The sequence below is a fragment of the Manihot esculenta genome, chromosome 1 (assembly GCF_001659605.2).
Source record: "Manihot esculenta cultivar AM560-2 chromosome 1, M.esculenta_v8, whole genome shotgun sequence".
NCBI lineage: Eukaryota > Viridiplantae > Streptophyta > Magnoliopsida > Malpighiales > Euphorbiaceae > Manihot > Manihot esculenta.
Genome location: NC_035161.2, coordinates 24,174,546 through 24,246,634, shown reverse-complemented (window position 1 = coordinate 24,246,634; position 72,089 = coordinate 24,174,546). Strand labels below are relative to the sequence as shown.

Here is a 72,089-nt window from a genome sequence, read left to right as displayed (position 1 = left end):
TCTGACACTACATGCCCCAAGAATGAGATGCTCCTCAGCCAGAACTCACACTTGGAGAACTTGGCATACAAGCCATGTTCCCTCAAGGTCTGCAGAACCAACCTCAGATGATGGGCATGCTCATCTGCATTCCTAGAATACACTAAGATATCATCTATGAAGACAATAACAAAGTGATCCAAGTATTGGCTAAACACTCTGTTCATGAGATCCATGAATGCTGCAGGGGCGTTGGTTAACCCGAACGGCATCACAAGGAACTCAAAATGCCCATATCTGGTCCTGAAAGCTGTCTTTGGCACATCTTCTTCCCTTATCCTTAGCTGATGGTACCCAGATCTCAGATCTATTTTGGAGAAACAACCTGCTCCGGCTAGCTGGTCGAATAGATCGTCGATCCTAGGCAACGGGTACTTATTCTTGGTAGTGACTTTGTTCAACTGCCTGTAGTCGATACAAAGTCTAAGAGATCCATCCTTCTTTCTCACAAACAAGACTGGTGCACCCCAAGGTGAGGTGCTCGGTCGGATGAAGCCCTTTTCTACCAGCTCTTGCAACTGTTCTTTGAATTCCTTCAACTCAGCTGGAGCCATCCTGTAGGGAGGGATAGAGATCGGTCGGGTTCCAGGCATCAGTTCTATCTCGAACTCTATCTCCCTAGCAGGTGGTAGACCTGGCAGCTCGTCTGGGAAGACGTCTAGAAACTCTCTAACCACTGGCACCGAGGCGGGCTCTCTAACCTGACTGCTAAGCTCTCTCACATGAGCCAAATACCCCTGACATCCCTTCCTAAGCAACCTACGAGCCTGAAGAGCTGATATCAGACCTCTAAGTGTACCCCTCCTGTCTCCCCTGAAGACAACCTCTGACCCATCCTGACCTCTGAACCTGACTACCTTGTCCCTGCAGTCCAAGGTAGCACCATGGGTAGATAACCAGTCCATCCCTAGAATGACGTCAAAATCTGTCAAGTCTAGAACCACAAGGTCGGCGGAAAGGCATCTTCCCTCAACAAAGACTGGACTGCACTGGCAGACAGACTCTACCACCGATGGATCACACTTGGGTCCACTGACCCAGAGAGGACACTCTAACTCATAGATCATCAACCCCAACCTCTGGACGGCTCTCGGAGCAATAAAAGAATGAGATGCACCAGGTTCCATCAAGGCATATACATCTGAACAACCAATGACTAAATTACCTGCCACCACGGTGTTAGATGCATCTGCCTCCTGTTGAGTCATTGTGAAGATCCGTGCTGGAGCTGATGGACCTTCACCTCTGAAACCCGCTGAAGAAGAGGCTGCCCCTCTCCCTCTGCCTCTGCCACTGGCCTGAGTCATGGCTGGAGCTGCTGGCTGAGCCACACTGCCAGAAGCTGTCTGCTGAGACTGTGCTCTAAAAGCTGCCCTAGGACAGTCCCGAGCCATGTGTCCCTCTTGCCCGCATCTGAAGCAGGTTGCTGTCCCAGCTCGGCAAACTCCCCTGTGTGGCCTACTACACTTTGCACAAACTGCATTATCCGCACCAGAGCTTGAGCCACTCCCTAGTCCCAGACTAGACTTGACCTTGTTCCAAAACTTGTTCTTCTTGGGCTTCCTAGTGGTATTATTCCACTTTTTGCTACCTGAAGCTGCTGCACTCAGGGAAGAAGAGCCTGGGATCTTGGAACCAGAAGACTGTGCCACTGACTGTCTGACTGTTCCCTGAACGATGGCACTGGCCTCTATTTTCCGGGCCATATCCACTATGGCATGGAAGCTCTCCCTATCTGCTGACTGGATCAAGGAGGAATATCTGGAGTGGAGTTTCATGATATACCTCCTTGACCTTTTCTGATCCGAGTCAAGATTTTGCCCTGCAAATGGCAACAGCTCTAAGAATCTGTCTGTAAACTCCTCTACACCCATCTCATCAGTCTGCCTCAACTGCTCAAACTCTATCATCTTCAGCTCCCTTGAACTATCTGGGAAAGCCCATCCTGCAAACTCGTTTGCAAACTCCTCCCAAGACATGCTGTCTACTCTCGGGTTCACATAATTCTTGAACCACTCTCGTGCCTTCTTGCACTTAAGCGTGAACCCAGCCATTTGAATGGCTCTTCTGTCATCAGCCCCAATCTCATCTGTGATCACCTTAACCCTTTTAAGATACACAAATGGGTCATCCCCTTTTTCATACTGAGGAGCACCCAGTTTCATGTAGTCGGTCATCTTGACCTTGCTCCCACTGGCTGAGCTAGGTCTAGAAGGTTGAGTAGCTGGGGCTGCTGGTTCTGTAGGTGGTGGAGGTGGGGGTGCAGCATTCCCCGAGGTGGGGTTTGTCGGGTGAGGATAAAAGGGTGAGGGTGGATAAGCTGGGTACTGGGGGTGAGGTGGATAGAAAGGTGGATAAGGCATGTAGGTAGGGTAGGGGTTAAAGCTGGAGTAATCCGATGTGCCTCCCATCGGATACCCTGAACCCTGTGGGAAGGGTGGATAATGGGGTGGAAAACCATACCCCGAGGCCTGAGCGCCTCCCTGAGACTCCTCTGTTCCTTCTTCCGTCATGCTGACATCCAGATTCCCATCCCTCCTCTGATCCTCTTCATAACCTCCCTCACATCTGAAGAACTTCCTCCTCTATCTGTCCCCCTTCTGCTAGCATCAAAAGACCTTCTAGGGTCCCTTGACACTCTTTCTCTGCTTGATCTACATGACATTGCCCTAGGCAATGCAGGAGGACGGGCACTCGTGCCCTCATCCTCAGGTGGTACTCCAGTCAATCTTGCTGATCGACGAGTTCCCCTCATCCTGTTTTCTGAAAGGTAGCACATAACAAGCAATCATTAGCATCATATGGTTCATGTGGGTACACATGAACCCTCATCACATACATCACATATCATTAATGCACATGCATATAACCATGGCATTTCACATCATCAATCAAGACAGGACTCTACATCCTATCCTAGTGGACATGATCTTCCTATTGTGCTTGACCTTCTATAACATCTATGAGCCCGACACTCTAGGTCCGACCATATGAACCTAGGGCTTTGATACCATTCTGTAGTGACCCGAAAATCGGACCGCTACCGGCGCTAGGATCCAGATCGGCTTAAGGCCGCCGGGACCCGTAGCAAGCCTGTCATGTAACCTGTAAACCTGTTTAATCCCATACATGATCAACAACATACATAAAAATTAAAACTTTTCTTTCATATATTCTATCATACACCAAACTCAACCTGTGCATGCACTGAACATAATCATAATCAATAACTTGACCCCTCTGTGGGATCTCATCAATGCCCCCAATGGGCGATATACATGTGTTGAGTTGGCTAACATTTACATCATAAAACATCTAAGATCATGTATTAAAAGGGATAACAACAACCATAGGGTCAAGCACAACTTCTAATCCTCAATATCATTATACATAACATGACTATTCAACTTTACATCATCTTACAATTTATCATGTCCACTTTCTATCTATTACAAACACATGACTTTACTCTTCTTGACTCCTCTGTCTAGCCCGTACCTGCAATCCTGGGGGATTAGGGAAAAGGGGTGAGCTACTAGAGCCCAGTGAGCAGAATAATGAAAAACAACATTTAAATTCTCATGCCATCATGTAATGCAACACATCACAACAAATCACATCTCGGATGGTATTGTCACCAATAGTCCTCTACATTCCAAAGTGCCGGGATGTAGAATGGGTACAACCGGTCTTTCTCTTAACATAACATATCATAACATTCCAATGTGCTAGGGACGTAGAATGGGTACAACCTGGACTTTCTCTTACATAGTGCCAGGGACGTAGAATGGGTACAACCTGGACTTCCATACCATATCATGCCGTAACATCATCATACCATATGAGGACTAAAGGATCATCCAATAACCAATCCACATCAACATCATAAATGCAATGCAACATATTCGTGAATTCTAATGCAAACAACCTAATTTATCACATGGCATTCATGATGCATGAACATGCTAAAAACTTTATAATTTATTTGCTTTAAATCGTAAAGGTTTATTCTACTCACCTCTGGCTGAAGCTCTACAGACTCAGAAGCAGCTGACTCACTGCTGGGGTCCTCGGTTCCTCAAGTCCGAACCTACACAGGTGGACTCAAATGAGGGACCAAACAACTAGAACATAATTCTAAAAACATCCCCCAAAAACCCCCTAAAATACCTCAAAACAATCATGCAAAAACATGCAAAGGAAGGCTGAACAGGGCACTTTCGGCGGCAGGTTCGGCGGCCGAAAGTTCCTCCAGAGCCGAAAGTCAGGCAGGTTCGGCGGCACCTTCGGCGGCCGAAACTCCCAGACAGAGGCGAAACTCATGCATGTTCGGCGGCACTTTCGGCGGCCGAAACTCCCAGACAAAGACGAAAGTCTCCTTTCGGGGGCAGGCTTCGGCAGTCGAAAGGCTTGCCTCCCCAGCCATGTTCGGCGGCCGAAAGTCCTTCGGCTGCCGAACCTTGTTTCTGCCAAAGGGCAGAAACTTGGCTCCTCTATGCACATTTGCCTCCAAAACTTCCAAACATGCATAAACCTATTCTACAACACACATACACAAGCATACAAGCTCCTAGGGGCTTCAAACTATCCTAAGCCCCATCTACAACACATCAAACATGCATTGGCAAGCCACATTGCTCAAAAACACAACATAAACTCAAAAACCTAACTATAAGCTAAACATGCATTCTACCCCATAGATCTTCATAAAACTTACTTAAAACATGCAATGAGTTTAAGATCGGCTCTTACCTCTTGAAGATCGAGAGAGAGACGACCTAAACTCGGAGGTGGGAGATTTTCAACTTCCTTGGGTCTCCAAGCTCAAAACTTGCTCAAAACTTGAAAATCTTCAAAACAAGATGAAAACTTGTGAAAATCGTAAAAGATTTGAAGGAAAAGAACTCAAGATCGGTGAGGGGCGGCGGAGAGCTCACCTTGGCCAAAAATGGGGAAAAAGCTCGCCTGTTTTCGGCTAAGGGACCCTTTTATAGTGGCTGGCCAGGCCACGTTCGGGGGCCGAACGTGCCTCCGCATGCATGCCATGTTCGGCGGCCGAACCTGGACTTTCCTCACTTATGCCTTCGGGGGCCTAAGGTACACCCGAAATGCCTGCATGTTCGGCGGCCGAACTTGAGTTTCGGCGGCCGAACCTGAGTTTTCCTCCAAGGTTGTTTTCATGCAAAAACTCATTTCCTTTTTAATTAAAATCATGAAATACATTAAAACATTTTATGAAAACATGTTTCTACTCTACTAGAGGCTTCCGACATCCGAGATTCCACCGGACGGTAGGAATTCCGATACCGGAGTCTAGCCGGGTATTACAGAGCAGTTTTACCCCTTACCTCTGCTGTAGACTCTTCACTATAAACTCCTTTGATCGATAAAGATCTCATCTCTCTTCAACTGCTAACCTGATTTTTCTCTAACTTTCAACATACAATTCCCAACTCTCAGATCTATTATGGAAAACAACCAGCTTCTACTAGCTGTTCCAATAGATCATCCATTCTGCATGGGAACACCTGTCCTTGGTAGTGCTTTTGTTCATCTGCTCACAGTCGTTACAAAATCTCAAGGTTTCATCCTTCGTTTCTCACACTGACACTGGAACTTTCCAGGGTGAGGTACTAGGTCGGATACAACCTTTATCTACCAAGCTTCTCTATACTAGTCTGACTATTCTCTCTCTGCAGGTGCCATCCTGGAGGATAGAAGGAAAGAAATGGTTCTGCATCCAGACACCACTTCTATTCCAAACTCTGACTCCCTGACAGATGGTAAACCTGACAGCTCATCTGGGGAAAAATAGCTAGAACTCACTAACTATGGCATTGAGGCTAATTCCCCGATCTGACTACGAAACTCGCTCACAAGAGCTAGAACCCTCTGACATCCTTTCCTGTGTACCTATGAGCCTGCTGGGCTGACATCAAACCTCTAGGCACCTATATTCTGTCCCCTCCAAGGACTACCTCTGATCCATCCAGCACTCTGAACTCGCCTACCTGGTCTCTGCAGACATAGGTAGGACTATGAGTAGCTAGCCAATCCGCCCTAGAATGACATCAAATAGCCAACTCTAGAACCAGAAGGTCAGCTGGATAGCATCTACTCATCACAAACTCTGAACTGAACTGTCTGACTAACTCTGCCTCAGATGGATCATACTCGGGTCCACTAACTCAGAGAAAACACTCTAAGCCCAGAAGTCATCAAACCCACTCTATCAACAGCTCACTCAAAGCAACAAGGAAAGAGAAACACTAGGGTTCAATACAAACAGCATACACGTCCGAACATCCACAAGTGAACGTACCTGACGTCACTGTGTTCGATGTGATAGCCTCCTACTGAGTTAGGGTGAAGATCCGAGCTAAGGCTAACGGAACTTCCCTCGGGAATCTAAATAAAAGGGTAACCCTTTCCTCTGCCTCAACCACCGCCAAATCCCAGACCAAACTAAAATCTCCTCCTGAACTGACACTTTCTCTTACTCTTTTCTTTCTCTGTTCTGCTCTAGTTTACTTACTCTTCTCTTCCTCTTATTCTAATCTATCTATCTCACTTTTACTCATAGAAAACAGTATAAAAACCAAGGATCTCCACTTACCTCTTGAAGAACAAAGGCTGGTGCGATCCAAACTCGAAGATATGGAGATCCAAGCTCCCAACTTCTCCAAGCTTTCAAACTCCTCAAAAACACATAAAACTTACTTAAAACTTATTTAACTTTGAAAGATTTGATGAAAAACCATGAAAACAATCCAAGGAGATCAAGAACTCACCTAGGCCAGAAAGAGAGAAGAATCCTCCTCCTTTTTTCTGGACTCAGTGCCCTTTATAGATGAACAACCGCCTCGAAGGGCAGCCGAATCGCATGCAAAACTATGCAACGTTCGGCGGCCGAACTCAAACTTTCAGGGGCCGAATCTCGGGCACTTTCGGCGGCCGAACATTACCTTCGGCGGCCGAACATGGCAAAATGCCTCCTTGGCCTTTTCTCTTCAAAACTCAAGCCATTTCCAGTCTAAACCTTTAAAACACTCGAAAACATTTTAGAACACCTTTCGCTTACCCTTCTAGAAACCGCTGACATCCTCGTATTCCACCGGACGGTAGGAATTCCGATGTCTGAATCTAGCCGGGTATTACATTCTTCCCCCTTTGTGAACATTCGTTTTATCTTACTTTTATTCTTTTCTTACTCTTCTATTTCTTACTCTATTTTTTGAGTTATTTCTTCTACTTGAGGGCTGCACTCGGAGATGAGAGATCACTCTCCCTATACCTGGATTTATAAAATCCACGGCTATAGCATCTCATAGCAACACTCTCGAGCTCTTTCCTGGCTCACTAACCTCTAACGACTAACTCGTCTCTAAACCTTTATCTCTGAACTTCTACTCTGAACATTTAACTCTATTACACTTTACTATTCTCACCTCAACTGATATGCTACTAGTGTCCATAAAAACATACACATCAGAACACTCAAAAGTGAGCTTACCTGGCACCACTGTGTTCGGTGTGTCTGTCTCTGGCTGAACCTGGGTGAAAATCCGAGCCGAAATTGACGGACCTTCACCTAAGGAACCTGCTGAAGAAGGGACTACCCCTCTTTCTCTGCCTCTGCCCTGCACCGAGGTTGGAGCTTCTGGTTGAACTATCTTGTCTGAGGCTGTCTGTGGGAACTGTGCTGACAAGGTCGTAGTGGGACACTCTCGTGCCATGTGCCCCTCCTGTTCCCACCTTGTACATCTAGAACTATCCCAACCAGAACTTGAGCCATCGCTAAAACCCATACGAGACGTTAACCTATTCCAGAACTCTCTTTTCTTTGACCCTTTCAGGCCTCTAACTTTCTTTTTACTCTTTGCAGCAGCCTCACCCGAAGGGAAAAGATCAATATTCTCTGGGTATTTATCTATACTCATGTTTTCTGTCTGTCTTAGCTGCTCAGATTCACTCTCCTTACGCTCCCTTGAGCTATCTGGAAATGCCCATCCTGCAAACTCTGTAGCAAACTGCTCCCAGGATAAGCTTTCTACCCTCGGGTCCACATACTGGTTGAACCATTCCCTTGCCTTCTTACATTTCAATGTGAACCCTGCCATCTGAATGGCTCTACTCTCACTGGCTCCCCACTCATCAGTTATCATCTTGACCGTTCTGAGATACTCAAAAGGGTCATCACCTGTCTCAAACTTGGGAACATCCCACCTCACATAGTCTGTCATCTTTACCTTACTTCCTCCAGATGAGCTAGGCTTAGGTGGTTGGACAACTGGGGCTACTGGTTCTACTGGTGGTGGAGGAGATGCAGCATTCCCTGGGTGAGTGTTTGTTGAACCTGGGTAACCAAAGAAGGGTGGAAACACGGTGTACTGTGGATATGGCGGGTAAAAGGGAGGATAGGGCTTAAAGGTGGGATATGGGTTATACCTAGGAAAATCCGATGTACCACCCATCGGGTACTCTGACCCCCACGGGTAGGGTGGATACTGAGGTGGAACAAATCCCGAGGCCTGAGTGCCTCCTTGGGACTCACCCATATCTGCTCCTAACATACTCATGCCTAAGCTACCATCTCTGCTCTGCTCATCCTCCTCTACTTCCCTCATATCCCCTAACATACCACTCTGAACTACTCCCCTTCTACTCTCATCAACAAACCTTCTAGGGTCCCTTGATGTACCTTCTCTGCTTAATCTACCTGATGTTGCCCTTTGCAGAACAGGGAGATGGGCATCCATGCCCTCATTCTCTGGCGGAGGTCCAGTCAATCTAGCAGATCGACGAGTTCCTCTCATCCTGTTTCTGAAAAGCACAACAGCACACAAAATATCATCAAATGATCCATGTGAGAACACATGAATCCTCAGCACATATCAAACATATCAATAATGCACATGTAGCTCCTCATGGCATTTCACAGGAGCATGTAAGACAGGACTCCACATCCTATCCTAGTGGACATGCTTTTACTTATTGTGCTTACCCTCCTATACAAGACACCACCTCTTTCCGATGTGAGATATCTCTAGTCCTTGAGCATCTTTGCTCAACACATCGTACTCTTGAGGCCCTATGCTCTGATACCAATCTGTAACAGCCCGAAAACCGGTACCCCTCTGTAACGGTCCGAACCATCACTGGCACTAGGATTCAGATCGGCTTAAGGCTGCCGGGACCCGTAGCAAGCCGACTATACTCTCTGTGTACCTGATAAATCCCATACATGATAAAAAAGATACTCAACAATCATGTACAACGACCAGGCTTAACTACTGCTACTCAGATATGCAAGTCTGAAATGGCCCTCAGGGCCTATACCAATGACTACTGACTGCTGTGGGTCAAAGGATTGAAAGCCTTTCTTCCCAAACACAACCCACTAGTATCTCATCAAAGCCATATATTAAGCCTGATTCACACATTTCTCATCAAGAAACGTAAAACAGGATCCATGTACAAAGGGATTCATCATACACCACACTACAGCAAAGACACTAGGGAAAGCACAAGTCTATCCAGTATATGACAGTACATATCGATATATTACAGTACAACTCATCTTTTAATTACATCATGTCCACTACTCTATTACAAACATACACTCATGCATATCATTACTCTTTACTTTTGCCGACTCTGACTTCTCATAGCTATCTCGAAACCTGCAAAACTGGGGTTAAGGGAGTGGGATGAGCTCTATAGCCCAGTGAGGAGGAACAATAAAACAATTCATTCATTACATGCTCTCATGGAATGCATCACATCACAAATATAGCATCTCACGGATGAATTTGTCACCAATAGCCCTCTACTACATGTCATAATATGTCCTGCTGTGCCAAAGAGACTAGGTCATCACCTGGACTTCTCTTATCTGTATCATAACATGTCCCACTGTGCCAAGGAGACTAGGTCATCACCTGGACGTCTCTGATCTCTGATCTGACAGGCTGTCTGTCTAACTCATAGTACCAGGAGCGACCTGGACTATCCAGGAGCGACCTGGTATGGCTACCTCATGCCATATCTCAACTCAACTCATAATCTCTGATCTCATATCAAGGGCTAAGGATCATCCAACATTCATCCACATGAACAACATCTTATGCAATGCATCATATTCGTGAATTCTAATGCAACACAACCTAATACATAACATGGCATTTTATGATGCATGGATCATGCTAGAAACGTGTCATTTCTCAATTAAAATATCAAGTTTAGTTCCACTCACCTGTAGCCAATGCTTGACTAACTCTGGGCTACCTTTAACTCTGAAACAGCTATTACTGCTAAACCCCTCGGTTCCTCGGGTCCAATCCTACAATGGAGGACGCAAATGAGGCACCAAACATACTGATACACAACTCCCCAAAACCCTTCTAGAACACCTCAAAACAGGCATGCAAAACAAGCAAAGGAAGGTTGGACAGGACACCTTCGGCAGCACCTTCGGCGGCCGAATGTCTCCTCCAGAGACGAAAGTCGAGCATGTTCGGCGGCCGAATCCTCCTTCGGCTGCCGAACCTGAGTTCATCCAAAACTCAGCTTCGTGCAGAAACACGCCTCCCACACCTTCCAATCCTTCCCAACATGCATCCAACCTCTCTAACTCAGCCATATCTCAAAACAACAAGCATATAGGAGCTTAAGACAACTTAAACGCCAACAAACAAGCTCAGCAAGCAAACATAAAGCATAAAGGGTCCATAAACCCTAATATGCACACCCATGCAAACTCATGCATAAACTCCCTTTTCCCTTCATAAAACTCATAGAAAACAGTATAAAAACCAAGGATCTCCACTTACCTCTTGAAGAACAAAGGCTGGTGCGATCCAAACTCGAAGATATGGAGATCCAAGCTCCCAACTTCTCCAAGCTTTCAAACTCCTCAAAAACACATAAAACTTACTTAAAACTTGTTTAACTTTGAAAGATTTGATGAAAAACCATGAAAACAATCCAAGGAGATCAAGAACTCACCTAGGCCAGAAAGAGAGAAGAATCCTCCTCCTTTTTTCTGGACTCAGTGCCCTTTATAGATGAACAACTGCCTCAGCTTCGGCAGCCGAATCGCATGCAAAACCATGCAACGTTCGGCGGCCGAACTCAGACTTTCGGGGGCCGAATCTCGGGCACTTTCGGCGGTCGAACATTACCTTCGGCGGCCGAACATGGCAAAATGCCTCCTTGGCCTTTTCTCTTCAAAACTCAAGCCATTTCCAGTCTAAACCTTTAAAACACTCGAAAACATTTTAGAACACCTTTCGCTTACCCTTCTAGAAACCGCTGACATCCTCGCATTCCACCGGACGGTAGGAATTCCGATGTCTGAATCTAGCCGGGTATGACATTTTAAGTTTCTGAAGTGTAATTGAAGAATCAACAAAAGAGTGGCAAGAGTGCAAACACTTGAGTGTTTTTATTTCTAACACCATATTTGCTAGTTCTCTTTGTTCTTTATTGATTTAAGGCAGGATGAGTAAATATAAAAATATGGTGGATAGTGATGATGAAAGTGAATGGGAAATGGCTATTGATTATAAGCTCTCCAAAAAGTCAGTTGGTGGTGAGTTTAGAAGGATTTATAAGACTCTTGAAAGATTGACTGAAACTATGGAGAGTTTGAATGTCTCACAAGCTTCCATTTCTACAAGAATGCCTCAAAGAACTTTTGATTTCAATAGACCTCAAGTCCGAGATGAAGAGTTGATGCGCCAGAGATTCATCCATTCACACTATTATAGGGATTTGAATAACAATGTAACGACCCGGAAATCCGGACCGCTACCGGCGCTAGGATCCAGATCGGCATAAGGCCGCCAGGACCCGTAGCAAGCCTACTATGCATCCTGTACAGCTGGTATAATCCCAAACATGATCCAACATAAGCATAAACTTTAAAACATAAAACTGTAAACTTTTTCTTTAACCCGTTTGACCTGTGTATGCACTATGACTGAACTCATAGAACCTCTAAGGTCAGCATACCCTATGTCAAACTCGGTCCATCACATGAAATAACATAAAATAAAACTCATGTACAAAGGGATTATCCAACTCGGGCCAAGCACAATACTATAACTCTGAACATATAACATAATGTCATATTACAATACAACTCTTTTTACATCAATGCATAAACTTAGATTACATCATGTCCACAACTACTCTATTACATAAGCATGACCATGGACGTATCCAGCTGATCTCCTGACTATCTCTGACCCTGCAAACCTGGGGATAGGGGAGAGGGGTGAGCTAAAAAGCCCAGTGAGCAGAAACTAAAAACATGATATTAATTCCTCCATTTTTAGGTATTTTATTCTCCATTTTATTATTAACGTTTACTTTAATTCCACACTTTTTAGGTATATTATTATCTATTTTATTGTTCCACCCTTTTTAGGTATTTTATTATAAAGACATTTTATTCAAATCAAATATTCTTCTTATTCATGCATTCATGAAATGCGTCATATCACAAACATATCACATTAAGGATGAATTTGTCACCACTAGCCCTCTACATATCATAACATGTCCAACTACACCAGGGGCGATTAGGCCTCACCTAGTGCTCGCTTACATAACTCATATCATAACATGTCCAACTACACCAGGGGCGATTAGGCCTCACCTAGTGCTCGCTTACATAAACATAGTACCAGGGGCGACCTGGTCTTTCTATCTCATATCATACCATGGCATATCATATCATATTATCTCATCTCATACTGAGGGCTAAGGATCATCCAAAATCCATCCACATCAACAACATATTATGCAATGCATCATATTCGTGGGTTCTAATGCAAAACAACCTAATACATATCATGGCATTTTATGATGCATGGATCATGCTCTAAAACATTTAATTTATTTACTTTAAATTAAGAGAGTTGTGTTCCACTCACCTGTGACTAGCTCAGGGCCGACTCTGAAACGGCTGACACTACTAAACACCTCGGTTCCTCGGGTCCGATCCTACACAGGTGGACTCCAGTGAGGTGCCAAACATACACAAACATAACTCTACTATACTCCCCAAAAACCCTCTAAAACATCCTGAAAACATTACATGAAAACATGCAAGAAAAGTCTGGACAGGGCACTTTCGGCGGCACCTTCGGCGGCCGAAAGTCCAGACAGACCCGAAAGTCAGGCACTTTCGGCGGCACCTTCGGCGGCCGAAAGTCCCAGACAGATCCGAAAGACAGGCAGGTTCGGGGGCACCTTCGGCGGCCGAACCTTCTCTCCAGAGACGAAAGTCAGGCACTTTCGGCGGCCGAACATTACCTTCGGCGGCCGAAAGTCTGCTTTCAAGCCAAAACTCAACTTTCGGGGGCAAGGTTAGGCGGCCAAACCATGCATCCTCAGGCAGGTTCGGCGGCCGAAACCACCTTCGGCGGCCGAACCTGAGTTCATCCAGAACTCAGCCTTTGTGCATTTCAAGCCTCCCAAACCTTCCATACACCCCAAAACAAGCATCCGACTTCTCAAACACATGCATACATCCTCAACCATGCACAAGGGAGCTCAAACAAGCTTAAACTCCCAAAAACAACATCTAAAGCATACATAGATAGTTTATGACCCACATAGGCCAAAACCATCAAAACAACCCAAACCTCACATACTCTCTCCCAATCATGCATACTCTCTCCCATATGCTCAAGGGGCTTGAAAACTAACTTAAACCCCAACACAAACATCACATGAACATACATTATCATACATTGGGCATAAAACCCACATAAACCCTAACATGCATATCTACCCATCAAAACCATCTTAAAACTTCATGAAACGTAAAGAAAAACATAGATCCACACTTACCTCTTGAAGATCGAGGGTTGGTGCGACCCAAAGCTTGAGATGTGGAGAACCCAAACTCTTAAAGTCTCCAAGCTCTCCAAACCTTGATCCAAGCTTTAAAACTCTTCAAAACAACCATATAGCTTATAAAACGTGAAGGATTTGAAGAAAAAGCAAGAAAACGACTAGAGGAGGACATGAACACACCTGAGCTCGAGAATGGGGAGAAATCTCGCCCATTTCCGGTCTGAGGGGCTTTTATAGGTGGCCAGCCAAACCTCCTTCGGCGGCCTAACGTGCATGCAAAACACCCCCATGTTCGGCGGCCGAACTTGAGGTTCGGCGGCCGAACCTGGTTTGTTCAATCAAGACTTTCGGAGGCCAAAGGCGCTCCCGAAACCAACTCATGTTCGGCGGCCGAACTTCACTTTCGGCGGCCGAACCTGGCAAAAACCTCCTTAGTCTTTTCTTTTCAAAACTCCCTTCTTTTTCATTTAAAATCATGAAATCACTAAAAAATCATTTTAGAAAACACATTTTACCCCTCTAGAAGACTCTGGCATCATCAACATTCCATATTCCAACGGAGATTCCGCCGGAAGGTAGGGATTCCGATGCCGGAATCTAGCCGGGTATTACATTCTTCCCCCCTTTAAGAACATTCGTCCTCGAATGTTCAAACATCAAACATGTATCAAGCATACATCAACAAGCAAGCAACAAGCAAGCAAAACCTAAAAACCTCTCTTCTAAAAGAGAGACATGGCCATTGCTGGAGTATAAACTCTCGGTCTCCCTGGTGCACTATTCATCTGAAGGTGATTCTAAGGGACTTTCACCATCGGGATTTCCCTGTTTCCACACTTTCTAACTTGTGCGTCTGCGGTCTGTACTAACTGCTCAACATAGGTGAGATCCTCTATGGTCCCCACCTCTGGTTCCTTTAAGAACCTCACTCGGACCCGACACGAACTCATATATCGTGGAAACGTGGAAAAACGAATGGATCTCTTCCATAGAAGTGGGTAAACCTAACTCGTGGAATACATTCCCAATCCTTTGCAGGATTTCAAGGGTCCAATGTATTTGAGAGCTAATTTACCCTTTTGCCCATAATGAATCATCCTCTCTTTAGGAGACACCTCCAGCAAACCTTGACTTCCTCGAGAACCTCAACACGCTTCCGCTGCGCACTCTGACAAAACTCTTCTTCCCTTCTGAAACTCTACATGCCTCTTGCGGACAACTTCATAACTCTCCTGCTGACTCACAGCAGTTCTGATTTTCTTCATTTTCTGACTATTGGCCTTCTTCTTACTGTACTAAGGGATGGGGTAAGCTGCCAAGTGGTTTCCGGTTGAGGGCATCTACCGAAATATCTGCCTCAGCCGAATATACCGAACCTTGAAGTCGCGAATACTACGCAGTTTTTACCCATCTCCTATACCTCCTGTTCTTCTCCCTTGACTCAAGATGTATTGCAAGCTCTTTCGATCTGTAAGGATCTGTCCACATACCTTATACAGGTATCGCCTCCACATCTTGAGTGCAAGTATTACCATTGCCATCTCTGGGTCGTGCGTAAGATGATTCAACTCATGCTTCTTCAGCTACCTAGAAGCATAAGCAATCATTCCACCACCTTACATAACACACAACCTAGTCCCACACGGGACACGTCACAGGACACTGTGAAATCTTTATCACTGGCGGACAGAGCCACCACTGGTGCTGACATCAACATTTCCTTTGGCTTTTCAAAGCCCTCATCACTCTGAGTAGACCACACACCTTCTGGTTCTTCTTGATCCATCTGGCCATAGGAGCGGCAACTCTAGAGAAGTTCTAAATGAACTTCCGTTAGGTAACCTGCCCAACCCAAAAAGCTCTTGATCTTAGTCATTACCATGGGCCTGGGCTAGCTAGCTACAACTTCAACTTTCTCAGGTCTACTTCACTTTCCTTTCTCCGTCACACATGACCCAAGAGGGATATGCTCCTCGACCAGAACTCGCATTGGAGAACTAGGCATCCAAGCCATGTTCTCTCAGGGTCTGCAATCCTGATTTCAGATGATGGGCATACTCTTCTGCATTTCTGGAACTCGCCGAGATACCGTCAATGAAGACAATAATAGAGTGATCCAGAAACCGACTAAAACTCTGCTTATGAGGTCCATGAATGATGTAGGGGCGTTCATCAACCCGAACGACATTCCTAGGAACTCATAGTGCCCATATCTGGTTCTAAACACTGCTCTCTGTACATCTTCTTCCTTGATCTTAACTGATGGTACCTGGACTTCAGATCTATCTTGGAAAGGCAACCAGCTCCTGCTAGCTGGCTTAAAATAGATCGTCGATCCAAGGTAACAAATACTTATTCTGGGTAGTGACTTTGTTCAACGACTAGTAGTCGACACAAAGTCCTAGGGATCCATCCTTCATCCTCATAACAACACTGGAACACCCCAAGGTGAAGTGCTCAGTCAGGTGGAAACCCTTAACTACCAACTCTTAAAACTGATCCTCATAACTCTTCTAACTCTGTTGATACCATCCTGTGGGGAGGGATAGAGATTGATCCAATTTCATGCATTACTTCTATTTTAAACTCCATCTCCCTGACAGGTGGTAGTCCTGGGAACTCATCTGGGGAAACATCTAAACTCTCTAACAACGGGCACTGAGGCGGGCTCCCTGACTTGACTGCTATACTCTTTCTCAAGAGCTAGAACCCCTGACAACTTTTCCTGAACAACCTAAGAGCCTATAGGGTTGATACTGAACCTCTAGGTATCCCTATTCTGTCCCCTCTAAGGACTACCTCTGATCCATCCTGACCTCTGAACCTGACTACCTTGTCTCTGCAGACTAGGCAGTACCACTAGTAGAAGGACCAATCCAACCCTAGAATGACGTCAAACAGTCAAATCTAGAACCGCTAGGTCAGCTGGAAGGCATCTACTCACAACACATACTCTGACTATACCGGCAGACTGACTCTGCCACAGATGGATCACACTTGGGTGCACTGATCCCAAGGGGATACTCTAACCCATAAGCTATCAACCCATCCTCACAAGGGCTCACAAGCAAACAAAGAAAAGAGAACATCAGGGTTCATGAAACAGACACACCAGAACATACCAGAGTGAGATTACCTGATCCCATCGGGTTCGATGTGTTAGCCTCCTGCTGAGTCATGGCGAAGATCCGCGCTGGAGCTGATGGACCTTCCCCACGGGAACCTGCTGAAGAAGGGGCTGTCCCCCTGTCTCCGCCTCTACCACTGTCCTGAAACATGGATGGAGCTACTGGGTGAGCTACACTGCCCGAAACTGTCTGCTGGGACCGTGCCACCAAGGTCGCGGTGGGACACTCACGTGCCATGTGCCCCTCCTGTCCGCACCTGAAGCATGCCGTTGTCCCAATCAAACAGACTCCCTTGTGCTGCCTACCGCACCGTGTACATCTGGAGTTACCTGAACCAGAGCTCGAACCATCACCTAAACCCAGACTAGACTTTATCTGTTCCCAAAACTTGCTCTTCTTCGATCTTCTGAGGCCTCTGCCTCCCTTCTTACTCTTTGTGACAGCCTCGCTTAGAGGGGAGAGATCAACATCACTTGTCCCCGGGATTTTGGAACCCGAAGACTGTGCCACGTACTGTTTAACTGTCCCTTGGACAATGGCACTAGCCTCCATTCTCCGTGCCATATCTACTATAGCATGGAAGCTCTCCCTTTCTGCTGATTGAACCAACGAGGAATACCTGGAGTGAAGCTTCATAACATATCTCCTAGACTTCTTCAGGTCTGTGTCAAGACCTTGTCCTGCAAACGGCAACAGCTCCAGGAACCTGTCCGTAAACTCCTCTACGCTCATCTCTTCCGTCTGCCTTAGCTGCTCAAACTCAATCATCTTCAGTTCTCTGGAACTATCCGGAAAAGCCCATCCTGCAAACTCATTGGCAAACTGTTCCCAGGATAAGCTCCCCAACCTTGGGTCCACATAGTTTTTGGACCATTCCCTTGCCTTCTTGCATTTCAATGTGAACCCTGCCATCTGAATGGCTCTACTGTCACTTGCTCCTAGCTCATCTGTTATCATCTTTACCGTTCTGAGGTATTCAAAAGGGTCATCGCCTGCTTCGAACTTGGGGGCATCCAACTTGAGGTAATCTGTCATCTTTACTTTACCCCCAACTGATGAATCAGGCTTGGGTATCCGGACATCAGGGACTATTGGTTCTGCTGGTGGAGGAGGAGGTGCAGCATTCCCTGGGTTAGGGTTAGCTGGACCTGAGAAAAAGGGTGAGGATGGAAACATGGGGTACTGTGGGTACGGTGGGTGAAAGGGAGGATAGGGCATAAAGGTGGGATATGGGTTATAGCTGAAGAAATCCGACGTACCTCCCATCGGATACCCTGGCCCTTGCGGGTAGGGTGGATACTGTGGTGGAATAAAACCCGAGGCCTGAGTGCCTCCTAGGGACTCTCCCATATCCTCTACTGACATACTCATGCCCAAACTACTATCTCTTCTCTGGTTATCCTCCTCTGTTTCCATCACATCCGCTGACATACTTTCATGAACTGATCTCCTCCGACCTGCATCAAAAGACCTTCTGGGGTCCCTTGATGTACTTTCCCTGATCGTCCTACAAGATCTTGCCCTCTGCAGAGCAGGGGAATGGGCATCCATGCCCTCATTCTCTGGCGGAGCTCCAGTCAATCTCGCAGATCGACGAGTTCCTCTCATCTTGACTTCTGAGAGCATAACATAGCACATAAACATTAGCATCTTATGGTTCATGTGGAAACACATGAACCTGCTTCACATACATAACATACATATCATAGCATTAATGCACATGCTCATCATCATGGCATTTCACATCATCATACAAGACAGGACTCCATATCCTATCCTAGTGGACATGATCTCTCCTATTGTGCTTGCCCTACTATAACCTCTATGAGCCCGACACACTATAGGTCCGACCATGTGAACCTAGGGCTCTGATACCATTCTGTAACGACCCGGAAATCCGGACCGCTACCGGCGCTAGGATCCAGATCGGCATAAGGCCGCCAGGACCCGTAGCAAGCCTACTATGCATCCTGTACAGCTGGTATAATCCCAAACATGATCCAACATAAGCATAAACTTTAAAACATAAAACTGTAAACTTTTTCTTTAACCCGTTTGACCTGTGTATGCACTATGACTGAACTCATAGAACCTCTAAGGTCAGCATACCCTATGTCAAACTCGGTCCATCACATGAAATAACATAAAATAAAACTCATGTACAAAGGGATTATCCAACTCGGGCCAAGCACAATACTATAACTCTGAACATATAACATAATGTCATATTACAATACAACTCTTTTTACATCAATGCATAAACTTAGATTACATCATGTCCACAACTACTCTATTACATAAGCATGACCATGGACGTATCCAGCTGATCTCCTGACTATCTCTGACCCTGCAAACCTGGGGATAGGGGAGAGGGGTGAGCTAAAAAGCCCAGTGAGCAGAAACTAAAAACATGATATTAATTCCTCCATTTTTAGGTATTTTATTCTCCATTTTATTATTAACGTTTACTTTAATTCCACACTTTTTAGGTATATTATTATCTATTTTATTGTTCCACCCTTTTTAGGTATTTTATTATAAAGACATTTTATTCAAATCAAATATTCTTCTTATTCATGCATTCATGAAATGCGTCATATCACAAACATATCACATTAAGGATGAATTTGTCACCACTAGCCCTCTACATATCATAACATGTCCAACTACACCAGGGGCGATTAGGCCTCACCTAGTGCTCGCTTACATAACTCATATCATAACATGTCCAACTACACCAGGGGCGATTAGGCCTCACCTAGTGCTCGCTTACATAAACATAGTACCAGGGGCGACCTGGTCTTTCTATCTCATATCATACCATGGCATATCATATCATATTATCTCATCTCATACTGAGGGCTAAGGATCATCCAAAATCCATCCACATCAACAACATATTATGCAATGCATCATATTCGTGGGTTCTAATGCAAAACAACCTAATACATATCATGGCATTTTATGATGCATGGATCATGCTCTAAAACATTTAATTTATTTACTTTAAATTAAGAGAGTTGTGTTCCACTCACCTGTGACTAGCTCAGGGCCGACTCTGAAACGGCTGACACTACTAAACACCTCGGTTCCTCGGGTCCGATCCTACACAGGTGGACTCCAGTGAGGTGCCAAACATACACAAACATAACTCTACTATACTCCCCAAAAACCCTCTAAAACATCCTGAAAACATTACATGAAAACATGCAAGAAAAGTCTGGACAGGGCACTTTCGGCGGCACCTTCGGCGGCCGAAAGTCCAGACAGACCCGAAAGTCAGGCACTTTCGGCGGCACCTTCGGCGGCCGAAAGTCCCAGACAGATCCGAAAGACAGGCAGGTTCGGGGGCACCTTCGGCGGCCGAACCTTCTCTCCAGAGACGAAAGTCAGGCACTTTCGGCGGCCGAACATTACCTTCGGCGGCCGAAAGTCTGCTTTCAAGCCAAAACTCAACTTTCGGGGGCAAGGTTAGGCGGCCAAACCATGCATCCTCAGGCAGGTTCGGCGGCCGAAACCACCTTCGGCGGCCGAACCTGAGTTCATCCAGAACTCAGCCTTTGTGCATTTCAAGCCTCCCAAACCTTCCATACACCCCAAAACAAGCATCCGACTTCTCAAACACATGCATACATCCTCAACCATGCACAAGGGAGCTCAAACAAGCTTAAACTCCCAAAAACAACATCTAAAGCATACATAGATAGTTTATGACCCACATAGGCCAAAACCATCAAAACAACCCAAACCTCACATACTCTCTCCCAATCATGCATACTCTCTCCCATATGCTCAAGGGGCTTGAAAACTAACTTAAACCCCAACACAAACATCACATGAACATACATTATCATACATTGGGCATAAAACCCACATAAACCCTAACATGCATATCTACCCATCAAAACCATCTTAAAACTTCATGAAACGTAAAGAAAAACATAGATCCACACTTACCTCTTGAAGATCGAGGGTTGGTGCGACCCAAAGCTTGAGATGTGGAGAACCCAAACTCTTAAAGTCTCCAAGCTCTCCAAACCTTGATCCAAGCTTTAAAACTCTTCAAAACAACCATATAGCTTATAAAACGTGAAGGATTTGAAGAAAAAGCAAGAAAACGACTAGAGGAGGACATGAACACACCTGAGCTCGAGAATGGGGAGAAATCTCGCCCATTTCCGGTCTGAGGGGCTTTTATAGGTGGCCAGCCAAACCTCCTTCGGCGGCCTAACGTGCATGCAAAACACCCCCATGTTCGGCGGCCGAACTTGAGGTTCGGCGGCCGAACCTGGTTTGTTCAATCAAGACTTTCGGAGGCCAAAGGCGCTCCCGAAACCAACTCATGTTCGGCGGCCGAACTTCACTTTCGGCGGCCGAACCTGGCAAAAACCTCCTTAGTCTTTTCTTTTCAAAACTCCCTTCTTTTTCATTTAAAATCATGAAATCACTAAAAAATCATTTTAGAAAACACATTTTACCCCTCTAGAAGACTCTGGCATCATCAACATTCCATATTCCAACGGAGATTCCGCCGGAAGGTAGGGATTCCGATGCCGGAATCTAGCCGGGTATTACAAACAAGTTGGAAAGACTAGTTCAAGGAGGGAAGATAGAGAAAGAAAAGGAAAAAGAAGATACTAAAGTTCCAATCTTAACTTCCATAGAGATCGAAATTGAAGATAAAATTGTAATGCATGAAGTTAATATAGTTGTTGCTGAAAATTACATCAATGAGCTTATAGAAGAGGTTGTGAATAATGGTGGACATGGGAAACACATGATTGATGAGGTGAAATAGGCGAATGAGACTGTTTTGGAAGTTGTGGAGGAGAATGGGTCACATTCACAGAATCTTTTTATGACTAATATTTTTATGTCTAGTTCATTTGTTCTTAATGTGCAGACTATTGATTAAAATATTCATGACGAAAATAATTTTAGGTAATTTTAAAATTGTGTACATATCTAATTTCTATTGGATTTCAAAATTGAATATGATTACTTAATTTTAGAACAAATAACCATAAAATTTACTTATATTATATATTTTCAATAATAAAATTCTAAATTATATATTGAAAGTGATTTATATTTATATTAAATTTAAAATAATTATTTCTTTTAAATTTTTTTTATTTTTTCACCGGAATAGTATTGAATTATTTATAAATATGGTGGCACAAATTTAAATCCTTTTATTGAATATCATTAAGGTTTATACACTCAAAAATTACTTGCTCATTAACTCCAATTTAAATTTCAAATTGAAATATTTTGGAAGACTGTTTTAGATTTTTCATGAAAAACAATTGCTTTATTTGTAAGAATAAATTGTTACTATCACTCTTGTCATTATTGAAATAAACCATATTATAATTCTTTTAGCATAATAACATAAGTAAATTTTTGTCAACAAATTTTAAAATTTCAGATTATGAATAATTATGTAGATAAATAGAAACGGAAAAAAACATTCGGTAACAAAAAATGAGATAAAAAATCAAATTTATTATTAAAGTATACATGTAAAAATATTAAAAATTTTATTTTTAATTTAAATTTATATTTTTAACTATTATTAAAAAATTAAATAAATTTAATTAAAACCAATAAAATTAGGGAGAGTAACTTTTATTTAAAAATTTTAATAAATAATAATTTTTTTTGAAATGGGGAATAAATAAATAATAATTTTATTTGAGTTTTTAACATTAATTTAAATTAAAAGATAAAATATGGTATTTTACCGCATTGCATAACTTAAATACGAATTTGAGAATAGTTTATATTAGACTCGTAAAAGTTAGATATTTTTGAAAAAAAAAAAAATTACCGGCTTCAAGCGGCGGATCGTAGCAACGTAGGCCCCACGCGTACAACTGTGGGCCCTCCAGAATTTTTCTGTCACCTCAGACAAACGGGCAGAGAGGCTGGCCCGTGTGCAAGTAGTGCAAGCTAGTTCATCTTATCAATAAAAAGCAAATTTTTATTTATTACATAATTTACAATAGTCTCAAAATTAATAAGATAAACTTCACATTAATATCTGAATTTTAATATAATTAAAATTTTCATATAATTAAAAAATTAATTTTTATACTTTTAAAATTAAATATTTAAATTTTTTCATAATTATCCATTTAAATGAAAAATCCTTTTATTTAATTTTTTATTAAAAAATATAAAAATATATTTATTATCATTTTTAAATTAATAAATTACACATTAATTCTTAAATTTTAATATAATTAACTGATTAATCTCAATATTTTTTTATAATCAGTTTATTTAAATTATAATTATTTATTTATTTTTCACAAATAAGAGTATAAAAATATTTTTATTATCCCCTTTTAAATTAAAAATATTAAAAAATTAAAATTTCATAAATTTTTTACCATTTATTAAAATTTAAACATTTTAATTCTTTATTTTTCATTTATAAAAATAATTAAATTTCAATTAACTTTTATCCAAATTATTATCTTTAATACATATTATTCTTCAATTTTCGTCCATTAAAATACTTATATATTTGATAATTTTAAAATCTTTATAAAATACTTATAAATTTAGTCATTTTTAAACGGTACCAAATAATTTTTAAATAGATTATAGATTTTTATAAAAATTATTTCAAGAAGGAATTGTATTTTCAGAAATTTGACTATTCACTAATTTTAAACTAATATCTATAATAAATAGAAAAATTATAATTTTAGATGAACTGAATATAGATAAATTTAAAAATTCAGTTTTAAAAATAAAAAGACTAATTTATTAATTACATCAAAACTCATAAATTAAAATGTAGTTGATACAATATAAAATGTTTTCCCACATTATTAAAAATTTAAGTATTCGTGAAGGTATTTTAAATATTAAAAATGTTTAATTTTTGCTAAAAATTTAAAAATTCATGAAGGTATTTTAAATATTGAAAATGTTTATTCTTCCTTTGACCTGTCAATTAACGTAATTATGGATAAAAGGACCTCTCATGTTGGACGAACTAATTATATAGAAATTTAAATATTTAATTTTAAAAATATAGAGATTAATAAGTTAATTATATTAAAATTTAGCAAGTATAATTTACTCTATATAATTTAATGTTTATTTTTATTAAAAAAATATTTTAATTTCTAAAACTTTTATATTATTAATATAATAGTTTTTTCAATTTAGTAAATAATAGCAATTTATATATAAATTCATTTTTTTATAATAATTTAATTTTTATAATTTTAATATTTATAATAATTTAGTTATGTATATCAATTTAGTCCAGACAATTTAAATTGATTTATTCAATTTATGGTTAAGTAATTATAAATTTAATAGGATATTATTATATTAACTAAATGGAAATTTGACAAATAAATTATTTCAAAAAATAGAAATTAAATATTTATGAAAAAACTATATATCATTAAAAATATAAGGAATGGACACCTAAATTTCAATGTATAAATTAATTATGGTTAAATTATCTTTACACTAAAATGAGTTTCACAAGGCTAAAATAAAAAATAAGTCTATCACTACAGAGAAGAGTTGAAGGAAAGCGGAGAGGTGAAGTAAGACAGTACAACGGTTACGATTTTGTTGCCGGTGAATGGAGGGTTCTTGACATATGTGGTTCTATTTTTTTGATCGCGGATCGATAGTATTCCGACGCTAAAATTTGTTGTGACTCATTCAAGAATGTTTATAATTATTAGAGACCGAAAATACTATGGCTAACTTCTCTTAGGTTTGATTAGCTTTGGCAATATTTTATCTTTTTGTGGTTTGTGTAGTTCGGTTTTTTTCTGGACATGCATAGACTTTGTTTCATCGTCAACGTTGTTGGATTTTCTGGATGGCTTGATTTTCGTCTCTAGCACGGTTGATGTCACCGATGGTGCAGGTGCTGTCCAAATAGTTTCTTCTGGGTTGGGGCAATTGAATATATTTTTTCATTTTATCTACAGAATAGGATGGGATTTTAGTGGGAATTGAATCCTGGCACAACTAAGGTATTTCAAGTGTTTTTGCCAACTCAACTAAGAGTGGCAGGCGGGCAATTGAGTTAGTCACGCCTTTTGGGATGAGTTCATTGTTTGGGTTAAACTGTTCTCTCATAATGCCTTAGACTCAAACTTATTTTTCTTAGTTTAATTTTATATTAATTTTGTGTTGTAGTCCATTGGACGATTTAAATGCAATGATCACTTTGAATAGTTAAAAACAAATTACACAAATTTATTTTTTTTAATAATGTGTAGCCCATTGGACGATTTAAATACAATGATGACTTGAATGGTTAAAAAAAAAATTCACAAATTTATTTTTCTTAGTAATGTATAGTTTTTAACTCTTTTACGTTGAATGTTGGATAATATACATTCAATCAATTCTTAACTCGAGGGTTTAAAATTAATATTTTTAATTTTTAATTTATTTTATAAAATTATATTTATGAAAAATTATAACAAGTGTTGCATCTAAAATATTTAAACTTAGGATTGTAGATATCTTAGATAAAACTTATAAAAGTCCGTTTAACTTAAATTGCTATAGTATAATATATAAAAATTTAAAATATAAAATGTTACATTTCTTTGGTCAAATAAGAAAAAAAAAAAGGAAAATGTAAAATTGATTTTTTTTTTATCCTCTAGTTTTTGAGGAGAGAATTCTCTTTTGATTCTCACATTCAATTTGCTTAGTTTTTTTATTCAGACTAAGTGTCTTTTGTTTGCCTTCCTCAAGAGGGAAGTGTTAGTTGCATGCACTACACTAAATTATTTGATTTTAATTAAATATTATTTTTAAATATTTAATATATTGTTAATAAATATATTTATTTATTTTTAAAATAAAAATAAACTCTATAATACTATATTATTATAAAAAAAATTATAATATAATTATAATTGTGTGATTTTATTATATTTAAATAATATATCTAAATGTTTCTAGTCAATATTTTTATAATTATTAGATAATGATTATAACTGTTGAAATTGATATATATTATATTTTTTTTTCGAGAAAACAATTGATTTCATAGATTGAGATATGTGTAATATGTAGAACTAATATGTAAGTGTTTATTTATAAATATATAGTTACTTATTTTATAAATAAGTACACTGTTTATTTTATAAATAAATATATTGAACTGACCCACCTAAAAAAATCATATAAAACTGTATCTATAAATTGCTCAAGTGTTAATTGTGTAAATAATCTTTTACTTGAAATTAATAAATCATCTTATTAGTGTACTTCTATGTTTTGATTTTTCTTACAAATTATTTAGTACATGAGTAATAAATGAAGATGATTTGAGTATAATAAAAACTGTATGAATGTATTTATGTGATTGAAATAAGATTTATTACTCTATATTTCTTAAGGAATGTCTCATTTTTGTTCTCTGCTAGCATTGATCAAGAAATCTTTGCTCAAGGTTAATAAAATCAGCAAATTAAATTTGAAATTTCATTTAATAAATCAATGACTAATAAATGATAACTAATATGATTTAATACAGGAGACGCGTTATATGCACCGAAAGATTAAGTCAAACTACTATTGGTATTTTAAATATTTTGATAGTCTTGGCGTATTGCTAAACAATGTTATTGACCTTTAAATTAATTAATTAGTTAATTATATGTATTGCCAATATGTTTGAATTCTAATGGGTTACCCATATAAAAAAATAGAATAAAAAAATAAAATAAGAAATTAAATCAAGTACAACTATTTACATATAAATCCTATGACATTAGAATAAAAATATAATTTAAAAAGATTACAATTTTGATCTAATTAATTAAATAGGGGCTTAATTAATTTTATCTAAAATTTATATGACTTATTTATTAAAGTTCTAGGCCATATCTATAATTTATTTATTTAATTGATTAAATAAATAAATAAAATTATTATACTAAATCCTAAGGATTTAGTATAAAAGGATTTACTGAAAAAAAAAAATTGAGAGCTTCTCCTTTTCAACCTTTATAACTATTCTAAGGTTTTTTATTGGTATTTTGTATAAATATCATTAGAGATTGTACACAATCTAATCGAGATGAACGATCTCGTGTTTCGCTGTAAAAAAAAATTAAAAAATATTTATTTTTGCTGCAAAGAAAATTAAAAAATATTTATTTTCTCATACTTTATTGCTTATTTGTTTACATGTGATCTATGTTGAAGCAAAATTTTTCGCTGTCTTTCATCCGATTAAAAACCCAATAAGAGATCCTATTTTTTGTTCTTTGCTTGAGGGGTTTCATTTGGCTTTTCTGGTGAACTTCTCCCTCAACTCCGCTGGACTTTTGGCTATCATTTTGATTTCTCTAATTCTATTTCTACTGATCTTGGACTTGTACGAAAAGATCAATTTATCCTGATATGTTGCTATATGTTGTTTGAATGTGGTTTTGGACCTATACTTGATAGAGCTCTTTGCAGAAAAAAAGAATAGAGACAATTGAGGGAATAAAAATTCAGGGAATAAAAATTCATATGTTATATGTTTATGTCTAGCTGTTACATTTGTACTAAGAACGTATCGAAGGGAAGAGAAAAAAAAAAAAACAGGAGGCCTTAGTGCTCCTTAAATGCCAAAATGATGTGTATCATTCTTTTGTGATATACTTAAATCGCTGAGAATTTATAATGTGTAATGCATGCATCCTGGTTTTGGTTGCTTCAAGATCCTTTAGCTTGTTTCCTTCTTCTAGAGGAATTTTAAGGGTCTTTGCATGACAATTTTGTTGGGCTCTCAGTGTTTATGATAGTTTCTTTAGAGCAGCTGGTACCAAAAGCTTCTTGAGAAGTTAAAAGTTTGAGTTTACTGAGTTTTAGGGTGGATTAAGCAAGACTAGGTTGAGATTGTAAGGTGCTCTAAATTTGGGTTTGCTATATGCTTTCTAGATTATAGTTAAAATTAAGGGAGAGGATAATAAATAAATTTTTTAAAATTTTAGAAAATTTTAATACATTTTTCAATACTAAAAAATTAACTAATGAATTTTTTATAATACAGGAATTAAATAATAATCTTTTATATTTTACTTAACCTTTCAAATAAAAATAAATAAACTTTTTAAAATTAAATTCAAAAATTTAATAGTAATTTTGCCTTGAATATATTACACGATACTCTTTGCCATTCATTTATAATAAAACATAAGGTGTTTTTTTATGCATTTGTTTATATTATATTATGCTAATTTTACTATTAGATAAATAATTATTCATTTTATTTAATATTAATTATTTATAAAGTAAGAATTACTTAAGAAAACACAAAGTACCTACAAAATGATGAATGAAATTTATTTATGATAATTTTTTTAAAAAAAAATTTTAAAATGCACAACTTTTAAAAGTACGATGAGGTCACAAATTTATCATAAAATTCGAAATAAAAATTTTACTATTTAAAAATTAATTTTATATTTTAATTATTTTTTTAATATTTTTATAATTTTATATATTAAATTTTTTTATTATAAATAATCTTTTTTAACTATTTAAAATTATTTTTTTTCAATTTTTACAAAATTTTAATAAGATTTTTCGATTTATAGCTTACCATTTTTTTTTATATCGCCTTAACAAAATGATATTAATTAAAATTTTTGACAAAATTTAATCAGACTTTTTATCAACATTAAGATCTGGTTAGGGGCGAGCAGTATTCGGTTCAAACCGAAAAAACCGACCGAACCGAACCGATTTAAAAATTTGGTTCGATTTTTTATATATTTCGGTTCGATTCGGTTTTCAATTTCAAAAATTTTGGTTATTTCGGTTCGGTTCGGTTTTGATCAGAAAAAACCGAAAAAACCGAACCGAACCGATTAGTAATAATAATATGTTTTTTCAATAATATATAGAAATTAAATCATATTAAAATTAAAATATTTTAATTAAATTTTAAAATATTAAAAATAAAGTGTAAAAAATAAAAAAATTATTAAAAATCGAAACCGATCAAACCGAACCAAACCGAATCAGACCGGTTCGGTTCGATTCAGTTTCTGACCAAAATCGGTTCGGTTCGATTTTCATAAACACTCAAATTTCGATTTTCGGTTTATTCGGTTCGGTTTTGAACCGAACCGACCGAATGCTCACCCCTAGATCTGGCTTCTCTATTTCTAGGCGGGAAGAATTTGATAATCACAAGTTTCTTCTAGTTTTGAATAGTAAGAGTTGGATAATCGCAGGTTTTGTATAATTTTTTGATTTTCTTTTTGTGAGTTTGTTTTAATTTAATATATATTTTTCGTATAGTTTTTATTTATTTATTAATATGCTTTTAATATATATCAAATTTAAAAAATAATTTAATAATATAATTTATTGAATGAAATAATATAAGTATATATTATATTTAACCATTAAACAATTTATTACTTTAATATCTATTAACCATATGCCGTTCAATTCACAGAGTAAACTAAATATTTGTGTAATTTATAATATAGTTGGTAAAATATACAATTTATTTTTTCAATAAAAAATAACTTAGTCTCTTAATTTTTCTTTTATTAATAAAATAATTATTTTGTAAAAATTTACTATTATTTAACAAAAAACTAATTTAAGAAAATAATTTATGAGATATAAAACAATTCAACCAGAAACATAAAAATAAAAGAATTGTTGAGAGTAAAGAAAACGCAATTTATCAACAAATTAAAAAGGTTTTTTTGTTTTAAAAGATTTAGATATAATTAACAACGTGCACAAAAACATTTAAATTTTTTATTTAATAAATATTCTTTTAAACATTACTAACGAATTTTTAGGATATTTATATTTTAATTTATATAAATAAAAAAATTAATTCATTGTTGTTGAAGCAGCTATTTAGTAAAATAATATCTTAAATATATTATTTAGAATATATTACAAATTGATTTAAAATTATTTTTTGACATGCTTTAATCATAATAGCATTAAAATAATTAAAAACATTTTCAAATTATTTATTTTAATAATATCTAAAATATATTTTTTTTCTGAATTTTTTTCTATTTCTTAAATTTAATGTCAAATGGACTCTTAATTATTGAGTTTTTATTTTATTAATAAATAATTATTTTATAAGTAATTATAAATTGTGAAATCAATTTAAATTATTATAAATATTAAAATTATAACCGATTGAATTAATATAAATAACTAAATTTTTATAATTTAATAATAAATTTTAATAAAAGAATTATTTAATTAATAGAATAAAAACTTAAAAATTGGATTAAATATTTCGACAGTTAATAATTTAATATTTGTTTTTGAGAAAGGTAGTTTTATCAGTAAAGTGCATAAAATTGTATATTCTAAGGATTGAGATATAATTAATTTAAAATTAAAAATATTTGAAAAAATTAAAGAAATTATTGTCTGAATTTACACAAACAAGTTGGATGTCTAATTTTCTTTTTTTAAAATAACAAAATAAAAAACTAGAAACTAAAAGAAAACAACAAGCAATTTCCCAACTATTCCTGGCTGTCTATCAATTACATAAATTAAAAAAAAATAACACTAATAAAAAAATAGAAAAACCGACCAACACTTCTTCCTCATCTTCCATCTGAGCTGTTGCCTGTACAAAAACTCCAACCTCTTTCTTTACCACCCGGAAACCGGCGCCACCCTCTCCTCTCTCTCCTCTCCTCTCCGTTCGCCTCTTTCCTTCCGCGTTTCTACGACCTCCGATGGGTCATCGCCTTCTTTTCCTCTTACTCCCCTTCTTTATTCTTCATCTCCTATCAACTGCCACTGCTGATGACGGCGCTGTCATGCTTAAGCTCGCCAGTTCTCTCAGCCCATTGCCCAGCGGTTGGTCCACCAAGACTTCCTCAGGTTTCTGCAGCTGGGATGGTGTAGGTTGTGATTCCTCCGGCAGGGTCACCAGCATTTCTCTTCCTAACCAAGATCTCACCGGCAGCCTACCATCGGAGCTCGCTTCCCTCTCGGAGCTCCAGAAGCTGTCCCTTCAAAATAATAGGCTTTCTGGGGATCTCCCATCTTTCGCTAATCTCTCAAATTTGCAATCTTTGTTCCTGGATTCCAATATGTTCACTTCTTTCCCTCCCGGCTTCTTCAAAGGGCTTACTAGTTTGCAAACTTTGAGCATTGGAAACAACTCTAATCTCTCTCCCTGGGAGCTTCCTACAGATCTTGCTGATTCCTCTGCTCTCACAACTTTAGAAGCTAGCAGATCCAACATTTTTGGCTCAATTCCTGACATTTTTGCATCTTTCCCCGGTCTTCAGAATTTGAGGCTCAGCTATAATAATCTCACAGGTTCTTTGCCACGATCGTTTGCAAATTCTGCGATCCAGAACTTGTGGCTAAATAATCAGCTAATGGGTTTAACGGGCAGTATTGATGTGCTCTCATCGATGACCCAGTTGTCCCAGGTGTGGCTCCAGAAGAATCAGTTTACTGGTCCAATTCCAGATTTGTCCAAATGTCTTAGCCTTTTCGACTTGCAGCTGCGAGACAATCAGTTTACTGGGGTAGTGCCGCCTTCCATAGTTTCGCTTCCTAAGCTAGTTAACATTTCCTTGTCAAATAACAAATTGCAGGGTCCTTCCCCAGTGTTCAAATCATCTATCAAGGTCACTAATGATGGGAAAAACAATTATTGTACTGTTTCTGGGAAGCCCTGTGATGAGCAGGTGACCGCGTTGCTTGAGATTGCCGCAAGTCTTGGGTATCCATCGAAACTTTCTGATGATTGGACAGCAAATGATGCCTGTGCTGGTTGGAACTTCGTTTCATGTGATCCAAATAACAAGGTTACCACAATCAATTTGGTAAAGCAGGGTTTCTCAGGGACAATTTCTCCTGCATTTTCCAATCTCACTTCTTTGAAGAATTTGTATCTCAATGGCAATAACTTGTCAGGTCCTATTCCTGATAGCTTGACCAAACTTGCACAGCTTCTGACACTTGATGTTTCCAATAATAATCTCTCTGGTAAAGTTCCGGCATTTCCTTCTTCAGTGAAGTTAATCACTAAGCCTGGAAACCCTCTGCTGGGGACGGATATAAGCACTGATGGAGGTAATCCATCATCATCTGACACAAATGGTGGCTCTCCAACTGCGAGCCCATCTTCATCAGGTGCAGGAAAAGGCAGTGGAATATCGGGAGGTATTATTGCTGGTATTGTTATAGCCGTTGTTATTTTCATTGCTGTTTTATCATTTGTGTTGTATAAATACAAGAAAAGGCGTGGAAGGTATGGGGATGTGGAGCTAGATGACAGCGTGCAGGTACTTGGTAAGAATGGAGGAGGGCCTAGTGGGAGTAATGGGTACAACGGGCTGCCTACTGAACTTCATAGCCAGAGTAGCGGCGGAGATAGTGACCGTAAAATGTTTGAGGGTGGAAATGTTGCAGTGTCAATTGAAGTTCTTAGACAAGTTACAAATAATTTTAGTGAGAACAATATTATAGGAAGAGGCGGTTTTGGTGTAGTGTATAGAGGGGAGTTGCACGATGGGACTAAGATTGCTGTGAAGAGGATGGAAGCCACGGTGATGGGCACCAAAGGTATGAATGAGTTTCAGGCAGAGATTGCAGTGCTTTCAAAGGTTAGACATAGGCATCTTGTTGCTCTTTTAGGTTACTGTGTGAATGGCAATGAGAGACTGTTGGTCTATGAGTTCATGCCTCGTGGAACACTAGGGGATCATTTGTTTGATTGGCAAGTTCATGGCTATGCCCCACTTACATGGAAGCAAAGAGTTACCATTGCACTAGATGTGGCAAGAGGAGTCGAGTACCTGCACAGTTTAGCTCAACAGAGTTTCATTCATAGAGATTTGAAACCATCAAATATTCTTCTTGGGGATGACATGAGAGCCAAAGTAGCAGATTTTGGTTTGGTTAGAAATGCACCCGACGGGAAGTATTCTGTCGAAACTCGATTGGCAGGCACATTTGGCTATCTTGCACCTGAGTATGCTGGTAAGCAATTTGTTTTTTCACATTATTAAAGCAATAATTCCACTTAGCATTGTTAGAAAATGGATTTTATTTGCATATTTTTGGATGCTTAGTCAGTTGCTTCATTCAAAATGTGAACTGTATATACTTTGTTTACTGTCAGCTACTGGAAGGGTGACAACGAAAGTGGATGTTTACGCCTTTGGAGTAGTTCTGATGGAGATCTTAACTGGCAGAAAAGCACTGGATGACACCATGCCAGATGAGAAGGCTCATCTGGTTACATGGTTTCGCAGAGTCCTAATAAATAAAGAGAGCATTCCAAAGGCAATTGATCAGACTATCAACTTGGATGAGGAGACATTAGCAAGCATTTACAAAGTGGCTGAGCTAGCAGGACATTGCACTTCTCGTGAGCCATACCAAAGACCTGACATGGGGCATGCAGTTAATGTATTAGGTCCTCTTGTAGAGCAATGGAGACCTGCTAGCCGAGAAGAAGATGAAGGTTATGGCATTGACCTCCATATGAGCCTTCCACAAGCTTTGCAAAGATGGCAAGCAGATGAAAGTTCTTCATCAATTTTTAATGACATATCCTACTCCCAGACGCAGTCAAGTATTCCTGCAAAGCCTGCTGGCTTTGCAGAATCATTTAAATCAACTGATCTTCGATGACAAGCAGATAAGATCAGAAAGCTCTAAAAAGGAGATTAAAGGAAAGGTAATCGTCACCACTCAAGTGTATCACTGTTTCATTGTATTTACTGATTTTGCTCGTTTCTTTCATGATCTTTAATTCTTGATCGGCTAAAACCTGAGCAGCAGAACTATAAGAAAAGGCAGTTTGATTCTTTTTTTCATTATTTGTTCTTTTTTTTTATTTCCTGTCTGGGTGAAAGAGGGAATGGCCTCTGGGTGGAGGAAGGGGGGAAGAGTGAGAATGTTGTCTGATATTTATCATATACTTTCATTACTTGTAGTAAGTTTATGCTCCAAAATGATTTCTAATGGATGGAAATTTGTTAGTTGTTTATGTTTAATATTATTATTTATTCTTTTTCTTTTGAAATAATATTGAAGAGTTGTTAATGAAAGTTGAATAGAACATGGCAAATACTCTTATAGTCACTTTGAACAAGAAAGAAGACTATTGAATATAGCTTGCATTGATTGCAAATGGGATGGATATTAGCTGGAAGAGAGATTTGTTGTTATTAAATTGTGAGTTTGGTGGGGATTTCCCCTTTGACAGCAGAAGCAGAATCAAAATGGAAGGAGACTTTTGATTGTGCTGCACATGATTGATGGATCTTTGTCAAAAGCTTCTTTTCCTTTCCTTTTACTTTCCTCTTCATTTTCATTTTTTTCTATTTGTTTTTTCCTTTCTTGCTGGATGAAGAATAATTTCTTTAAGCTGTCTATGAGTCATTACCACCACATTTATTTTTGGCAGCTTAAAATTATTGAGAAATCTATTAGAATTTATTGTGTTCCTATAAATTAATTAGTTTTATCAACTTGCCAAGTCGTAATACTCCTTTTATTTTATATTTTTTATCTATATTTTTAAATTATTTTAAAAATATTGTCTATTTTTTATTTTTACACTATAATAATATATAAATTAATTATTATAATTTTATTTTACTTTCAATAAATTTTTTAAAATTTAATATATTTAAAATGAATATAACAAAAAAGTTAATGAGACCGAAAATACATTAATTTAGCTTTCAAGTTTAATATATTTAATGAAGTGTCAAAAGTAACAGGGATTCAAGATAGGATTATTATTTTTTTTATGTTAAAATCTCTTACAGATCCACAGGAATAAAAAAAAAAAAAAAATTTAGTTGGATACTTAGAATTCTGTTATGACGGATACTTACTCGTTTTGGTATAATTCTGATTTTAATTTTCAATTTTTAAAATAAATTTATGTATTTTTTCATAAAAAAATCATATTTAACGTACCATTTATATTTTAAAGTTAATTATTAATATAAATTATATTATATATATATAATATACATTTAAATTATTTACAATTTATATGAAGTATATATTACAAAATTAATTATAAAAATAATAATATAAGTATTTTATGTAATATAGATTTTAGTTATCATTTTACTATATAATATTTAATTATAAAATAGGTATGTAATGTTGCTGAGATCATATTGATAACATAGTCGGAATGAGACTGTATTGTGATTGGTTAGAGTCTCCAAGAAAGAAAATGTGAGATGGTAGTGGGTGTCTACAGCATCCACTTTGATGTTTAAGTTAGTATTTCGATGAGTAGATAAAATTTGATGAACTACTCAGAGTTTGTGTTTTCGAACAGTGTACATTTATCTCTATAATTCTTCTTCTTTTATACTATAAGAGGCAGAGGTGAATACGATATTCTTCTGATAATATGGTCGTCTACTTAATACGGGACGTTACTAGCCAAAAGGTGAAAATCTCGCGATCACAAGCGTAATGGAGATATACTAAGCCATGCCTGATAACAGTAACTTCATATCAAGACTCGCTTTATTGAAGGAAGGGCGAGTCTTCTGGTGATGACTCAGGTGTTAAAGTGTCTGGCTCTTCCTTTACTCGTGCGAGTCTATATTTTCTATGTGTCTGATCCTTGCCACTTGTCCCTTCCTAGTAACGACAACTTATGACTTGCTTTGGGCGGATGTTATGTAGTACCAAAGGTCCCCTGCTAGTTTTCAATTCTTCAGATTCGAAGAAGATATCTCTCCTCGAGGTTTGGGGCATGTGGCTCCTCAAGATTGGTTTCTTATTACTCACGTCATTTCACTTGCCTAGCCTTTCGATGATAACTGCAATGTTTATCATGTCACATTTAAAGTCGCTGTCCAAAGCGTCTTATAAAAGCCTTCATCTTCCTCAAGTACTACTTTTGCTTTCTTCTGCAATTTCTAGAGAAAATTTATCCACAACTTCCTGTTTCTGTTCCTTACAGTCTTACTTCTCTTACGATAATTTCATTTTCCCTTTTTCTTCATCATGAATAGGAACACATCTTCTTTCCCTATTGGGGTCTCTATCTCTAGCTCCTCCTCTAATAGCCCCATCCGACCACCAGCCTCTATTGTTTTATTAAGGGAGGCTTTAGAGAATGAGGGCGGTCTTCTTAGTGATATCTCATCTATCTTCTCAGAGTGCGACGTGGATCGTTTGCGTGATACTACATTCCTCGATAGTCTTTTCCGAGTTTGTATTTCTTCTCCCTACATTTGTGCTAATGACTTGATCTCCGCCGAGGACATTATCACTGTCTTCGAAGATTAGTAGAAGGCGGGCCTCCACTTCCCCTAGACCCTTTTTTCCATGTAGGTCCTCCAGTTTCACAAGCTTTTGGTAGCCCAACTTCATCCCAACAACTGGAGAATCTTTTGTTTATCGGTTCGTGTGTCTTAATAATCACATTGAACCAAGTGTAGCACTTTTCTCCTAGCTATACCAACTGAGTACCTATAAAAATGAGGAGTTCTGGTATTTTAGTAGTCGAAAGTACTTGAATATTTTTGACCGGATGCCTTTCTCTTTAAAGCGATGTAAGAATAAATTTTTCATCCTCCGACATCGGTCACCAGGGGGTTTTGGGCATTTTCAAACCAACTGGCATTTTTTGGTGGAGTTAAAGAAGGATGGAGTCCATCTGAGGAGAGAGGAAGATGAAGCTTTAGCCTTCATCCTAGTGATGACCAAAGCCTTAAAGAAAATTGACATTACTCAGGCAGTGAGGAATGCCATTTTGTACCGGTCTTGGCAGAGTCATCTGCTAGCAAACCAGACTCGTGATCCTCACTTGCCCAATCTTTCCATCCTTTCCAAAAGCACTCCTCTGGCTCGGGATCATGGTACTTCTCTTTCCATCTTCTTTATTTTTTGAACTGCCTTTCTTACTTACTTTTCCTTTTGTTTGTAGATATGGTCGGGTCAAGCAGATTTGCAAAAGCGGTATATGCTGCTCGTAAGGGAAAGTCTATTGCTACTAAGGTTTTTAGCCCCCCTACTAAGCATGCTCGCCTCACGGAAGTGGTGATTGTGCTTCCTCCTCCCACTCCCTGGCCTGCAATTGAGGAGTTGGCACACCTTCAATCTGAATCTTCAGGCCCAGGTGCTTCTGCTTCTGCCCCGGCTCTTGAGCTCCCTGCTGATGTCCCTTCCCCCTCTGTACTTGCTTCTACAAGTGCGGAGGTTGAGTCTTCCTGGCCTGCAAGCATTCAGCGTCTGGCCTTGGTGCTAAACTGGGCGCTTTCACTCCTTGATGATCCTTCTCTAGGCCTCTTGCTGATCAAAAGCACCATGAGGCCTGCAGATCGCCGTCACTTGAATGAGGTCAAGACAGATGAGCTGTTTGTTAATACCATTCATTCCGAATTGGAGGGCGCCCTTTGCAACTATGTGGCTAAGGAGCGGTTTAAGGCCTTGAGGTGAGAGTTTGGTGCAAATGAGATGGACAAGGAGCTCTTGGCCGGGGAATGTTCAAGAATGAAGGCCCAGATTGCTGAAATTGAGAACACCATAAAGGAGACCCTAGAGTCAATAGACAAGTTTCAAGCTGATCTTGACAAGGCCCTTGCTTCTAAACTGGGCCTTGAAAATTGGGCTAAATCCGTCGAAGATCAATTGGTTCTATTGCAGCACCAAGTCTTGGAGCTGCAGACTCAAGCTGAAGGGGCCTAAGCTGCCTCTACTAGGATTGTTAAGCTTGAGGCGAAGCTTAAGGAGATAGTGGCCCATGGTGGGGAGATGTTTATTCAAGTCCAAAATTTGGTGAAGAAGGAGTGGTGAAGTATTTTTCTTCTAAGGATTTCTCCTGGATAGATGACATTCTCCCCGAGGAAGAAGATGAGAGTGAAGGGGAGCGTGCTGAAGATACTCCCTGTAACGACCCGGAACCGGTACCCCTCTGTAACAGCCCGAACCATCACCGACACTAGGATCCAGATCGGCTTAAGGCCGCCGGGACCCGTAGTAAGCCTAACCTGAACTCTGTGTATCTGATCAATCCCATACATGATCCAACTAGACCACTAGCTTTTTAAACCTTTTTAGAAAAAACTACCAGGCTTAACCTTAAAAACACACAGACATACCAGTCTGAAACAGCCTCCAGGGCCTACACCAGTGATCCACTACCAAGCTCAACCTCCATGCCCTATGTCTGAACACATAGAACCCACTCACATAAGGTCAGCATATCACAGATTAGCCTTGGCTCCCGCTTTGGGTCAAGGGATTGAAACCCTTTTTTCCCTCACGGTCTGCTCTTGGGTCAAGGGATTGGAACCCTTTCTTCCCTCATAGATTTCTGGGTTAAGGGACTCTAACCCTTTTCCCCCAATCACTGGAGTTTTATGAACACATCATACGTTAAGTCTAGTTTGACACATTTCTCATCAAGAAACGTAAAACAGGATATATGCATACACCAGGGATTAAGCATACATTAGGCAAAGCACATACTAAACTATAACCACACTAACTTACAATCTATTACATCATTTTACAAATATCTCTTTAATTTACATCATGTCCACTACTCTATTACACAAGCAATACCATAGCTAACATCCTGCTGATTCGGATCACCCCTGGCTAACTCTGGCCCTGCAAAACTGGGGTTAAGGGAAAGGGATGAGCTACTAGAGCCCAGTGAGTAGAAACAATGAAAACAACTCATTAATTACATGCTCACATGAAATGCGTCATAGCACCATGAAGAGTACCCATGGAGGACATGACCTAACCTCTGAAAGTGAAAAGGAAAGCTATACTTATCCATTTCACCGACTGGGGGTGCTTTATAGGTGGCTGACCGCCTCTCCTTCGGCTGCCGAACCTGCATGCAAAACCATGCAACGTTCGGCGGCCGAACTTGGAGTTGTGGAAGCCGAATCTAAACCACTTTCGGCGGCCGACATTACCTTCGGCGGCCGAACCTGGCAAAAGCCTCCTTGGTCTTTTCTCTTCAAAACTCAGTCCTTTCCCGCTCTAAACCTTTAAAATACTAAAAACATTTAAGAAAACCTTTCTCTTACCCTTCTAGAAACCTCTGACATCCTCGAATTCCACCGGACGGTAGGAATTCCGATGCATGATCTAGCCGGGTATTACACTCCCGCTGAAGAGGGGTGTGCTGAAGATACTCCCTCTGACTGGTTCTCCCCTGTTAATGTAATAGATGTAGAGAATATCGATGTAATGGAGACTCGGACGGATGAACCTGAAGACCCCGCCCCTTTGTAATTTTTCATGATCTTTAATGAGTAACACCCGTTCATAACGCCTGGTTACTGGCCTGACCCGCTTCCATGAAATAACGGACTTAATAAATTTTCAGAATGGGACCAACGCTCGGTCATATGGGACAGCTGATGCTCGCTTGTGGCCTGGGCATGAACTGCCTTTGGATATTTCTTTAGTATGCAAAACTATTATCCGACCATGATTTTGCAGCTTCCCGCCTTGTGGCCTTGTTTACTGGATCCAATGTCCTGATGGTTTGGAGGACACCGCCTTGTGACTTGACCTGGCGAAAACTGCCTTGTGGCCTTGATTAATGGGTCCAACATCTGAGTAGTCTGACACAAATCGCTTTATGATTTGGCTTGACAAAAACTGTCTTGTAGCCTTAATTAGTGGGTCCAATGCTTGAGTGGTCTGACGAAAACCGTCTTGTGACCTGATTTGGCAAAAATTGCATTGTGGCTTTAATTAGTGGATCCAACACTCTAGTAGCCTGATGGAAACCGCCTTTGAATTGATTTATGGTAACTTTTAATCGTTTTGTCTCTATAGTTTTTCTTTCTTTCTTGGGGAAGACAATCTATTGTTCCTTATCACTGAGCACATATTATATGAGAATATTTCATTAACTTTATTATTAAAATAATATTCTCTTTCACATATAAGGGTGGAACCTTTGTCTCTACGATTCTTCTCCGGTGGTAATGTGCCCGTCTACTTAATACGAGACATCATTAGCCAAGAAGTGAGAATTCCGTAATCACATGCGTAATGGAGATACACTAGGCTGTGCCCGATAACGGTGACTTCATATCAAACTCGCCTTGTTGAAGGAAGGGCGAGCTTTCTGATGATAACATGGGTATTCGAGTCTTTCCTTTTTCGTGTGGATCTGTATTTTCTGTGTGTAACGTGTCCCTTCCTAATAACAACAGTTTACGACTTATTTTGGATCACCATGTAATTAATGATTAAATATATCATAAATATTAAATTACACTTGTAATTAAAAATGATAAAATGATATAATATTTTATAATTAAAGTTATTAAGAAAACATGGATGATTAAAATATAAAATAGTATATAAATTGTCCATAATTATATTATATATACATATATTATGATACTGGCGCCTAACAATACATGTAATTATGATTATAGTATATAGTATATTTAAAATTATAAAAAATGTATATAAAATTAATTTTAATTCAGTTTTGATATAATACAGATTTTTATACGATTTTTTTAAAAAAATTCAGAAATAAATCAATACCATAAAATAAATTTAATTTGATACTGTTATTAATATCTCCATACAGTCTTTAACATTTCAGAATGAATTTTTAATTGGATTTAAAACTTTAAAAACAAGGTGCCAAGTGTCGAATATAATACTACTTTTAAAATTGAAGACTAATATTATAAGTTGGCCTGCAGCTGAATCTCAACGTAGCCGAAAGATTTAATTATAAAAAATTGATGACGCGTCGAAGGAGCCGATTTAAACCGACTAATGGTCCGTCCTAAACAGAGATCGTGTGGCTCATAATCATATAATCAACAATTAGCCCCATCGGTGTTTCCATTTTAATTTTTTTAAAAAATTTTATTGTATTTTAGTCTAATCATGATCTATATTTAATAGATCAAATCATAGTTCGTGGCCTGCACAAAGAAAATTTCTCTCCGATTTCACAAAGTCAGATTTATTTCCTATTATTCAATTTTTTTATTCACTAAATTTTAATATACTTTTATTCTTTTATAAATTATTCGAAAATTTATTTTTCTAATTAATTACGTTTCATATTAAATAGTACACTGCGTTTTAAATTTTAAATATATTTAATACTTAGATTTTGAACTTGAAAATATTGGTTAAGTGGAGAGACTTCTGCTATCCATCTATTTTTTGAGGGTAATATATTTTTATTGAATATTTATTAAAAAATAAAATCTATTAATTTTAAAAATAATTAAAGCAGAAAACAAATTAAAAAACGTATTATAAAATTTATTGGTTCAAATATATTTAAATTTTATAAAAAAAAAAACTCGTGTAAGGCAAAATTAATATTTAGTCAACTAAGCGGTGGAGATTTATTTTTAAATTCATAGATCTCAACCACTAATATATGATTGATTCGGCTAATTCAACTCTAGCTCAATAATTAGCGTAACCACTACACTAACTAGTTTCTTAATTTATGGCACGCACAAACTAAATTGCAATGACATCTTGCTATAACTAATTAAGAAAAGAAAGAAAATATTATTCAATTTACGTAATTTAATAAAATTAATTACATGGTATTAATTTAATTTTCATATTATTAATCGGGTGAGTAGGTTTTAATTTAAAATCAAAAAAATCAATCCAATTGAATTAAATTATGATACTTTCTTGCTATTAAGAAAAAGAAGAATATATTATTCAATTTACATAATTTAATATTTCCATTTTTGAAAAAAAAACATGATATCAATTTAATTTTTATATTTTTAACTGCAAAATACTAGTGAAGCAGTCTATAGTTTAAAATTAAAAAAATTGATTGAATTAAATTAATTTAATAATTTAATTTAATTTTTATTTTTTTAAATTTGATTTGATTTGATTTTTATTTTAAATTTATTAATTTATTAAAATATAATAATAATTCTTTCAAAAATTTATTAATTTAATAAAAATTTTTAACCGATATTATGTGAGATTAATATTTTAATCTTATATTATTTTAAAATTTATTAATTGATATTTCATATTTAAAAAATATATTAAAATATTTTTAAAATATTAAAAAAATTATTAATTAATACTCCCATTAATTTTACATTTTAATTATTTTATTATTTAATTTATATAATATAAAAAAATTAATTAATTAATTTTTTAATTCATAAAAATATTTATTAACTAATATTTTATATTAAAAATATTTTAAATTTTTTTATAATATTTAATAGCTAAAAATTAATAAATAATTAATTAATAGACTTTTCAAAATTTTAAAAATATTTTAATATATTTTTAAAAAATTAAAAAATTAAATAATAATTTTTTTATAATATAAAAACTAAATAATAATTTTTCATAATAACAATGGCCTCTGTCCAATTCACACAACCAAATTCGGTAAAGTATTCTGACAAGAAAAAAAAAAAAGTAAAGTCCAAATTATGACCAGAAAAAAAAAAAAAGAGACTATAGGTGGAATTGGGTGCACATGGAAGAGGTGCTAAAGGAAGATGCATGTTTTTAGGATGCGAAGCCTGAAGATCATGCTTCAAGAGGATAAAATTGGTGACAACGAACTGCCACTTATTAAAATTTATATTTTATTTATAACTTTTTGGTGACTTTTTCTTTTAAAAGTTACATTTTACCTCCCTTAAATTTTTTTAAAGCTACTATTTTTCCCTTTAGTATTTTTATCAATATTTGTAAATCTGACCAGTCAATGAGCGAATGAAAATAGAATATCATGAATTTAAATTTTAAGTTTTAATAGGAGTGGAATCGGGATTTCGCCCATATATTAAAAAATAAATATTATAAAATTAATAATAATATTTTATTAAATATATTGAATAATAAATTTAAATATTTACGTCAATTTATATTTATATCTAATATGATCGAAAATAAAACTGAAATTGTAATTGATCATTCTGAAAAAAAAAAGATGTGAGGTGATTGATACTTATCGACAATCACTACGATATTCAAATCAGTAAACTGATAGAATGAATGTATGAATTTCTTTGAATTCAAAATAATAGTGTAAAAATGTGTAAATTAATCCATATGCATATTGGTTTTTATACTATAAGAATGTGGAGTTGACTATCAACTATTACGGAAATCCGACTATTATTGGCTAGTGGGTAAGAAATTCCACGATTATAGATATGATGGAAATCTATTGGATTATATCAGCTAACGGTAACTTTTCGTGAAGTCTCGACCTGCTTAAGATGGGGCGAGTCTTGGTGATGCACCAAGTGTTACGGTGCTCTGGTCTTCCTTTCTGTGTGTGAGGTCTCTGTGACAGCGTGTAAGTTTATTAGACCATTGCCACGTGATTCTGTCTTAAAGTAACAACGCATGACTTATTTTGGATGATTATTATGTTGCATCAAAGGTCTCTCCCCTGGTTTTCGATTCTTCATATTTGAAAGTTATAATTGTTTTCACGATCTTAGTGACGTGGCATGTCTGGATTGGCTCTTCTTGGTTGCATCGCTTTGCCTGTTCCTGATCATAAAGGATGATTACCTTGTTTCTCGAGTCGCATTCAAAACCTGTCATCAAAATTATAATATAAAAACCCTTCTTCACATCCGATTCCCACTTTCTCACAACTGATCTTTGAACTTTAAAAAAGACTCGACCACTTAGCTTCTCATTCTCGCATTTCTTTACTCAAGGTAATTCATTTTTGTGCTTTCTTTCATAAAAATGAATAGGAACTCTTCTTCTTCTTCCTCTTCCTCTGGTGGAAGTCAAACCTCAAGCTCTTCATCCGACGGCCCTATTCGCGCTCCTGCTCCCATCGTCCCGCTGAGGGCAGTCCACGATAACGAAAGCATCTTGGTAAATGACATCCCTTCCGTGCTAACCGAGAAGGATGTAGACCACCTTTACAATCATTATCAAATTTTTCGAGAGATCTTCCGGGTTTATGCCCCCAATCCACGTGTATGTGTGTATGACCAAATTCCTATGGAAGACACAATCATCATTTACGAAAAGAGCAACTAAAGGCGACTCTTCGATTTTCTATGGATCCATTCTTCATTGAAGTCCTCCATTTCCATAAGCTTACATTTACCTAACTGCAGCCTATCAGTTGGAGGATTCTGGTGGCTTTTCGCTTCCTCTGCTTCAACAACAACATCGAGCTGAGTCTTACACTGTTCTCCCAGCTATACCAGCTAGGTACCTGAAAGAACAAAGAATTTTGGTTCTTCAGCCGGAGAATACGCTAAACTCTCTTTGACCGAATACCCTTTTCCCTCAAACGTTGGAAGAATAAATTATTCATCATGCATCACAGATTATCTGAAGGTTTTAGGCAGCTTCAGACTAATTGGAATGCATATGTGGAGCTTCGGAAAGATGAAATCCAACCACAGTGGGACGAGGAAGAGTCCTTGAACCTCCTCCAGAGGATGGCCTCGAATCAAAGGATTGATATCACCGTTGCAGTGAGTAATGCCCTTTTGTCCAGGCAAAGCCATTTCCAGGCGGATCAAGCTCGGGCTCCTCACTCACCTAGTCTTCCAAACCTTCGGGAAAGCACCTCCTATGCTAGTGTGCATGGTATTTTTCTTTCTAACTTCCTTCGCTTTTAAAACTGCCTTACTTACTTACCTTTTGTTCTATGCAGATATGGCCGAAACAAAGAACAAGTTCACCGAGGCGGCACGTGCTGCTTTTAAGGGCAAAGTTGTTGCTGGGCCACTGTTCCACCTCTAACACGAGTTCACCGGGCAGAGGAGATTATCATACTTCCTCTTCCCCCTCCTCCACTTGCCACCGAGGAAACAACCCCCACTTAGCCTGAGCCTTCTTCTAAGGGCGATCCTGCAGCAGTCCCTGTTCAATCGGACCCTTCACGGGAAGAGGCTGAAGCCACATGGCCTCGGGGCATCAAGCACCTGGCGCTAGCTCTGACTCAGACAACCTCTTTGCTCAAGAAGCCTCGTCTTATCAGTCCTCATCGCCAAGAATGCTTTTAAGCCTAGGGACTGCCACTGCTTGAATGAGGTCGAGATTGATGACCTCTATGAAAATATTATCCATTCCATAATGAAGAGTGCCCTCTATTCTTATATGGCCAAAGAGCGGAACAAGGCCTTGAAGTGAGAGTTAGGGGCACAGGAGACGAACAAAACCCTCCTATAGGAGGAGTGCTCAAGGTTGAAGGCTCAGGTTGAAAAGGTGGAGAGCACTATGAAGGAGACGCTGGACTCAGTGGACAAGCTTGCCCTTGAGAATCAAGCTAAAAATGCCAAGGTTGAAGTGGCTATCCTCTAATGGCAAGTCCAGGAGCTGCAGTCTCAAGCTAAGGAAAATTGGACCGCCTCCACCAGAATTGTTGAGCTAAAGGCCGAACTTCCCGAGATAGTGGCCCGAGGATGAGAGATGCTCATTGAAGGACAAGACTTAGTCAAAGAGTTGGTTTATCGCTTTTCAACTGAGGAATTTGCCTGGATTGATGACATCTTCCTAAATGAGGAGGAGGATGAGCGTGAGGAAGAGCAGATTGAAGACAATCCCGCTGACTGGATCTCTGCTGAAAATGTAATAGATATAGAAAATGAAAATATAACAGACTCGGGAGGAGGAGACTGAAGATGTTCCTCCTTTGTAATTTCCTTATAATAAAAAAGTTTATTTATGTTTTTTGTTTTTGCACTTTTTATGCTCAATACTCGACCAAGTAGCAAAAACACTCGTCTGACAGATAATAAATTAGTTCCCAATCTAACATATAGATCTTAAACATCCCATAAAAAATTATTTAATCGAGACTAACACTCGGTCAATAGTCTGACGGTTACCTGCCTTGTGGCCTTAGCCTAAATAACTCAAAAAAAATAATTAACTGAACTTAACACCTAGCCATGATAATGTTTTAAAGATCTTATTAAATAGGACTAATACTCGGTCATGGGCTTGGCGGATATCCGCCTTGTAGCCTGGGCATAAAAATGCCTTAGAAATTTTTATAAATAGGACTATCACCTGATTATGGTAATATTTTAAAGATTTCATTAAAAGGGATTAACACCTCATCATGGACCTAGCGGATACCCACGTTGTGGCCTTAGCACAAAAATGCCTTTGAAATTTTTATTACATGGGACTAACACTCGGTTATGGGCCTGGCAGATACCCGCCTCATGGCCTTGGCATAAAAATGTATTAGAAATTTTTATTAAATGGGATTGTCACCCAGTTATGGGCTTGGCAGATACCCGCCTTGTAGCCTTGGCATAAAAATGCCTTAGAAATTTTTATTACATGGGACTAATACCGGTTTATGGGCCTAGTAGATACCCGCCTTATGGTCTTAGCATAAAAATGCTTTAATCAATAATCTTTAACTTTTGGAAAAGGCAACCCACCGTTCCTCATAATTGAATAACACAGCATATGAAAAAATACCTCATTATATATTATTAATAAATTTTCTTAAATTACAAATGTTCCAAGAATAGGGAATGACCCAGGCCATCTATCTTGGTCAACTTATAAGACCTTGGGTGAATAACCTTTGAAACCCTAAATGATCCTTTCTAGTTTTCGCACAACTTACCAGACCCCACACTTCCACATGTTACATCAGTTCCTTTGAGGACTAAAACCCCTACACTAAAGGCATGTGATTTAACTCTACAGTTGAACATCCTAGACATCTTATTCTTGTAGACCGCCATTCTGATTGCAGCCTATTCTCATAAAAATTTAGCTTGATCTAGTTTGAATTGCATTTCTTCGGGTCTCCTGAAACCTCAAGGTGTTGTTTCCTAAAACTGCTTACTTGGAGTTCTATAGGGATTACCACCTCAGCCCCATACATAAGGGAGAACGGGATTTCCTCTATGGCTATTCTCGAGGTTGTTTTGTATGCCTAGAGTATGTTAGGTAATTCCTTGAGCCAATTGGCCTTTGCCTTATCAAGTCTTTTCTTTAACCCTTATAGGATCATCCTGTTTATTACCTTAGTCATTTCATTGGTTTGTTAACTTGGAACTCACAAATTAAGTTTCGTTATTAGTGATTACTATCTTTGGGATTCCAAACCGAGTGAAGATGTTATTGCAGACGAAAGAGATTGCCTGTTGGGTGGTAATGGACTGAACTACCTCTATCTCAGCCCATTTGCTGAAATGATCTACTGCCACTATCATGAACTTCCTTAACTCGGTTGCTTTTGGAAAAGGGCCAACGATGTCTAGCCCCACTAAAAGAAAGACAAGGAGCATCCAATCGCTGCTTGCATCTCTCTGGAAGTCTTCGGAATGCTTGCATGCGCTTGACATTGACGACACTTTTGGATGAGTCCTTTTGCATCTTGCATTATCATTGGCCAGTAACGTCGTTACCTGAATGCTTTTTGGGCAATCGTTCGAGCCCCTTCATGACTTTCACAATCTCCTTCATGGATATCTTTAAGGATTCCCTAACTTCATCCTCTATTATGCATCGTAACCACGATTGAGTTGATGACCTCCTATACAACCAATTATAAATTAGTGCATATTTAGAGGACCTTTTTATTACCTATTTAGCCGATAGTTCATCAGTCGAAAATTCATCTTCTGTTAGAAATTTATACACCGGCGTCATCCATATTTTAGCTTCCTCATTGTCACTTCTGGTCACTTGATGAAGTTCACAGTTGCCTTGCCTATCTTTGATCCTCGCCTTTAAGGAACAGACCTTTTCTTCATATTTGACGAGGTTAGGTTCTTGGATTTTAAACTAACCCTAGCATTGATTAATAACTAGCTGTGAGTCACTAAAAATAATAAACTTCTATATATCTATTTCTGCGATAAGTTTCAACGCCATAATTACAGCCTCGTACTTGGCTATGTTATTGATAGCACTGAAGGCAAGCTTTGTCGTATATCGTAGCTTTATCCTAGTTTGACTTTGTAGGAGGATTCCAATTCTAAAACCCCCGACTTCACAAACACCATTTGCCTAGACTTTCCATTCCTCAAGGGGCAGTCTGAAGTCTCTAGAGGTAGAGTCATCTCCGCAATGAAATCAGCTACCGCTTGGGATTTCATCGCATTTCTTAGGACATACTTGATGTCGAAGGCTGATAGCATTACCGCCTAAGTGGACAACCATCCTGACAACTCTGGCCTATGGAGTACCTTTTGTAGGGGATAATTTGTTCTGACCTCTATGGTGTGCGACTCAAAATAGGGATGCAACTTTGTCGCAAATATCAAGATTGTGAATGCTGATTTCTCGAGAGGGGGATAATTCAACTCTACCCCCTTCAAGAATTGGCTGGCATAGTAGGTGTAACGACCCAAAAACCGGACCGCTATCGGCGCTAGGATCCAGATCGGCTTAAGGCCGCCGGGACCCCTAGCAAGCCTTCTATACCTGTTATACACCTGATAACATCCCATACATGATCATACATTTTCATAAAAATTTATAAACCTTCCATATTCCAAGCCTGACCTGTGCATGCACTAAAATCATAATCATAAAATCTCAAACTAGAGCCCTCATCAAATGCTCTAGTGGGTTATCATAACATACATCAAGCTTGAACTATTATTTCTCATCATAAAAACATTTCGTTAAAACTAGCATTACTATTCGGGCCAAGCATAATACTAAACCATAAAACATTCTCTACATTACATTACATAAAATCATTTTACAATACATGTCCACTCTAACTATTACACTTAACTTGACTTCAACCTTGAAGATTCCTCAGTCTATCCTGAACCTGCAAGCCTGGGGGTTAAGGGAAAGGGGGTGAGCTAAAAAGCCCAGTGAGCAGAACAAAAGAACATATACATAAAATTATGCTTTCGTGGAATGCATTACAACACATACAATTCACATCACGGATGGACTTGTCACCAGTAACCCTCTACATATCCAATGTGCCCGGCCCTTGACGGAGCTCCTCAGGACTTCCTCTTAATCATCAAACAATGCCAAGACACGTGGACATGGGCAGCCCTGGACTTTCATTAATCGTACGTATCAAATGCCAGGACGCGTGGACATGGGCAGCCTTGGACTTTCATTAATCATACATATCATATTGAGGGCTAATAGTTCATCCAACATCCATCCACATCAACAACATATTATGCAATGCAACATATTCGTGAGATTCTAATGCAACAACCTAAAATATATCATGGCATTTGTGATGCATGAACATACTCAAAACTTTATTCTTTTAAAACATAGTTAGTTCTACTCACCTCTGGCTGACTCTGATCTAACTCTGAAGCAGCTATCTCACTGCTGGGCTCCTCGGTTCCTCGGGTCCGATCCTACACAGGTGGACTCAAATGAGGTGCTAAACATACACTAACATGACTCTAAACAACTCCCTAAAATCCCCCTAAAACACCTCAAAATATGCATGCAAAACAGGCAAAGGAAGGCTGGACAGGGGACTTTCGGCGGCACCTTCGACGGCCGAACCCCTCTCTAGATCTGAAAGTCATGCACCTTCGGCGGCAGGTTCGGCGGCCGAAACTCCCCTCCAGAGCCGAAAGTCCAAACTTTCGGGGGCGAGCTTAGGCGGCCAAACCACCTCCACAGGCAGGTTCGGCGGCCGAATATGGCTTCGGCTGCCGAACCTGAGTTCTCCCAAAGTGGCAGAACTCAGCCTCCCTCATGCATAAATGCCTCTCAACTTTCCAAACTCAGACCAACTCATACAAAAACATGCATACATACATCCATAAGCATATAGGGGTCTCAAACTAGCCTAAACCCCAACAACATCACATCTAGGAACACATACAAAATACATTAACATAAAACTTACATAAACCCTAACATATGCATATACTCTAATCATGCAATAAACCCTCTTAAAACTCCTCAAAACTTTCATAAAACATAAAAGAAGGGTAGGATCTATGCTTACCTCTTGAAGATCGAGAGGAGATACGATCCCTAACTTGGAGATGGGAGAAATCAAACTCCTTGGGTCTCCAAGCTCCAAAACTTGATCTTAAACTCAAAAACTTCAAAAACCAAGTTAAAACTTGTTAAAACTTGAAAGATTTGAAGGAAAACATCAAAACTAACCATGGGAGGGCATGGACTCATCTTTGACCGAAAATGGAGAAGAAAACTCGCCCATTTTTGGACACAGGGCCTTTTATAGGTGGCTGGCCAGACCGCCTTCGGAAGCCAAAGGTGACTCCAAAACTCCACCAAGTTCGGCGGCCGAACCTGGATTTTCCTCCATGGTGTTTTTCTTTCAAAACTCAATTTCTTTCTTACGTAAAACCATAAAATACATGAAAACATTTCATAAAAACATGATTTTACCCTTCTAGAGGGTTTCAACATCCGAGATTCCACCGGACGGTAGGAATTCCGATACCGGAATCTAGCCGGGTATTACAGTAGGTTGGGCTTTGCTTCCCTTTGTCCTCTGGAATGGGCACAGAGCTTATTGTTTCTTATGTCACAGACAATTATAAAAATAACACCTCACCTTCAATGTGCAAGCTTAGCAAAAGGGGGAGATGATAAAAAAGATTTTAAATTTTTGAATGCTTCCACACACTGTTCCCCTAATATAAATTTATTTTTGCCTTTTAAGGCTTTAAAGAATGGGAGACACCTCCTGTAATACCCAGCTAGACTCCGGTATCAGAATTCCTACCGCTCGGTGAAATCTCGGATGTCGGAAACCTCTAGAAGGGTAAAAGCATGTTTTTATAAAATGTTTTAATGTATTTTATAGTTTTAAGCAAAAAGGAAATTGAGTTTAAAAGAAAAAGACCAAGGAGACATTTCCAGGTTCGGCCGCCGAACCTCAAGTTCGGCCGTTGAACGTGGGATGGTTTAGGGGGGCAAGTTAGGCTTCCGAAAGTTTCAAAGGTTCGGCCGCCGAACCTCATGTTCGGCCGCCGAACTTGCTTGAGTTTTGGAAGCACTTTAGGCTGCCGAAAGGTGGTCTGCCAGTGACTCGCGGTTGTCGAAGCCGGTCAAAAATAACCTTTCTGGTTACCAACAAATTTACACTTGTAGATAGTGGTGAAAGGATCGAATCCACAGAGAATTAAGAACTCACCTATTTCTCTTTTTATGACCAAGAAAATAAACTAAATATGAGATAAAAACTAAAAGCAAAAATAAATTGCAGTAAAAGTAAAATGGGGGGTTTGAGATTGATTATAGTAACTAATAATGAGAGTAATAATAGAAAGCAAATAATTAAAATAAAAGAGGAAATCAATATGAGAAAAGTCTGGTTGAAGATATGGATCCACTTTAGTTGTTTGGATTGATCATTGAAACTTAGATTATCTTGATTGGTTCAATAGATTAGTTATGGGAGTGGAAGACGCTTCTCACCACCATGTCTCTCCTTATGATTAAATTAATTAGGGAACGTCCTCTAATCAATTACTAATTAACAAATTGCCAAGGAACGTCCTTGGGCCATAGGCATCAAAACAATTGTTAATTGCATAAAGAAATAGAGAGATCCAATCCTAGCTACCCAAACGTATGGAGATAACGCTAGATCATGCAATTCTTTGGTTTTTACACCAAGTGTTCTAAGGTCAGAATATTTTCAGCAATTACGGACTAAAAATAATCCCAACTAACAATCAATTAACTTTGCAATTAAAATCAAGTGGCCAATTTGATCAAAACAACAAAGTAATCATGTAATTAAAGCATCAATTGCATGAATATTGAACAAAACCAAAGACAATAATTTATGTTCAGATCTCACAACCTATTAAACAACCTTAGTTTCAACCAATCCTCAACTAGAGTTAAAGAAATCAGCCACTCATTGGCTGAATTAAAAACAGAAAAATAAAAGGAAAAGGGAAAAGAAGGAGAGAACCGAAGTTGAAATCTTGAATTCTGCCTCCCTGCGGAAATTGCCGAATTGCCGAATTGAATTGTTGAATTCTCTGTGTCACCGGTTGGCTCTTTAAATAGAGCAGAGGAGCAATGCTATTTGGGAAATTTTCCTGACCGCGCGGTGCGTGAGTGGATCAGGTGCGGTGAGGTGCTGGAGCGGCAGGTGGACGTGCGGGCGCCTAGAGCGAGTGGGCTGCTTGGTGATCCACGTGAAGCGCTCTGGGCCATTTGATGGTGGAGTTGGCCATGTGCTGGTGAAGGAACGTCGGCCCATGTGCTGAAGGTTGGGCCATGTGGATGAACGTGCGGTAGTGCGCTGGAGGTTGCATGGTGCAAGGTTGGGCCATTTGCGCGTTGATGTGCGTGAGTGGATGAAGCGGTCCACGTGTAGAGAGCTTTGGCCCGCGTGAATTGATTGTGGTGCAGTGGCTTCGTGCGTGAAGAGAGCTTGGGTTGTGTGCAAGAGTGCTTCGGCGGGTCCATGCGGAGATGTGGAGAAGGCGCGGTCCACGGGCTGTCCGAGTGCATGGGAATGGGCTGCCATGTGATGTTGATGAAGCGGTCCACGTTGAAGTGTTGGGGAAGTGCGCTGGTGGTCCACTTGAAGCTGGAATTGAAGGTGGGTCCGTTGCGCGTGAATGCTTCGGGAATGGGCCATGGTGAACGCGCGCGAGAGTGGCGTGCAGGTCCATGTGCATGCTGGACGTGTATGAGCGTGCCCGTTGCGTGAATTGATGAGATGAATTGAGGAGCTCGGTCCACGTGAATTGGTCCATGTTGTGCTGAACGGTGAGGTCCATGTGCGCTAATGGGCTGTGTGAATTCCCGTGTGCGTGAATGGTCCATGCGAAGCCCCATGTGCGTGAGTTTGTGAAGTGCGCGTCCATGGGCTGTCCATGTGTCCAAGTTGCTTGATTTGGATCCAATTTGACAGGCTTGCTCTCTTTTGCTCCAAATAAGGCAGTTTTAGGGGGATTTTCTCCAAATTGTCCTTTTACACTATTTTCTGCAAAATAATATTAAAAGTAATAAATTAAGCAGAAATCATGTAAATATTCATTAATAATATTAATATAAAATGGACTAAATTATGTTCTATCAAATACCCCCACACTTAGCCTTTTGCTTGTCCTCAAGCAAATAAACATAGTCAAATAAGTTTTCTCACTCTAAATTCTTATTTCCACTTAAACTCTTACTCAAGACACCTATTTTGAAGCATTGCAGTGAAGAATATATGTATGAAAATTACTCACCTTTCTCCTTGTTTCCCTTTACTTACCATGGCTAGGATTTGTTTTCCTCAAGAGAGACCATGCACATTATATGTTAAGACTTTTTCTAGCTTTTGGTGTGACTTGCCCTTACCTTGAAGTACTTTATTCAGGCTTTTTGCACTTTAATTTTGCTTAGAGAAGTCACCAACCTTTTGACGTGAAGGTACATATTTGTGATACCCACCCCCAGTTACTCAGTTGATCACCTTTCCAAGTGGCTACTAGCTCTTTTATTGGAACATTTTTTTGTGCTTTTGAGATCTTTGCCTTTGCTGAATTTTCTTTCTCTCAATGATTTGGGCAAATCAACACCAATTGCTAAATCAAGTCACATTAAGTTCATTCACACAACTTTAATTTATTCTCAATCAATTGAGGGTCATCAATATATTTTTCACCATGGCAAACTCAAAGATTCAATTCAAAAGGCAATTCTCAAACATGACTATAACCCACTGCAAGTGATTCAATATAAGTTTAAAGAGTTTTCACATCAATGGGGTCATGGAAAGAAAGACTCATTCAGCATAGTTCATCAGTTTGAGTAGAGCAAAACAAAAAGAAAAGAAAAAAAAGGTTGTGGTTGTGTGTATATTATTGAAAGTAAAAATAAACTAAAAGAAAGCATAAATCGCATAACTGAAAGGAAATTTTTTTTTTTTTTGAAAAATTTGAAAGGAGAAATTGCAAAAGAGAGAAGAAGAAGATAGAAAGAAAGAAAAAGAGAAGAGGAAGAAGAGATATGCACTCCCACACTTAAATCATGCATTGTCCTCAATGTAAAAGAAAAGAAGAGAACAAAGGAATTAGAATACTCCCCTGGGGTGTGGTGTGCATGGCATGATCACTATTCAGACCGAGAGAGTGGAATTTCTTCCACTACTTGAACTGCGAATCCTTCATAATATGGTTTCAATCGATGCCCATTTACTTTGAAGATTTTTCCAGTTTCTATGCTTTTGATGTCTACAGCTCCATGGGGGTAGACATGTTCCACAATGAATGGTCCAATCCACCTAGATCGTAGCTTTCCTGGAAACAATTTCAAACGAGAGTCAAAAAGTAAAACTTTATCACCAACCTCAAATTGTTTTCTTGAAAGATGACTATCATGGAAGGCTTTGGTTTTTGTTTTTGTAACAGCCCGGAAACCGGTACCCCTCTGTAACGGCCCGAACCATCACCGGCGCTAGGATCCGGAACGGCTTAAGGCCGCCGGGACCCGTAGCAAGCCCAACATACATTCTATCACCTGGTCAAATCCCACACACGATCAAAACTTAAACATAAAAACTGAAACATTTGATGTAAATACCGAGCTTAACTTGTATGCGACATAACTGGAAACATAAAAGAACCGCATACTAGAGCTCTCAACAAAACTCTAGCTGGGTCCACATAACATACATCAAGCCGGAGTCACATCCAAAGAACTAGAACCTAACCTGTGCATGCATCAAACCACAAACATAAGACCTCTGCTAGGGTCCCCATCCATTACCATAGCGTGGTAAACAACACATGCCACAAGATTAGTTCAAACACATCTCAACATCTAAAACATAACATACATCATGTAGTAAACAGGGACTAACCGAGTCTTAGGGCCAAGCACAGTACTAATCCATAAATATAACTCTACTATACTTTACATTACATAACCTTATCTCTTGAGACTTCCCGATCGACTTCAAACCTACAACACTGGGGTTAGGGGAAAGGGGTGAGCTAAAAAGCCCAGTGAGTAGAAACAAAGAAAACAGTTCATTAATTACATGCTCTCATGAAATGCGTCATAACACAAAGAAATCACATAACTGTATCTTGTCCGTCTCGGGGTTCATGCAATTAAATATTCCCCACGGACTGTTTTTGAGAGTTCCTTTCTTTGCTAGCAACCTTTACTCTCAAGGATCAGACATGACCTCAAAAATCCCTCTGTCGGTGCCCGGCTCCCCCAAAGGAGCTCACACAGGACTTTCACATACATGACAGGGTACCTAGTCCACAGAGAGCTCACAAGGACTTTCCTACGTGTACTTGTCCGGCTCTCGAAGGACTCACCCAAGACTTAATGACAGATATGGGCTATTGAAGTCGCCTTGGTCCGAACCTCCTCAATCAACATCAAATAATGCAATGCGTCACATTCGTGAAACTAGTGCAATCATCCTATTACATATAATCATGATGCATGAACATGCTTTAGGCATTAGATTTCGTACATAAAAGATTAAGTTTAGTTCTACTCACCTCCTGGCAGACGCTGACTGACTCTGCAACTACTAGCACTACTGGCCTCCTCGGTCTCTCGGATCCGATCCTACACAGGTGGACTCGAATGAGGTGCCAAACATACTCTAAACAACTCATAAACATACCCCCAAAAACCCCTCTAACCAACACTAAAATATGCATAGAAAACAACTAAGAAACAGCTGGACAGGGCACTTTCGGCGGCACCTTCGGCGGCCGAACCCTCCCTCCAGAGACGAAACTCGGGCACTTTCGGCGGCACCTTCGACGGCCGAAAGTCCCACTCCAGAGACGAAAGTCAGGCACTTTCGGCGGCCGAATCCTTCCTTCGACGGCCGAAAGTCTGCTTTCAAGCCAAACTCAACTTTCGGGGGCAAGGTTAGGCGGCCAATCCATGCATCCAAAGACAGGTTCGGCGGCCGAAACCACCTTCGGCGGCCGAACCTGAGTTCTTCCCAGAAGGGCAGAACTCAGCTTCACATGCATTCAAGCCTCCCAAACCTTCCAAACACCCCAAAACAAGCACCCAACCTTACCAAAACATGCATAAACACTTAACCATGCACAAAGGAGCTTAATAGCTTGATTAAACTCCAAAAACAACATCAAAACATACATAGATAGCTTATGACCCACATAGGCCAAAACCATCAAAACAACCCAAATCCTCACATACTCTCTCCCCATCATGCATACTCACTCCCACATGCATAAAGGAGCACAAACTAACAATATCTCATCACATAAACACATATGACCATACATTGGGCATCAAACCCACATAAACCTAAACATGCATATCTACCCATTACCACACCATTAAACTTACTTAAAACTTCAAAAGACACTAGGAGAGCAAAGATCTACACTTACCTCTTGAAGATCGAGGGTTGCGTGATCTCTAACTCGGAGGTATGGAGAATCCAAGCTCCAAAAGCTCTAAGCTCCCAAAACTCCCTTTCAAGCTTCAAAACTCTTCAAAACAACCATGGAGCTCATGAAAACATGAAAGAGATGAAGAAAAACATGAAAACGGCCAAGGGAGGACAAAACTCACCTGAGCTCGAGAATGGGGAGAAAACTCGCCCATTTCCGATCTGAGGGCCCTTTATAGGTGGCCTGGTCGAAGACCTTCGGCAGCCTAACGTGCCCCCTAAACTCATGCATGTTCGGCGGCCGAACTTGACTTTCGGCGGCCGAACCTTGGCTCGTTCAAACAAGACTTTCGGAGGCCAAAGGCGCTCCCGAAGCCTTTCCATGTTCGACGACCGAACTTCACTTTCGGCGGCCGAACCTGGCAAACGCCTCCTTGGTCTTTTCTTTTCAAAACTCAATTCATTTTCATTAAAAACCATGAAATCAGTAAAAACCCTTTTTAGAAAACACATTTTACCCCTCTAGAAACCTCTGGCATATTCAGAAATTCTAGATTCCAATGGAGATTCCGCCGGAAGGTAGAGATTCTGATGCCGGAATCTAGCCGGGTATTACATTCTTCCCCCCTTCAAGAACATTCGTCCCCGAATGTTCCACAAACATACATACATAAAAACATGGCATCAAACGTATATAACATCAAACAAGCAAAACCTAACAACCTCTCTCTTAAAAGAGAGACACAGGTACTGCTGGAGTAAGAACTCCCGGTCTTTCAAACACACCTTAGCAATACCTCACCTTCTCCTGAACTCCACAAGCTTCTGTTGCGCTACTCTGATCCTTTCTCTTCTCTCTTCATCTTACCCACTGGCTTCTTCTCACTACTAACCCGAAACTAACTCTAACTCTCACAGGTAGTATCCGGATTTCAGATCTATTTAAGAAAACAACCAGCTCTTGCTAGCCGATCCGATAGATCATCAATCCTGCAAGGGAATACCTGCCCTTGGTAGTGACCTTGGTCAACTGCTTACAGTTGTTACAAAGTCTCAAGAATTCATCCTTCTTTTCCCACAACCACACTGGAACAGTCCAGGGTGAGGTACTAGGTCGGATAAAATCCCTGTCTACCAAGTCTCGCCTCTACTCTGACTACTACCTCTCTCTACGCAGGCGCCATCCTATAGGGAAGGACAGAAATGGTTCTGCGTCCAGACACCACTCCTATACCAAACTCTAACTCCCTGACAGATGGTAACCTGACAACTCGCCTGGGAAGACATCTAAGAACTCTCTCTAACAACTGGCACTGAGGCTGGTTCCCGGACCTGACTGCAAAACTCTCAACAAGAACTAGAACCCTCTGACAACCCCTCCTACGCACCCTACGAACCTGATAGGCTGACATCAAACCTCTAGGCATCCCTACTGTGTTCCCTTAGAAGACTACCTCTGACCCATCCTGTCCTCTGAACTTGACTACCTCGTCTCTGCAGATCAAGATAGCACTACAAGTAGAAAACCCAGTTCAACCCTAAACTGACGTCCAGACAGTCAAATCTAAGACCTCAAATTCGGGTGGAAGGCATCTACCCTCAACTGTCACAGAACTGGACCAGCAGACTGACTCTGCCCCAGATGGATCACACTCGGGTCCACTGACCCAAAGAGAACACTCTAGCCCAGAAGCTATCAACTCAACCTCTCGACGGCTCCTAGAGTGACTAAAGAAAGAGAAAAAACTAGGGTTCACAAAAACATACACATCAGAACTTTTAAAAGTGAGCATACATGGCACCACTGTGTTTGATGTGTCTGCCTCTTGCTGAGCTTGAGTGAAGATCCGAGCTGGAGCTAACGGACCTTCTCCACGGAAACCCTCAGAAGAAAAGGCTGACCCTCTTCCTCTGCCTCGACCACTAACCTGAACCATGGCTGAAGCTGCTGCCTGAGACTGTGCTACCCGGGGCACAGTAGGACACTCACGTGCTATGTGTCCTTCCTGTCCACACCTGTAACAAGCTGTCGTCCCAACCCGACAGACTCCTTTGTGCGGCCTTCCGCACCTCAAGCACCTTGAACTGCCTGAGCCAGAGCTTGAGCCACCAAAACCCAGACTAGCCTTCAAATTCTGCCAAAATTTCTTCTTCGACCTTCTGAGGCCTCTGCCCCACTTCTTACTCTTCATGGAGGCTGTACTCAAAGTGGAGGGATCAATCCCTCCTGAACCTGAAATCCTGAAATCCTGAGTCTGAGCATCCTCCTGAGAATCTCCCATACCTTCTTCAGGTACTCTGACTCCCAAACTAACATCTCTTCTTTGCACATCCAACTCCACTTCCCTCACACTAGCTGACATCCTTCTTGGAGCCATCCCTTCTCTGCTTACATCAAAAGACCTTCCAGGGTCCCTTGATGTTCCCCATCTGCTGACTCCCCATGACTGCGCTCTTGGCAGAGCAGCGGGAAAGGTGTCCATACCTTCCCTCTCAGATGGAACTCCAGTCGATTCCACAGATCGACGAAAGCCTCGCATTCTGGCTCCTCTGAAGGACAACACACAAGCATACAATCAATCATTAGCATCATACGGTTCATATGAAAACACATGAACCTGCAACATACATGCATACATAGCATAACATCATGGCATATCACATCATCATACAAGACAGGACTCAACATCCTATCCTAGTGGACATGATTCTACTCTAGATCTTTCTTATTGTGCTTGCCCTTCTATGACCTCTAAACCAACCTCTTTCCGATGTGCAACACACCGTACTCTTGAGGCCCAAAGCTCTGATACCATTCTGTAATAGCCCGGAAACCGGTACCCCTCTGTAACGGCCCGAACCATCACCGGCGCTAGGATCCGGAACGACTTAAGGCCGCCGGGAGGTAGAGATTCTGATGCCGGAATCTAGCCGGGTATTACAGTTTTGTAGTTCCAAGAGTTCTCATATGCATCTCGTCTTATCTCTTCTAGCTCTTGTAGTTGCCACTTGCGATGGTGTCCAGCTTCTTTGAGGTCCATGTTGCAATTCTTTACAGCCCAATATGCCTTGTGTTCAAGTTCAACGGGAAGGTGACAAGCTTTCCCATAGACCAATCTATAAGGAGACATACCTATGGGAGTCTTGTAGGCTGTCCTGTAGGCCCATAAAGCATCTTCCAAACGTGAACTCCAATTCTTTCGGTTGGGGGACACTGTTTTTTCTAAGATGGCCTTTATCTCTCTGTTGGACACTTCAGCTTGCCCATTTGTCTGAGGGTGGTAGGCTGTGGATGTTCTATGGATCACATTGTGCTTTTTGAGAAGGCTTTCCACTACCTTGTTGCAAAAATGGGTCCCTCTATCACTGATGATTGCTTTTGGTATTCCATGTCTGGCGAAGATGTTGGTCTTAACAAAGTCAACTACTGCCTTTGCATCATCGGTCTTTGTTGCTCTAGCTTCCACTCACTTGGATACATAATCCACTGCAAGGATGATGTAAGTGTATCCAAAGGATGGTGGGAAGGGGCCCATGAAGTTTATACCCCATACATCAAACACCTCGCAGACCATGATGGGGTTCTGTGGCATTGGATTCCTTTTGCTCAGATTTCCAGTCTGTTGACACCTAGCACAAGATCTGCAAAACAGAAAAGCATCTCGAAAAATAGTGGGCCAAAACAGGCCACTTTCAAGTATTTTATGAGCAGTCTTTCTTGGACCAAAGTGTCCACCACAACTATATGAATGATAAAAAGTAAGAACAGAAGCTATTTCTTAGTCTGGGATACATCTCCTTATCATCTGATCAGCACAATGTTTCCACAAATATGGCTCATCCCAAACATAGTATTTGGCATCCTTTTTTATTTTATCTTTAGTGTGCTTAGACATGTCAGAAGGTAACTTACCTGTGGCCAAGTAGTTCACCATGTCTGCGTACCATGGTTCGTCAGTTTGAGCAAGGAAGATTTGTTCAAGGAGATCATCCTTACATTCTTTAGATTCAGGAGGGTGTTGCAAAGGAGGACTAGAAGAGCTTGCTTGTGTTGGAATCTTGTCAAAAAGGGTTTCAGATTGTTTACCTTGCGCAGGACTGGCCTTAGGGGACTCCTTGTGTGCAAAACTGGACTGCAGAAGAGGATTGGCGGGTGAGCTTTGCATTGGGAGCTGAAGAGTTGCGCATGAAGGTGTTTCAGATGGCGCAAGGCTCTTCTGTGCATCCTTCTGGAGGGAGTTTCCCTCGTTCTGTGCTTGACTGTAAACTATCTGCTGGATGCTACAGACAGTTTCTTTCAGTTTTGGCTCTGTCTGGCTATCAATCTGTATCTGACCAGTATCTTTGCAGAAATCACTGTTAATAATATTATCTTGATTTTCATTAAAAATTTCCTGGCTCAAGCAGTCAACAATATCAAGACCATAAACAGGGGACATATCATGTGAATATTTCATAGCATCATAGATATTAAATTTAATCACTTCCCCTTCAAATTCCATAGTGAGAGTACCATCATGCACATCAATCTTAGTTCTAGCAGTACTCAAGAAAGGACGTCTAAGAAGAATGTCAGAACTAGTATTACAACTATCTTCCTTAGTATCAATCACATAAAAATCAGCAGGAAAGACAAGTTCATTTACTTGGACTAACACATCCTCTAGAACACCTATGGGGTATACCATAGATCTATCAGCCAATTGTATCACAACTCTTGTTTCTTTAAGTGCACATGCATTGAGAGATTTATAGATGGAGAGAGGCATGACATTAATGGATGCACCAAGATCACACATGCCTTTCTTGATACCAACATTCCCAATCTTATAAGAGATAGAGAACATACCTTTGTCCTTGCATTTGGTAGGGAGTTCTCTTTTAATAACAGCAGTAACTACCTCACCTACACTTACTTTTTCTCTTTCAGCAAGCTTTCTTCTATTTGTGCACAGTTCCTTCAGAAATTTTGCATACCTAGGAATCTGTTTGACAGCATCTAGCAGTGGTATGTTGATTTCCACTTTTCTGAAAGTCTCAAGGATCTCCTTTTCTTCCTTTTCTTTTTGTGTTCTTTCAAATCTCTTCGAAAAAGGAAGTGGAATGTGGAAGCTTACCTTTGGGTCAGTCTTTTGCGCAGGCGGAGCTGCAGATGGCGTTAGAGAGGCTTCAGGTTGCCTTGCAAGTGTTTCAGATGGTGCAAGCTTTGGTGCAACTTGTCTTTCTTCCTCACATCTAGTATCTTGAAGTTCTTTCCCACTTCTCAAAGTAATGGCACTTACATTTTGTTTGGGATTTGCCTCAGTTTGGGATGACAACTTTCCTTGAGCTTCAAGCCTATTTATGGAGATGGCCATTTGTCCCATCTGTTGTTGCATTATTTGTAAGGTCTTCATTACCTCATTATTAGTGTCCATTGGTGGTGCTGGTTGGACTTGGCTTCTTTGGTAACTTTGGTGATTCTGATCATTGTTGCCCTTTCCATAGCTGAAGTTGGGATGGTCTCTCCAACCTGGATTATAGGTATTGGAGTACGGATCATATCTGGGCTGGTTGTTGTACCTCCCAATTGCATTGGCTTGGTGATAGTCTTCTTGGAGTTTGGGGCATTGATCAGTTGGGTGTCCCACATATGAACAGACACCACATGGCCTAGGGAGCTGAGATGCTTGGATTTGTTGCACCAGTCCTAAAGCAAAATCTTTCATGACAGATGTTAGTTCAGAAACAATAGGTGAGCTTACCTCTGTAACGATCCGAAAATTGAACCGCTACCGGCGCTAGGATCCAGGTCGACTTAAGGCCGCCGGGACCCGTAGCAAGCCTAACATGCATCCTGTGAACCTGTTTAATCTCATACATGATCAACAACATACATAAAAAATTAAAACTTTTCTTTCATTCATTTTTACATATACCAACCTCAACCTGTGCATGCACTGAACATAGTCATAACTATGCACATTGACCCCTCTTTGGGATCTCATCAAAGCCTCAATGGGCTACATAACATGCGTTGAGTTGGTTCACATATACATCATAAAACGTCTGAGATCATGTATTAAAAGGGATAACAACATACTATGGTCAAGCACACTTCTAACATCCTTAAACATCAATACACACTACAAAAAAACAGTGATTTAGCGACCAAAATTTTGGTCGCTAAAAGGCAGAATTTGGTCGCTATTATGAAATAGCGACCATTTAGCGACCAAAATGAAATGGTCGGTGTTTGGCCAGTCGCTAAATTTTTGGCGACAATTTAGAAATTGGTCGCTAAAATAGCGACCAATCAGCGACCATTTTTTGGTCGCTAATTTGGTGTCATGGCAAATTAAATATTAAAAATATTAGTCGCTGGACGGAAGTAAATTGGTCATTAAATTTTAGTCGCGAAATGGTCGCTAATTTGATCGCTAATTTGATTATAAAATCATTCTTATCCCTCTTGGAAATAAATCAATATGTCCCTTTCATGTTCCATTTATATATGGTTAATTAACTCAATTCTTTTTTTCAATTATTAAATTAACAAAATTAATTTAAAAAATTTGGAAAGTGGATAAGTTTTAAATAACCCATCTCATCATTTTATTTATTTTTTGTAAAAAAGGGAGATGAGTTTCCCTGTCCATAAGAATTACTTGGATTATCATATTTCCATTAAATAAATAAAAATTCCACAAAGATGTTAGAAGTTCTGCATGAAATTAATATACATATGCATATCAAATGCTGCTGCAGAAAATGATGGATCTTAATCTTATTATATATACAATTTTTTTTTCTGCAGAAAGCCATTTTCAATGTTCCATCAATAAATCCATGGATGGATGGAGAGACAGAGAAAGAAACAAAATCTAAAACTCAACCAAAATAATTCACAACCATAGACAAAGGAACTAAACAAAGACCCATTTTCTTCAGTTCTGTGATGTCACTTTCGCTCCCAATTAAACCCAAATCCTCTCTTCTCTCTTCTCTCTGCTCTGTGATCGGCTTTCTTCCTTCTTTCTCCTAATTCATAAGTCAATTAATCAACCTCAAAATATGGAAGAAAAAAAATTCTTAATCAGTAATTAATTAATTAATTCCTAATTACCTGCAGTGATGGTGATGATGAAATAACACCCATTTTTTCTCTCTGTTTTGTGTTCTTGTTTAACTGGTTCATCATAATCAGATCATAAATCTGTGCATAAACAAAAGGGGTTAACTAAAAAAGAATATATTTTTAACTAAAAGAAAAAACATATAAATAATTTCTAACCTTGGGACTATTGACAGGAGAACTAGCAGTATACTACCCAAACCTGATTAACTCATAAACACAACAGAAACAAAACAGAATTTCACACAAACCTCACATTAGCATTTCAATAAAATTCAGAAACCCATTTTAACTATCTCACAAAAACAACTCTTAAACCATTCACAATAGTCTTTATTTCAACATTTTATCAATAAATCTCACAAATACAACCTCAGCACATTCAGATAAATCTTAGAATTTCCACAAATTTCAGAAATCTCCCATTAGCAATTCAAACCCATTTCAAAGATCTTACGTAAAACAACTCCCAATCCATTCACAGTAGGCTTCATTTCAAAAAGTTTATAATAAAAAATTAAAATTAATTTAAAGTTAAGTGTAATATATTTTATTTATATAAATTAAAACAATTAAACAACAATTGATTGCTAATTTTGAGAATAAAAATTTTTCAAATTTATATAAATTTATTATTCATCATAATTTCGATACCCATATCTAAATTTAGATCTATATTTCTGTATATCAGAATATGTACCTATTTCTCACACTCATATTCGAGTCCGAATAACCTAGGTTATAGTTGTAGCAAAATCAAGCCAATATGGAAAACTACCTCTGCATGTTCTCACAAATATTGTATGGGCACTAGGTAAATGTTCATTGTTCATAATTGAGATTTAGGAAGCATCTCCAAAAGTTACACAGAGGTGAACATTGACCAAAGTTAAAAGATAATTGCTTATCTCCCAAATTGTCATACTAGTTTGGGAAATTCTGGTTCTCTTGAGCAACACAGCTCATTAACAGTCAAATGGAGGGGACAAGGCAAAAAGAAATTTGAGAGGGCAAAGCTAAATAGAGCTTGAAAAAAGAGATGAACTTGATACCTGGGAAGTGTCGAGGAAAGAAAAGCCTGAGCACCACTGCAATGAAAGCAATCCATTTCCCGACCTCCCCTCTGTACAATTTAAAATACAGATGTCAAGAAATAAAGTTCAGCAGAAGGTAAGTGAAAGATTGAAGAGCTCTATAAGTTTATTATCAAAGGAAGTTAATACCTTAACAAATTAAATATTGCTGCAGGAAGACTAAAGAAAATGTAAGGGACTAGGAGTGAGGTCAGCATGTTCGTTCTCCAGTTTGTCCGATCCAATATGAGCAAATATCTGCATTGAACATTGAAAATTGTCAATAACTTGCCAAGTATTGGACAGAATCTAGGCAAGAACAAATGCAGTCAAGAAGAGACTAAGCTTCAAAAGCTCCTAAAATGAGATACAATCCTTATATTTCTTTCATCGAATCTCCCAATTCAAGAAGGAAAATAATATTAAACAGCATCGGATTACTTCTGTTTTTTTTCCCCAAGTTTTACAAGCAGGAAACTCGCTGTGTAGTCAAACAATTTAACTTCAACAAGGAACCCAGCATAATAGAAGAACCCAATCAAATCTTATTTGAGAAATAAGCATCTTTATCAACGCCGTAGTCCTGCTTGAAAATGGGTTATCCATCCAGCAATCTGTCCATTAATGGGATTTCTAATAAATCTCACAAATACAACCCTCAGAACATTTACATAAATCTTCGCATTTCCACAAATTTCAGAAGCCCACATCAATAAATCTCACAAATTTTAGAAAGCACATATCTGAAACCACAATCTCAAAACCCATTCAAACCTGCAGTGACTGAGGACGTAGACGAAAGCGGCAAGGGGCAGCGGCAACGTGACTTAGGATGAGGAACGGCGGCGAGGAGCAGCACCGGACGGCGGAAGGACTAGACCAGCGGACGCAGAAACAAGGACCAGATGAAGCGACAGAGGAGAGCCACGACAGCAACAAGGACCAAGACGCCAGAGGAAGCGGCGGAGGAACGTCGACCGCCTGATAGAGAGAAGAAGGGGCGTAGGGGGGTGGCGGGCGGCTCTGTTGAGAGTTGAGAGAGGAATGTGACTTTAGGATGGGCAACTTAAGGGTTTAGTTTATGTAAGCTTTTTTTTTTTTTTTTCTTATAGTTTATATTATTTAAAACATTTTATATTATACATGTATTAATTAATAATAATAAGTTTAAATTTTATCCTTTAAATTATGATTTTAAAAAAATAAATAATATGATTTACGGTATTAAAAATATTCAACACAACATAATTAATAAGAGTATTAATTTAATAGGGTTAGAGTGAAAGAATAATATAAGTAATCTATATATAAATAGTAATAAGGTAGAATTAATAATAATAACTTAATTAGATATACATATACACTGATAAAGATATATAATAATAAAAAAAATAATTTATAACTTAGCTAAAAAATATATTTAAAAAAATTATTAAGACTTTATATTTTAGAAATGTATTAGTTTTCAATTAAAAATTAAATAATTTTTTAAGTTATTAATTTTTTAAGTTAATTTTTCAATTAAAAATTAATTACTTAATTTTTTAAGTTAAAATAAATTAATTATTTTTTTAAGTTAAAATTAATTAATTAATTTTTTTAGTTAAAATAATTAAAAATTTAGTCGTGTTTTGTTCCTCTTTAATCATAATATTTAGATCTCACAAACCTCAGAAAGCACACATCTGAAATCACAATTTCAAAATATCCATTCAAACCTGCAGTGACATAGGATATACGTAAAATAAATTGTACTAAAAATAAAAATATACGTAAAATTATAAAAAAATATTTTAACAGTATATTTAATCTTAATTTAAAATTTTAAATAAAATAAAATTTAATTTAAAATTAAATTAAAATTTTAAAAATGAAATGGTTGCTGATTAGTCGTTGATTGGTCGCTGTTTAGCGACTAAAAAAATTAGTCGCTAAATATGGTCGCAAATTACAACATTATATTTCTGCCTAAAAAGTTGTCGCAATTTCGTCGTAAATATGGTCGCTAATAATTCGCGCCATTAATTTCTGCTAGATTTAGCGACCATTTTATATTTGGTCGCTAAATAGCGACCAATTAACTACAAAAAATTGGTCGCTAAGCTTTTTATTAAATAAAAATATTATTTCATTCATTTAGTAGCAGAATGGTCGCTGATTAGTCGCTATATAGCGACAAAAAAATTTGGTCGCTAATTTTGGTCGCAATTTCACAGTTTTTTTGTAGTGACATTACATATCTATACTGTACTTTTACATTACATCATTCTACAATTCGTCATGTCCACATTCTATCTATTACATGCACAAGACTTCATTACTCTTGCTGACCTCCTGGTCTACCCTGTACCTGCAAGTCTGGGGGTTAAGGGAGAGGGGTGAGCTACAAGAGCCCAGTGAGCAGAATAATAAAACATTTAAAACATATGATAACATGAAATGCATCACATCACAGCTAATCACATCAAGGATGAATTTGTCACCAATAGTCCCCTACATGGTCCAACTGTGCCAGGGGCGTAGAATGGGCCTCGCTGGTCTTTCTCTTACATAACATAACATAACATGGTCCAACTGTGCCAGAGGCGTAGAATGGGCCTCACTGGTCTTTCTCTTACATGGTGCCAGGGGCGTAGAATGGGCCTCACTGGTCTTCCGTACCGTATCATCATCATAATAACATATGGGGACTAAAATATCATTCAACATTCATCCACATCATCAACATATTATGCAATGCAACACATTCGTGAGTCTAATGCAAACACCCTATTATATCTCATGGCATTCATGATGCGTGAATCATGCTAAAACTGATTTATTTATTTAAAAGCATAAGGTTTATTCCACTCACCTCTGGCTGAAGCTCTACTGACTCAGAAGCAGCTGAACTCACTGCTGGGGTCCTCGGTTCCTCGGGTCCGAACCTACACAGGTGGACTCAAATGAGGGACCAAACAACTAGAACATAACTCTAAAAACATCCCCCCAAAACCCCCTAGAATATCATGAAACAATCATAGAAAAACATGCAAAAGAGGGCTGGACAGGGCACTTTCGGCGGCAGGTTCGGCGGCCGAAAGTCCCTCCAGAGCCGAAAGTCAGGCAGATTCGGCGGCACCTTCGGCGGCCGAAACTCCCAGACAGAGGCGAAACTCATGCATGTTCGGCGGCACTTTCGGCGGCCGAAACTCCCAGACAGAGACGAAAGTCTCCTTTCGGGGGCAAGCTTCGGCAGCCGAAGGCTGCTTCCACAAGCATGTTCGGCGGCCGAAAGTTCCTTCGGCTGCCGAACCTGGTTTCTCCCTTAGTGGCAGAAACTCAGCTCTTCTATGCATATACGCCTCCCATTCCATTCAAACATGCATAAACCTATTCTACAACACACATACACAAGCATACAAGCTCCTAGGGGCTTCAAACTATCTAAAACCCCATCTACAACACATCAAACATACATTGGCAAGCCACATTGCTCAAAACACAACAATAACTCAAAAACCTAACTATAAGCTAAACATGCATTCTACCCCATAGATCTTCATAAAACTTACTTAAAACATACATTGAGCTTAAGATCGGCTCTTACCTCGTGAAGATCGAGAGAGAGACGACCTAATCTTGGAGATGGGAGATTTTCAACTTCCTTGGGTCTCCAAGCTCAAAACTTGCTCAAAACTTGAAAATCTTCAAAACAAGATGAAAACTTGTGAAAATCGTGAAAGATTTGAAGGAAGAACTCAAAGATTGGTGAGGGATGGCGGAGAGCTCACCTTGGCCGACAATGGGGAGAAAAGCTCGCCCATTTTCGGCTAAGGGACCCTTTTATAGTGGCTGGCCAGGCCACGTTCGGGGGCTGAACGTGCCTCCGCATGCATGCCATGTTCGGCGGCCGAACTTGAGGTTCGGCGGCCGAACCTGGATTCCCTCACTCATGCCTTCGGGGGCCTAAGGCACACCCGAAATGCCTGCATGCTCGGCGGCCGAACTTGAGGTTCGGCGGCCGAACTTGAGGTTCGGCGGCCGAACCTGGGTTTTCCTCCAAGGTTGTTTTCATGCAAAAACTCATTTCCTTTTTACTTAAAACCATAAAACACATTAAAACATTTTATAAAAACATGGTCTTACCCTTCTAGAGGTCTCCGACATCCGAGATTCCACCGGACGGTAGGAATTCCGATACCGGAGTCTAGCCGGGTATTACAACCTCATTGGCTCTTTGTAGTTGTTTCTCCTCTCCATATTGTCTAGATGAGGCTACAAGAGTGGAGATCAATTCTCTCAGCTGTCTGGGTGTCTTGTCTTTAATGGATCCTCCACAAGCTACATCGATAAATTTTCTTTTCGAAGGAGATAATCCACCATAGAAGAACTCAATGAGGGCTCTGTCTGTCATGTCATGTTGGGGGCATCCTGTACAAAGTCTCTCAAACCTTTCCCAATAATCATATAGATCTTCAGATGGTTTTTGTCTTATGCTTGTGATTTCTCTTATGATGCCAATTGATTTATGGGTCGGGAAGTATTTGTTCAAAAATATTTTGACCATGTCATCCCAAGAAGTTATGGATCCAGATGGCAAATAAAATAACCAATCTTTAGCAAAGTCATCTAATGAAAAGGGAAAAGCTCTTAACTTGATATCATCTTCAGAAACACCCTGAGGTCTCATAGATGAACAAATAATGGCGAATTCTTTCAAGTGTTTGTGTGGATTTTCATTCTCTCTACCTCTAAACTTAGGGAGAATATGTATCAAACCTGTCTTTAGTTCAAAGGGAACCGTCAGAGGTGGGTAGGTGATGCAAAGTGGTGCGTAGTCACCTACAGGAGTGGCCAATTCTCTCATGGTTCTTTCTCTTTGTTCTTGAGGCCTATTTGCTGGATTTTCTTGGACTATTTGATTCTGGATAGCATGTCCATTTGGGGCAGCAACTTGTGGATTATGTTCAGCCATTGGTGTAGCTTGTTGGCAAAATTCGGTTGCTTCAGATGAAGCTTCTGCGGCTTGCTTTCTAAGTCTTCTGAGAGTGCGTTCAATTTCTGGATCAAAGGGCAGTGTGTCCCTGCGTTTAGATCTGGTCATGAAAGAAAAATAAACAAGTTAAATCAACTCCCCGGCAACGGCGCCAATTTTTGACTCGCGGTTGTCGAAGCCGGTCAAAAATAACCTTTCTGGTTACCAACAAATTTACACTTGTAGATAGTGGTGAAAGGATCGAATCCACAGAGAATTGAGAACTCACCTATTTCTCTTTTTATGACCAAGAAAATAAACTAAATATGAGATAAAAACTGAAAGCAAAAATAAATTGCAGTAAAAGTAAAATGGGGGTTTTGAGATTGATTGTAGTAACTAATAATGAGAGTAATAATAGAAAGCAAATAATTAAAATAAAAGAGGAAATCAATATGAGAAAAGTCTGGTTGAAGATATGGATCCACTTTGGTTGTTTGGATTGATCATTGAAACTTAGATTATCTTGATTGGTTCAATAGATTAGTTATGGGAGTGGAAGACGCTTCTCACCACCATGTCTCTCCTTATGATTAAATTAATTAGGGAACGTCCTCTAATCAATTACTAATTAACAAATTGCCAAGGAACGTCCTTGGGCCATAGGCATCAAAACAATTGTCAATTGCATAAAGAAATAGAGAGATCCAATCCTAGCTACCCAAACGTATGGAGATAACGCTAGATCATGCAATTCTTTGGTTTTTACACCAAGTGTTCTAAGGTCAGAATATTTCTAGCAATTACAGACTAAAAATAATCCCAACTAACAATCAATTAACTTTGCAATTAAAATCAAGTGGCCAATTTGATCAAAACAACAAAGTAATCATGTAATTAAAGCATCAATTGCATGAATATTGAACAAAACCAAAGACAATAATTTATGTTCAGATCTCACAACCCATTAAACAACCTTAGTTTCAACCAATCCTCAACTAGAGTTAAAGAAATCAGCCACTCATTGGCTGAATTAAAAACAGAAAAATAAAAGAAAAAGGGAAAAGAAGGAGAGAACCGAAGTTGAAATCTTGAATTCTGCCTCCCTGCGGAAATTGCCGAATTGCCGAATTGAATTGTTGAATTCTCTGTGTCACCGGTTGGCTCTTTAAATAGAGCAGAGGAGCAATGCTGTTTGGGAAATTTTCCTGACCGCGCGGTGCGTGAGTGTATCAGGTGCGGTGAGGTGCTGGAACGGGCAGGTGGACGTGCGGGCGCCTGGAGCGAGTGGGCTGCTTGGTGATCCACGTGAAGCGCTCTGGGCCATTTGATGGTGGAGTTGGCCATGTGCTGGTGAAGGAACGTGGGCCCATGTGCTGAAGGTTGGGCCATGTGGATGAACGTGCGGTAGTGCGCTGGAGGTTGCATGGTGCAAGGTTGGGCCATTTGTGCGTTGATGTGCGTGAGTGGATGAAGCGGTCCACGTGCAGAGAGCTTTGGCCCGCGTGAATTGATTGTGGTGCAGTGGCTTCGTGTGTGAAGAGAGCTTGGGCTGTGTGCAGGAGTGCTTCGGCGGGTCTATGCGGAGATGTGGAGAAGGCGCGGTCCACGGGCTGTCCGTGTGCATGGGAATGGGCTGCCATGTGATGTTGATGAAGCGGTCCACGTTGAAGTGTTGGGGAAGTGCGCTGGTGGTCCACTTGAAGCTGGAATTGAAGGTGGGTCCGTTGCGCGTGAATGCTTCGGGAATGGGCCATGGTGAACGCGCGCGAGAGTGGCGTGCAGGTCCATGTGCATGCTGGACGTGTATGAGCGGGCCCGTTGCGTGAATTGATGAGATGAATTGAGGAGCTCGGTCCACGTGAATTGGTCCATGTTGCGCTGAACGGTGAGGTCCATGTGCGCTAATGGGCTGTGTGAATTCCCGTGTGCGTGAATGGTCCATGCGAAGCCCCATGTGCGTGAGTTTGTGAAGTGCGCGCCCATGGGCTGTCCATGTGTCCAAGTTGCTTGATTTGGATCCAATTTGATAGGCTTGCTCTCTTTTGCTCCAAATAAGGCAGTTTTAGGGGGATTTTCTCCAAATTGTCCTTTTACACTATTTTCTGCAAAATAATATTAAAAGCAATAACTTAAGCAGAAATCATGTAAATATTCATTAATAATATTAATATAAATTGGACTAAATTATGCTCTATCAGCCAGCCCCTATATAAGAGCTCCATAGCCGAAACGGGCGAGTTTTCTCCCCATTTTTGGCCACGGTGAGTTCTTGCTCTCCCATGGTTCATTTTAGATGTTTTTCCTTCGATCTTTCATGTTTTAACAAGCTTTATGTTGATTTGAAGATATTTGAACAAAAGAGCGAGTTTTGGAAGCTTGGAGACCAAAGAGTTGAGATCTCTCCCATCTCCAAGTTGGATCGTCTCTCCTCTCGTTCTTCAAGAGATAAGAGTAGATCCATAGTTCCTTTAATGTTTTAAGTATGTTTTATGAAATTTCTTGGGGTAGAAATGCATGTGTAGGTTTATGTAGAGTTTATGGGTTTACTGTGCGTTTATGAACAATGTATGTTGGATATGCATGTTTG

General features: G+C 39.1%; 1 protein-coding gene across 1 annotated transcript; it reads left to right on the top strand.

The window, feature by feature from the left end:
- The first annotated feature begins 30,605 nt into the window (after positions 1-30,605).
- Positions 30,606-34,066, top strand: LOC110627155 (receptor-like kinase TMK4). Its single transcript, XM_021773414.2, has 2 exons — positions 30,606-33,044; positions 33,187-34,066. Exons 1-2 carry the CDS (start codon positions 30,779-30,781, stop codon positions 33,699-33,701), a joined length of 2,781 nt encoding a protein of 926 aa, XP_021629106.1. The 5' UTR covers positions 30,606-30,778; the 3' UTR covers positions 33,702-34,066.
- Positions 34,067-72,089: the final 38,023 nt, after the last annotated feature.

Excerpts from the sequence above, each read along its gene's own strand:
- LOC110627155 (XM_021773414.2), top strand. The coding sequence starts at position 30,779 with ATGGGTCATCGCCTTCTTTTCCTCTTACTCCCCTTCTTTATTCTTCAT. Across the intron at positions 33,045-33,186 it reads TCTTGCACCTGAGTATGCTG|CTACTGGAAGGGTGACAACG; the intron begins GTAAGCAATTTG and ends GTTTACTGTCAG.